This window comes from Neomonachus schauinslandi, chromosome X (assembly GCF_002201575.2).
Source record: "Neomonachus schauinslandi chromosome X, ASM220157v2, whole genome shotgun sequence".
In the NCBI taxonomy this organism is placed as follows: domain Eukaryota; kingdom Metazoa; phylum Chordata; class Mammalia; order Carnivora; family Phocidae; genus Neomonachus; species Neomonachus schauinslandi.
Genome location: NC_058419.1, coordinates 29,353,363 through 29,425,451, shown reverse-complemented (window position 1 = coordinate 29,425,451; position 72,089 = coordinate 29,353,363). Strand labels below are relative to the sequence as shown.

At 39.2% G+C, this 72,089-nt stretch overlaps 2 protein-coding genes and 1 non-coding gene across 5 annotated transcripts; 2 read left to right on the top strand and 1 right to left on the bottom strand.

Annotated features, from left to right (window-relative positions):
• Positions 1–15,104: 15,104 nt before the first annotated feature.
• On the bottom strand, positions 15,105–52,130 carry CUL4B (cullin 4B). 3 transcript variants are annotated; one of them, XM_021686083.1, is made up of 21 exons: positions 52,011–52,130; positions 50,710–51,252; positions 48,479–48,594; positions 38,569–38,672; positions 37,593–37,662; positions 36,719–36,792; positions 35,745–35,907; positions 35,513–35,602; positions 35,134–35,216; positions 33,556–33,623; positions 32,471–32,589; positions 31,674–31,866; positions 26,981–27,085; positions 26,384–26,494; positions 25,857–25,942; positions 24,467–24,574; positions 23,493–23,606; positions 22,538–22,643; positions 20,825–20,997; positions 19,140–19,292; positions 15,105–17,399 (listed from the first exon to the last, which is right to left on the bottom strand). In XM_021686083.1, the coding sequence occupies exons 1-21, from the start codon at positions 52,036–52,038 to the stop codon at positions 17,304–17,306; spliced, it is 2,703 nt and encodes a 900-aa protein (XP_021541758.1). In that variant the 5' UTR covers positions 52,039–52,130; the 3' UTR covers positions 15,105–17,303. The 3 variants fall into 3 exon arrangements, with proteins under 3 accessions (XP_021541758.1, XP_044767819.1, XP_044767820.1); XM_044911884.1 differs by lacking the exon at positions 52,011–52,130 and having other exon boundaries at positions 25,851–25,942; positions 50,710–51,638; XM_044911885.1 differs by lacking the exons at positions 50,710–51,252; positions 52,011–52,130 and adding an exon at positions 50,408–50,429.
• Positions 29,134–29,236, top strand: LOC123323495. Its single transcript, XR_006539436.1, has one exon. It is a non-coding gene; the product is annotated as a U6 spliceosomal RNA (small nuclear RNA).
• An 18,925-nt stretch (positions 52,131–71,055) lies between the features above and the next one.
• Positions 71,056–71,244, top strand: LOC110576850 (small nuclear ribonucleoprotein G-like). The gene has a single exon (XM_044911827.1). It carries the CDS (start codon positions 71,056–71,058, stop codon positions 71,242–71,244), a length of 189 nt encoding a protein of 62 aa, XP_044767762.1.
• Positions 71,245–72,089: the final 845 nt, after the last annotated feature.

The window sequence follows — 72,089 nt, the reverse complement described above, 5'->3', positions numbered from 1 at the left end:
GGTTAAGCATCTGCCTTTGGCTCAGGTCATGATCCTGGGGTCCTGGGATCGAGCCCCGTGGCGGGCTCCCTGCTCAGGGGGAGCCTGCTTCTCCCTCTCACTCTGATCCTCCTCCCCGCTTGTACTCTGTCTCAAGTAAATAAATAAAATCTTAAAAACAAACAAACAAACATTAACAAGGGCTGGACTTTCTTAACGACCAAGGAGTATGTGCCTGGGGAGAGGGTAGCGGGGCAGGCTTGCTCTGTTGGTGGGAGGGGGAAGGGAGCTAGCAACAGTGGCTCTAGCCCTTGGATTGTGCTCCCCAGCTGCTAGGCACTTGCACGGCCCTGGCTTTTTGGCAACATTCCTAATCTGCTCAGTGGAAATTGCCCATTGCTGACTTTGACCCTTCAAATGCAATCCCGGCCAGACTGTGTGGGGCATGATAGGTTTTGTGTGTCCTTTCAAAACACTATGTTCTGGATTAGGCCTTTGGACAATTGGTTTGGACAAATTGGTCTTGTATGACTAATTGTATCTTGTCCCATGAATCTTTAGGGAAGTTGAACAGAATGACTCATTTGAGGATCAACTCTTCTTGTGCTATCCTGGGATCCAGGGCTGGCTGGGACGGGCCAGGGTGCTAAGGGCAGATATTAAAACCTAAGAACAGGGCACCTGGGTGGCTCAGTTGGTTGAGCGACTGCCTTCGGCTCGGGTCATGATCCTGGAGTCCCTGAATCGAGTCCCGCATCGGGCTCCCTGCTCGGCAGGGAGTCTGCTTCGCCCTCTGACCCTATCCCCTCTCATGTGTTCTCTTTCTCATTCTCCCTCTCTCAAATAAATAAATAAAATCTTAAAAAAAAAACCAAAAAACCTAAGAACAGATTCCGATCAAATTTCCTGAAATGATTTCCCTGGGAGTTATAGGTTTTAAATTTTAATAAGATTGGACCCCCTTTCTGATGTGTATGTGTGTCTACTCCTGTGGATTCCAAATATTGCTATTGAGTTTAGCTTGCCATTAATCTAATATTAAACATTTTCTAAAGCAGTTGCATAACAGTGATGTCAGTACACAAGATAAATGTATGAAAATGTAGAGGACTTCTGCCTCCAGCCAAGAGGCAGTAAATAACAAGGACTGGATTAACCCTTTGCCTGAAACAACAACAACAAAAAACCCATAGAATGTGCATGAAACAAGTTTTCAGGACACATCAGGCAATGTAGGAAAAGTAATCCCTGAAAAATGGTTAAAAAGGTGAACCTTCCAACCCAGGCTGGATACAAAAATTGTGTGGCTCAATACAAAATAAAAAAAGTAGGGGCCTGGGCACCAGGGTGGCTTAGTCAGTTAGGCGCCTGCCTTCAGCTCGGGTCATGATCCCAGGGTCCTGGGATGGAGCCCCGCATTGGGTTCTCTGCTCAGCGGGGAGCCTGCTTCTCCCTCTCCCTCTGCCTGCCACTCCCCCTGCTTGTGCTCTCTCTGACAAATAAAATCTAAAAAAAAAAAAAAAAAAAGTAGGGGCCCTTACTCAAAAGGCAGGAAAAAAGTTTTCCTTTCTTCCAGTCTCTCAAGCTGTCATGGTGATTTCTATGTGCTACGGAATGTTGCATTCCTTCAGGCATGAGGTGCTTTCAGGGCAAACGCAGACCCTCAGAGGTGCCCAGAAGCCGTGCCCTCTGACAGGCACGCACACACATGCTTACCGCACACCGGCGGCTGGCTTCTCCCTCACACCAGCTGCTGTATGGATGCCCCGAGGAAGAGGAGCAAGGAATCGGCACTTCCCATAAATCTGACCCCCGCAACGACGGTGGATGAGCCGCCCCCCGGGGTACTGAAAACTCTGGGCCAGGATGATTTGGTACCTGGATAAAAGTAGGTAAGAGGCCCTTCCTGTGCAATCTTCCGCTGAATGTACTGTGGGCTGCCGGCCTGCGACAGGGACAGTTGGCACCGTGCCCTGCCCTCATATGCCACAGGGACAGACATCTGATTCTGACTCTCCCTGTGCCCAGGCCCAAGTCCCACTGAAGACAAGGGGGTGGCGTTAGTTGCTGGGCAAGGGAAGAGAGGGGGAGGCTGAGGTGCCAGAGGGTGAGGGAACCTATCCCAGAGAAGCAGTGAGACAGAGGGGGAAAGGGCCATGCGCGAACCCCAGTCCCAAGCCTTTAGTGCATGCTCTGCAGTCCCATGGGACTTCACTTACAAAACACACAAAGATAAAATTATTAGGAATTTCAAGATGGTGACCACAGAGCAGTAAATCCAAACATGGGCCCTTTGGAGTTTGGGGCCCTGTGCTACTTGCTGTGAAGCTGTTCCTATTTACCAGGGAGGGGGACCAAGACAGCCTGCCAGACTTCCTGAATTGAGGAGACATGGCTGAGCATCTGGAGACACCCAGGCAGCTAGAGCACATAAGAAAGAACAGCAGAGAGGGGAGAACACAGATCTGCAGATGGTGCCCCTCAAATATTCAGCAGAGTACTTAAGCAGTGCATTCAGGTGAGAAAGCTACCCGAGACAGGAAAAGAACCATCTGAAAGAATTAGAGGACACAGTGCCTGGTGCACACGTAAGGCCAGAAACAGTGCCTGATCCCACCAGCCAGAATGGAAAACCTCATGAGTTACAGGGCATCAAGTAGAGTGCAGATAGGTCTTGCCTGAGTAGTGCAGAATAATACTAAGAAGCTCAAGAAGATTTATAGAAATACAAAAAGATTCTAGATCCAACACAATGAAATTGACAGTGCCTGGTATCCAGTCAAAATCATAAAAGAGGCGAGGAAATACAACCCATAATGAGAATAATTTATCAAAAAGCAGAAATGTTAGAATTAGCAGAGAAGAATATTGAAACAGTTAATTGTATTCCATATGTTTAAAAAATTAAGTAGAGACATGGAAGATAGGCAAAGGCAAGAAAATAAAAGATAGGGGCGCCTGGGTGGCTCAGTCGTTAAGTGTCTGCCTTCGGCTCAGGTCATGATCTCAGGGTCCTGGGATCGAGTCCCGCATCGGGCTCCCTGCTCAGTGGGAGCCTGCTTCTCCCTCTCCCACTCCCCCTGCTTGCGTTCCCTCTCTCACTGTGTCTCTCTCTGTCAAATAAATAAATAAAATCTTAAAAAAAGAAAAGAAAAGATAAACAAGTGGAACCACATGGAACTAAAAAGCTTCTGCACAGCAAAGGAAACCATCAGCAAAATGAAAAGGCAACCTATAAAATGGGAGAAAATATTTGCAAACCATACAACTAATAAGGGGTTAATATATCCAAAATATATAAAAACTCATACAACTCAATAAGCAAAAGGCAAAACTAAACAATCCAATTAAAAAATGGGCAGAGAAACTGAATATTTTTCCTTTTTAAAAAAAATACTTTTTTCAAATATTTTATTTATTTATTTGAGAGAGAGAGCCCACAAGGAAGGGGGAGAGGCAAAGGAAGAGGGAGAAGCAGGCTTCCCACTGAGCAGGGAGCCCGATGCGGGACTCGATCCCAGGACCCTGGGATCATGACCGGAGCCGAAGGCAGATGCTTAACCGAGACACCCAGGTGCCCCTGAATAGACATTTTTCCAAAGAAGACATCCAAATGGCCAACAGACACATGAAAAGGTGCTCAACATCACCAATCATCAGGGAAATGAAAATCAAAATCACAATGAGGTATCACTGCATATTTATTAGGACTATCATCAAAAAGACAAGTGATAAGTGTTGGGGAGGATGTGGAGAAAAGGGAACCTGCATGCATTGTTGGTGGGAATGTAAATTTGTGCAGCCAATATAGAAAACAGTATGGAGGGTTCCTCAAAAATTTAAAAACAGAACTACAGTAGCTCCCCCCCTCAGATTGTCAGATCATCTGTAAACAAATAAAAATGAGGCTAGCAGTAAATTCTTTAGCACAATAGAAGATGGAAGACAGTGCAGTATCTCCCAAGAGCTGAGAAAAAAATAACAGGCAACCAAGAAATGTGCAGCTAGAAAAATATTTCAAGGCAAAAACATTTTAGTTAAGGAAAAACAAACTTACACACAATAGACTTACATCAAACAAACTTATCAAAGATGTACATCAGAAGGACAAGAATTAACAACTCTGAGAGGCCAAAAGGAATGAAGAAAAAATATTGGAAAATATGTAAACCATATATTGTATAAAATAATTTGTATATATACATAAGTATAAAATATATATATTGTATAAAAATATATTTTATACATTGTATAAAATAATTTGTTCATTTGTTCAGCAAGTATGTATCACCTACTGTAGTAGACTGAATGTATACCCAAGATAACAGATCCTAATCCCTAGAACCTATAAAATGTCACCTTATGTGGAAAAAGGGTTTTTGCATGTATGATTAAGGATTTTAAAATGAGAGTATTTTGAATTATCTGAGTGGTTCCAAAATGCCATCACAAGTAGTCCCTATAGGAGAGAGGCAGAGGGAGATTACAGAGCCATATGACAGAAGCAGAGTCCAAGAAGATGCTATGCTGCTAGCTTTGAAGATGGTGGAAGGGGACAAGAGCCAAGGAATGCAAGGAATGCAACTCTAGATATTGGCAAAGCCAAGGAAACTGATTTCCCTTAGAGCCTCTAGGGGGTGTGTGGCCTTGCCAATACTTTGATTTCAGCCCAGTGAAGCTGATTTCCAACTTCTGGCCTTTATAACCGTGACAGAATTAATTTCTGTGAATTTAAGTCACTAAATTTGTGGTCATTTGTTACAGCAGCCACAGGAAACAAATGCACCTAAGTGTTTGGGATAATCAAGGGACAAAACAAAGCTCTCCGCCCTGATGGAGCTTAAACTCTGCTCTAGAGGAGTAAACAGACAATATACCATAAGCATATTCAACAAGTAAATTGATATTTTAAATACAGTGGCTATGGTAAGCCTCATTGAGAAAGTGGTGTCTGAGCGACTTTTGTGGTGTTTATTTTTAAAAAGAGGACACAACTAAAATACTGGACACTACCGTGTAAGTTGGGGAAGAGGTGATCAGTATCTAAAGTGTTCTCAAATCCATATATTATCTAGAAGAACTGATATTAACTCGAGACTTTGTTAAGCATACATGCTAACCTATCAAGGGTAACCAATGAAAGAACAGACACAGAACATATAATATCCAAATTAAGTAGTGGGGGAAAATGGAATAAGAACATAAACAAAATTCAATTTTTTTAAGCTGAGGAGAAAAAGCAAAGGAAATTAGAACAGATAGACAGCAACCAGTAAGACGTTAGAAACAAATACAAATAAATGTGACCACAGAAATGCAAATGGATGTTATCTGCCAGTTAAAAGCGATTGTCAAATAAGGGGCAGAAAGTGAAAATGCACCTAAAATGGAAAGACACCCCTAAAATATAAGAACACAGGAAGGCTGACAGTTGGGTGCCTGGGTGGCTCAGTTGGTTAAGCGACTGCCTTCGGCTCAGGTCATGATCCTGGAGTCCCGGGATCAAGTCCCGCATCGGGCTCCCTGCTCGGCAGGGAGTCTGCTTCTCCCTCTGACCCTCCTCCCTCTCATTCTCTCTCTCAAATAAATAAATAAAATCTTTAAAAAAAAAAAAAAAAGAAAGGCTGACAGTTAAGTAATGAAGAAACATACCAGGCAAATACTAGCCCAAAGCCAGAGTAGTTATATTAATGTAAGTCAAAACAGAATTTAAAATGCATTGTTTGGGACCTCATGAGAGGATCACTACAGCAAGATAAAAGGTGGTACATTGTAATGCTCCTTTCTCAATTTTTGATAGGTTAAAACTAAAGACAAAATATTAACAACAATACAGAATATTCAAAGAACCTAGTTAACAAACTTGGTTGGAAACTGCTATGAATATTCACGTACACGTCTTCTCATGCACACGGAGCAAGTTTCTCCAATGTGAGGGTGGAACCACTTGATCATAGGGTTTGTACATTTTCATAAAACACTACAGACAGAATTCAAGTTCTGTGTACCCCTCTTCTTTATTCCCCTTCATCCTCCCCCAAGAGATTACCACAGTCCTGGATGTGGTCTTTACCATTCTAACGCAATTTTACTAGTTCAAATGTGTTTATGTGTAGCCCTTAAACATTATAATTATAAAGCATTATTTATACTTTTAAATTTTAAATAAGGAATTTTAATTATTTACTTTTTATAAGTTATTTAAAATTTACATAAATGGGCGGGCACCTGGCTGGCTCAGTCAGAAGAGCATGTGACTCTTGATCTCAGGGTTGTGAGTTCAATCCCACGCTGGGTGGAGAGATTACTAAAAAAAAATAAACTTAAAAAAATAAAACTTATGTAAATGGTATCATACTGGATGTGTATTCCACCTTGCATTTTCCACCACTGTTTTAGAGATTTATCTGTGGATATAGTACTAATTCATTCAACTGTTATATAACATTTATTATAAATCTTATAATTTATAAGTTTAAATGTTATATACTTTAAAATGTATCGTAATTTATCCATTGTGCTGTTGAACACAGTCTGTTCCATTTTTTTTACTAATTACAGATGATACAGAAATATTCTTGTGTACTTCTTTGTACATGATGTGAGAATTCCTCTAGGATATATATCTTGGATTAGAACTGCTCAGTTTCAAGATGTGGGCACCTTGGACTTTACAAAACATCACCATATTGCTTTTCAAAGTAGTTGTGCCAATTTATATCACCACCATCGAGTTTACATTGATCATAACTGTCATCTAGTACTGAGACTTTTCCATTTTTGCCAACCTGATACATGTGAAATTGTACCTGTTTTATTTTGCATCCCCATTAGATTGATTTTATAAATTCAATGACCATTGGGGTTTCCCCTTCTGTGAAATGCCTATTCATATTATCTGCTCACTTGTGAGTCTCCTGTTTTTCTTACTGACTTATAAAGCTTGTAATTTACGCACAGTAAAATTCATTTTGGTGTACACGTCCAAGTTTTAACAAATGCAAAGTGTAACTCCACAATTAAGATACAAAACGGTTCCATTGCCTCCTGAGATTCCCTCTTACTATCCCCTTTGTGGTCAAGTGCCTCTCCCCACACCAACCCATGCTAATCACTAATCTGTTTTCTACTCCTAGTTTTGCCTATTGCACAATGTAATGTAAATGAATGATACCATATGCAGCCTTTTGATTCTAGCTTTTTCATTTAACATAACGCATAGGAGAGCCACATTGTTGAATGTATCAACAGCATGTTCCTTTTTTTTATTTAAAGTAAGCTCTATACCTAACATGGGACTTGAACTCTCAATCCTGAGATCAAGAATCATATGCTCTACCTGAGCCAGCCAGGTCTCCCAATAATTTGCTCCTCTAAATTGCCAAGCAGTGGGGCACCTGGGTGGCTCAGTCATTAAGCGTCTGCCTTTGGCTCAGGTCATGATCCCAGGGTCCTGGGACCGAGCCCTGCATCAGGCTCCCTGCTCGGTAGGAAGCCTGCTTCTCCCTCTCCCACTCCCCCTGCTTGCGTTTCTGCTCTCGCTATCTTTCTGTCAAATAAATAAAATCTTTAAAATAAATAAATTGCCAAGCAGTATTAGTATTCCATTGCATGTATGTACCAACCAGTTGTTTATTCACCAGCAGGACAGTTTGACTGTTTTAAGTTATTGGGAGTTATAAATAAAATTACTGCATTTACATACAGACTTTTGTGTGAATATAAGTTTTCATTCCTCTTGGGTAAATTAGGAGTGGGATTTCTAGGCATCTTTAATTTTAATATGCATACTTAAAGAGTCCAAAGTTCGTATCTTTATCCTTCTTCTGAACAGAGGCCTTACTACATTTATATTCCAAACTCTTTCCATCTTCTGTTATTAGTGCCAATCTTATTTTTACCTTCCCCAACAAAATTAGTCATTTTACTCTCAGTCCATGTTTATTTGAATATATGAACATTTCAAAAATTAATATGATCACCATTGCTTCTTGCATCCCACTCATTTCTCCTAAAAAGCACATTTTAATGATCTGCTTTGGAACGATAAACTGGAAATTTAGTGAACAGAATGTTCTAGTATTATGATAGAACCTGCTATCCCCAAAATACATATTCTTGGATGATAGAACCTGATCACCTGTTTTATGTAAGATGCTGCATACTCGTCCGGAACAACTGACTTCTCTAGTCCACTTCAGCTGTGAAGGAAATGACCTTCTGTTTATTACTGCCTACATAAGAGTCGAGGTAGAAGGCTAGCAGAGGCCCCCATGGGCCTCACTTCAAGATCCTTGAGGCTTTCATGCTACTCTTGTCTATTGTTAAAACATTTGACCCGTGTATATCTAATTTCCTCTTAATCAAATGCAAAACCGTGTTCAGCAGAATAGTTAATATTCCTAAACATTTTATGAATTATAAAGTATTTTAAGAATACTTATGAAAGTCAGACAAAAGGGGGAAATGTTTGTGCAGTACCTTTCTACATCATAATCAAAGCTCCTTAACTCAAAGAGTAACTAGAAACAAATCTTTGAAAAATGCCAACTCCATGGCCTGTATTGCAACCAGTGTTTTAGGACAGACATACAGGTCTGATTCTAGGAAAATTTGCCTTTGCTTTTTTTGTGTGTTATCTTTTTAAAATCTAGCAAATTCCATACTGCCCTTTTAGATATGTTAACCACTGTGAAGAATTTCCAATTATTTTTTTTCAGACAATTATCTTTTAGAAATGTTTTCACAAGATATTAACATACCAATGATTTAAATAAATCAACAATGAAATTGATGTACTTAATAAAAACTGGAAAATGTTTTGTTTTGGTATGTATGTATGTATGTGTGTGTCTGTGTGTATGTATGTACTTAAAATTATCTATTTATCTACTTATTGTATTTACTAGTAGGCTCCACACCCAGCGTGGAGCCCGATGCGGGGCCTGAACTCACGACCACGATATCAAGACCTTAGCTGAGATCAAGAGTCAGACATTTAACCAACTGAGCCATCCAGGGGCCCCTGGAAAATGTTTTAAAAAATAACTTCTGGGGGTGCCTGGGTAGCGCAGTCAGTTGAGTTTCCTACTCATGGTTTCCACACAGGCCATGATCTATCTTGGGGTTGTGAGATTGAGCCCCACATTGGGCTCTGTGCTGAGCAGGGAGTCTACTTGGGATTCTCTCCCTCTGCCTCTCCCCACATCCCCCCACGTGCAAGTGCTAATAATTAAATAAAATCTTAAAAAAAAAAATAACTTCTGACAAAGAGGAAGAAAATACCTTTATGCACAGCAAGGACTTTTAATCAACACAAAACAGTTAAATACCCGAAAACAACTCACTCTTTGATAATTATTTTCAACTTAATACCTCACTAGCTACTTAAGACTGATTTAGGAAACATAAAAAAGACATTACCTCTATATTGATGGGCATACAATGTATAAAGATATAATTTGTGACAATAACTACATAAAGGAGGAGGGCAGAGTTGTATAGGAACAGTTTCTGTATACTATTACAGCTAAGTTGGTTACTAATTCATACTAGTTTGTTGTAAATTTAAGATGTCAATTGCAATCCCCTAACCACCAAGAAAATAACTAAAATGAGAGAGAAAAAAGGAATGAGAAGGGAATCCATACAGTGTATTACAAAAAAAAATTCAAACACTAAAGATAGTAATAAAGGTGTTGAGAAACAAAAGATATAAGATATATAGTAAACAAATAACAAAATGGCAGTTTTATCAGTCAGTATTTTAAATGCAAATGGCTTAAACTCTCCAATTAAAAAAGGCAGAGATTGAAAGAATGGGTTAAAAAAACATTAACTACAGGCTGTCTATAAGAAACTCACTTTAGATCCCAAACACAAATGCTGAAAGACAAAGAAGGTATAAAGATATTGCATGCAAACAGTAACCAAAAGAGAGCTAGAGTGGCTCTATTAATTTCAGACAAAATGAACTTTTAAGTAAAAAACTGTACAAGAGACAAAGAGCAATAATATATATTAAGGGTCAACCCATCCAAAAGCTAGAACAATCTATATGTATAAACACCTAACAGAGTCCCAAAATACAAGCAGCAGAAATTTACAGAATTAAAGGGAGAAACAGACAGTTCTACAATAATAAGACTTCAATACCCCAATTTAAATAATTAATAGAACAAGAAGAAAGTCAGTAAGGGAACAGGACTTAAACACTAGGCACATTCTTAAGTCCACATGGAGTATTCATTCTCCTGGAAAAATCTATGTTAGGCCACAAAACAAGTCTCAATAAATTAAAAAAAGACTCAATCATACACAGGATCTTCTGTGACCACAATGAAAAAACTAGAAATCAGTAACAGAAAAGTGAACAGTTCACAATATGTAAAAATTATACAATACACTCTTAAATTACGAATATATCAAAAAAGAAACAACAATGGAAATTAGAAAGTGCTGAGATAAACAAAAATACCATACTAAAACTTAACGAGATGCAGCAAAAAATAGTGCCAACAGGGGAATGTATAACTGTAAATGCCTACACTAAATAAAATTCAAATCAATAAGCTAACTTTTACACCTTAAAGAACTAGAAAAGAGGAGCAAACTAAATTCAGAGCTAGCAGAGGGAAGTGAATAATATAGATTAGAGTGGAAATAACTGGAGAACAGAAAAACAAGAGAAAAGCAACAAAGCCAAAAGTTGGCTCTTTGAAAAGATCAACAAAATGGATAAGCCTTTAGCTAGACTAAGAAAAAGAGAGTAAACTCAAATTACTAAAATTAGAAATGAAGGTAGGACATTACTACTAACCTTACAGAAACGAAAAGGATGAAAAAAAAGCTGCTATGAACAACTATACACCTATTAATTGGATAACCAAGATAAAATCAACAAATTCCTAGAAACAAAATACTAAAACTGACTCAAGAAGAAACAGAAAACCTGAACAGATCTATAAGCAAAGAGACTGAATGAATAATTAAAAAATTCCCCATAGAGAAAAGCTCAGGACCAGATGGCTCCGCTGGTGAATTCTATTAAATATATAAGAATTAATACCAATCCTTCTCAAAGTCTTCCAAAAAACAGAAGAGGAAAAAACACTTTGTAACTCCTTCTATTGAGAGAAAAGCCAAAGACACAAGACTACTACAGACCAGTCAATATCCCTTATGAATATATAATGCAAAAATCCTCATCAATGGGCGCCTGGGTGGCTCAGTTGGTTAAGCGTCTGCCTTTGGCTCAGGTCATAATCCCAGGGTCCTGGGATTGAGCCCTGCATCGGGCTCCCTGCTCAGCGGGGAACCTGTTTTTCCCTCTCTCTCTCTGCCACTCTCCCTGCTTGTGCTCTCTCTCTGTCAAATAAATAAAATCTTCAAAAAAAAATCCTCATCAAAATACTAGCACACCAAATTAAGCAACATATTAAAAGGATTATACACCATGATCAAGCAGGATTTATGTCAGGAATGCAAGGGTGGTTCAACACATGAAAACCAATAAATGTAATACACCAATTTAATAGAACAAAGGAAAAAAGCCACAATTGTCTGAATTGATGCAGGAAAAGCATTTGACAAAATACAGCATTCTTTAATGATAGTCAGAAAACTATGAATAGAAGGAAAATTCATCAACATGATGAAGGGTATCTGTGAAACCCCCACAGCTAATACCATTCTCAATGGTGGAAGACTGAAAGCTTTCCCCCTACGATGAGGAACAAGGCAAGGATGCCTGCTTTAGCCACTTCTATTTGACATTATAGTGGAAGCTCCAGACAGAGAAATTAGGCAAGAAAAAGAAAGAAAACACACCCAAATTGGAAAGGAGAAAGTAAAACTATCTCTTTGTAGGCAATAAAGACGCTATATCTAGAAAATCCTTAAAAATCCACAAAAATATATTAAAGCTGGTAAACAAATTCAGCAAAGTTGTAGGGTATAAGATCAACACACAAAAACTGTATATGGGGCGCCTGGCTGGCTCAGTCAGTAGAGCATGTGACTCTCGATCTCAGGGTTGTGGGTTCAGTCCCATGTTGGGTGTAGAGATTATTTAAAAATAAAATCCCTTAAAAAACTGTATATGCTAGGGGCACCTGGGTGGCTCGTCAGTTAAGCATCTGCCTTCGGCTCAGGTCATGATCCCAGAGTCCTGGGACTGAGCCCCGTGTCAAGCCTTGTGTCAGGCTCCCTGTTCAGCAGGGAGTCTGTTCTCCTTCTCCCTTTGCCCCTCCCCCTGCTCCTTCTCTCTCTCGCTCACTCTCTCAAATAAATAAATAAAATCTTCCAAAAAATTGTATATGCTAGCAATGAACAATCTGAAAAGTAAATTAAGAAAACAATTCAATTTATAAAAGCACCGAAAAGAACAAACTACATAGAAATATATTTAACCAGGCTGATATAAAAGACTTGTATAGCGAAAAGTACAAAATATTACTGAAAGGAATTTTTTTTGAAGATTCATTCATTGTAGAGAGAGAGAGCATGTGCACACATGAGTGGGGGTTGGGGCAGAGGGAGAGAACCATCAAGCACACTCCCCGCTGAGCAAAGAACCCCACACAGGGCTCATCCCACGACCCACGAGATCATGACTTGAGCCGAAACCAAGAGTTGGACGCCCAACCAACTGAGCCACCCAGGCATCCCTACTGAAAGAAATTTCTTAAAGACCTAAAACAAGTGGTTTAAAAATGTAAAGACATCGGGGCTCCTGGGTGGCTCAGTCAGCTAAGCATCTGACTCTTGACTTCAGCTTAGGTACGATCTTGGGGCTGAGATCAAGCCCCATGTTGGGCTCTGCACTGCATGTGGAGCCGGCTTAAGATTTTCTCTCCCTGAGGTGCCTGGGTGGCTTAGTCAGTTAAGCATCTGCCTTTGGCTCAGGTCATGATCCCAGGGTCCTGGGATTGAGCCCCACATCGGACTCCCTGCTCGGCAGAGAGCCTGCTTCTCCCGCTCCCTCTGCTGGTCCCTCTGCTTGTTCTGTCAAATAAATAAATAAAATCTTTAAAAAAAAAGATTCTCTCTCCCTCTCCCCACCCCTCCCCCCCCGCCCCCACTCACATGCTTGTTCTTAAAAAAAAAATGTAAAGACATCTTAGGTTCATGGTCTAAACTAAGACTTAATACTATTAAGATGGCAATACTCTCAAAGAGATCTACACATTTAATGGAATCCTTATGAAAATCCCAATGGCCTTTTTTGCAGAAATGGAAAAGCTGATCCTAAAATTCACATGGAATAGCAAGAGACGTGAATAACTAAAACAATCTTGAAAAAGAAGTATAAGACTCACACTTCCTAATTTCAACTTATTAAAAAGCTTTCCAGAGGCTGGATGGAGAAGGAATGGGGATTGACTACTTGATGAGTACAGGGTTTCCTTTTGGGATGATGAAAATGTTCTGGAACTAGAGAACTAGATGGTTGCACAAAAGGGTGAATGTACTAAATGTCACTGAACTGTACACTTTAAAATGGTTAAAATGGGGATGCCTGGGTGGCTTAGTCAGTTAAACGGCTGCCTTCAGCTCAGGTCATGATCCCAGGGTCCTGGGATGGAGTCCTGCATCAGGCTCCTTGCTCAGCGGGGAGCCTGCTTCTCCCTCTACCCCCTCCCTTCTGCTCGTGCTCTCTCTCTGACAAAATTTAAAAAATGGTTAAAATGGAAAATGTTGTGTAATTTACAAATTTAATTAAAGAAAAGGTTTTATTTAATTTTTTAAAAAGATTTTATTTATTTATTTGACAGAGAGATAGAGAGCACAAGTAGGCAGACAGGCAGGCAGAGGGAGAGCCTGCTTCTCCCTCTCCCTCTGCTCCTCCCCCTGCTCGTTCCTCTCTCTCTCAAATAAATAAAATCTTTTAAGAAAAAAAGGTTCTACAAAATAAAGGTTAGATTTCTTTTTACTATGCTAGACATAAATTCTAGGGATTGGGGCTTTTTTGTACTATATTAAAAAATATTTTTTTTTAAGTAGGTTCCATACCCAATGTGGGGCTTGAACTCACAACCCCGAGATCAAGAGTTGCATGCTCTACTGACTGAGCCAGGCAGGGGCCCCTAGGGATTGTTAAATACATAAGTATACTATGTGTCTGTTCCAAAAAAGAAATACCTATTTTATAATAGCGTGGAAAATAACTGAACAAAATGTTATATTTGAACCAAGTGTTTCCAGGTGAACAAATCTCATCATTATTCAAACGTAAAGCAAATTTTTGTAGGAAACTTAAAAATATTCATTAATGAACCATTCCAAGGATACTATATAAAGCATAATTATGCAAATTCCCATTAGTACTGCTCTTTTCTTTTTAATGAACAATATGTTTTGGCAAATTTATGTAGATGACATAAACAGAACATGTTTATAACACTTCCTGCCTTTCACAGCGTTAAACAGAATGGTCATTAAAACAAACGAAAAAACAGCTAATGTAAAAAAAGATTTATGGACACTACGATTAAAAAAGAAACTTCTGAAAATCTTGAGACCCAGATGCCTAAACAGAATAAACTGATTTCCTGAACTGTACACACACGTACAGGGTAAGAATTTTCAAGAGTATGGCTAGACATCATGTTAAGACTGTTCAACAGACTCAGGAAGCGGGTTAAAAAAGCTTCTTGATTCCTGGCTTGGTAAGGTCCTTACGTGCATCTTACAGTGAGAGTCTATCGCCCAGAAGTCATATTAATAGAAAAGGAAAATCAAGTGCCATTACTAAAACAAAAGTATTTAATCTTTTATTCTTCCCTCAATGTAAACTACTTTCACATTAACTTTATGAAACTATTTGACTTTTGAGAATTCAAATGAAACAGTATGTATACTTGCACTTGATTTTTCTAAAATATGACATTTAAGAATGAATACTCACCTTGAGAATTCCTGGGAATTTTACTCACCCTTTACCAATACCCTCCTCCACATTCCTATAGCATTATCACCAAACCACCACAAAAATAAAAAAGAGACATTTTTAAAATAACAAAATTGACAGATATGGATTCATTAAATCCTTAGGAAAGACTTAAAATTCTGTGGTTTCATAACTTTCTTAAAATGCTTGAATTTTAAAGATCTTCTCCAGAAACTTTTTTTAAATAAAAGTTTTATTGGAGAAAAATAGAACCACCACGTACACAGGGAAAAGAGCACAAAAATTTAACTGATACAGAACAACTGAAAGTCACAATTACCCAATGTTGTTTGCAATTACTTTTCAATGTCTTAAACAGCTCCCCTCAACTTGTTTTTTAATATTCTTGCCAATTTTTCAGTTGAAACAGCATCAAGTTTTCAAAAAATTAAGAGCCTCAAGGAAGGGACCAGCTTTCAAGATAACAAAAGTGACACCAAGAGTCTCCTCCTAACAGGGACCAATTCTACCTAAAAATTCCTTAAGAGTAACTATTGAGTCTTGTGGAATAGTCTATATATCTCAGAGACCATCAGGGATGAGTTAGGACACGACATAATTGGTCCAGTGTGGAGAGAGGACAAATAGAATAGCTGCATTTCCTTGTCAGATGAGCTCATGCAAGGAAACCAGGGAGAAGCTGAGAAAATATAGGCAATGGCTGCTCAAAAAGAATTAGGAAGGCATTCTAAATACCACATATTGTTAACAGTGTGCAAGTTGATGCAATTAGAAACAGGCAACTTTTTTATAGTAGCTGGTCACAGGTCTTGAGAATTCAAGAAAATAATCAATAGTAGATACAAGAGCCAAAAGTCTCCTCAGTTCATGGTTAGGACCCTAGGTATTCTTCCTAATGGCTCCAAATAGTCAAGAAAATACACTATTGCCAAAGCATCAAAGCAATTCTGTTTAAAAAATCCAAACAAAATTTTCTGCTTCTCCTCCAAGATCGATTCCCTTCAAGGAAAAACAAGGAAGCAAAAAACAAAAAAAAACAACAAAACCAAACAAAACAACCCAACCACCAAACCCACAAAAACAAACAAACCAAACAACCAACCAACCAACCCCCACTGATGCTAAAGAGAAGCCTTTTTACTCACATTATCAATTTGAGTAACAATACTTTTGCTATTTTCTATGTATGAACAATCCTAGGACATTCCCTGAAAAGAAGATGTCCAGTGGCTATGAGAACTCTTCAAGAAATTTTGGAAAGGAATTAAGATCAGCATGATACAGATTTTGAAATTCCCAACTAGGGGGTATTGGGGAAAATAAAGGAAGATCTTTATATCTAGGTCTTTAGGAAGTTAGGAGGATGAAAGGTTTATTTAGCAAAATGGAAAGTTGGGGCGCTTCCCAAAAAAACTTTGGTAGAGAAAATAGGAATGCTAAATCCTAGGAAGCCTGTAACAATCTAATAATTGGTCCAAGTTGAAGACAAAACTGTCCAAACAACATTAAAGTCTTACTAAAGGAAGTTGAAAACTAGTTGATGAATTTTTGCTCTTGTAAAAATTTACAAAACACGGGGGTTTTGGTCTCTTTTGCAATGTTCATATTGTATTCATTTTTAATATGAAGAGTTGGATTTTTCTCTCCCACCATGTTCTTCCAGTACAGCTGATCAGCAATTTTCTTTTTCAGCTATTATTATAAGTACCTGTTAATCAGAACAGTAAACTCAGGGCTAAGCCATATACACACATCCCATGGTCATAAATAGAACATCTAGGATGTGTATACAAGAGATTATGTAAGCAACTGTCCCTCTACTTGAAAACTTGTTTCCAAATAAGTTTTTTTAAAACATCCCTTTCAGTGTAACAGAACATTACTTAGTAAAATATCAATAGCTATGACAACTTATTTTTCTTTTCAAGGGAAATCACAAAACAGGTGAACAACCAAGTCCAGGGTGGTTTTTCTATTTGATAAATACATCCAGAACTCTGTACAGTAAATAAAGTTTGCATGCAGTTTAAGTATCTTTAAATGACATTTTAAGCAAATAAACCCTTTGCTTCATAATTAATGGTGTATAAGAACCCCCCCCCTCCTTTTTTAATAGCCATAGGACCTCTTGCCCAGTTCCAAAGAGGAATCATGAAGACCAGGTACTTTCTTAAGAATTTTCTGCACATCATACTAAATAACATGCAAAGAGTTCAACAACATTCTTCTTAAAGGTTAAGTATTAACTCTTTAAATGGGCATGTTAACCACTGAAAAAGTCAACTCAACTATTTCCATTACACTGCTTCATTTGGTCATTGGTAGTATAAAAGAAGTCAAATAATATAGGATCAACAGGTTAGTTTATCCACTGGCTACTGCATATGATACCAAATACTCGGAGGCCAAGGTTTTATGCGATATAATTGTATTGGTTTGGATTTTCTTTATCTCTTTCCATGTAATCCCGATCAATTAAGGATTCTATTCTCTTCTTAAGATCAGCAGGCTGTAAGAGAAGGCAAGTTTTCAGTGCAAACCTTATAATCATTGGCTCAAGCCCATGTACCAATACCCCATTAAAAAAAAAAAGTTTTGGCTCACTGATTTAATGTATTTAATCTCCTAATTTTTTTAAAAAGAAAAAGTATAATGAAAATAAAACCAGCTTAAGAAATGTTTTTATACTATACATATACTGTTACATCTTGTCATACCATTACACAATACTTTGTTACTTTTCTATCTTAAAGAGGTCTTTTGAGAACCAGCTATTCTCTGCACAAATACAAAAGACTAACTTATCATAACTTCATACCAGGAATACATTATAGTTTAAGAAAACAGAATTTCTATTTAGCTTTGTCAATAGAGTTTGAGAAGATAAGTAGACCCTAAATTTGGGCAAAAGCTAGTTTTCAAAGCCATGTTGCATTTTTATAAATTAAGATTAAAAATGTACTACAGAAAACACTGTTTACAAGAATGCTACAACAAATGGTCTGATAAGTGAATTACCTCATAATTCAGTCTCTGTATTTCAGGTTTAATGTAAGATTTACCTGTTACCTACCATAAACAATTTAGATTTCTGAATCCTACTTGTGGTTGAAAAATTGAGAAAACTTCTAACTGGTTCTCATGATTGCATTCTTAGCTCTTAGATGACAAAATTTCACTGTCTTTTGTATCTAGCCTATAAAAATAACATAATCTTGCTAATACAGTTTTTCAGATAGTGTAAAATGGCCACTTGATTTGAGAAGAGTAAAGAGCAAAAGTAGTTTGATGGGGCGGACAAAAACCAGTATTTATTATAGTGATCCTTTAACTGCCTCAGTGACCTCTTTGGCTGGAGGTGACATGGTTGTAAGGCAGAGCATAAGGGTAAGAGCGTGGTAATGAGAAGGCAGTATTAGGTTTGGAGAAGAGAGAAAGCCTGACTTATTAGCATTCATAGCTAACAAGCACTTATTATGCCAGGCCCAGGGCTAAGTTTTGTACATAGATCATAGCTCTTTTAAGCCTCACAATGAACCTGTGAGTTAAGTACTATTATCATCCCCATTTTATAAAACAAGGTGAAGTGATGTACCTAAGCCCAAAGCTCCTGAGAACCTCAAGAGCCAAGAGTCTATCCAAACTCTAAAAAGTGTTTATCATCACAAAGGTTTGGGAACCTTCTAAAAAAAAAAAACTTGGAAAACAGGCTAATAAAACACCACACTGTCTAAGCCTCTTTATTATTGGACATTTACACTGGAGCACGTCCATTTAAATGACCAATTTCAGGTTGCCAGAACAATTGCTCAACTTTTCAAAAAGATGCCTGATGGCTAATTATCTGTATAGAGTTTTTAATGGACACTTACATAAGCTAACTAAACAAAAGATTAAAATAACCAAATCCGTCAAAATACCAAGGTATTTCAAAAAGAAAAAAACAAAAAACAAAAAACAAAGCTCAGAGGAAATACTGTGAATGAACCTGAAAATTTCACACTCATTTAGCAGCTAAACTTTCAGGTATAAGAGCCCTTACAGTTTTCCCCTTTGTCACAGTTATCCACATATGCTAACAACAGGGATTTTTGGGGGGAGATCATATATAAGAGCATGAGAAATAAAAAGTTTTGTCCCTCCAAATGGTCTTGAGGCTTTAATCTATGTTTTTAAGATTTGTGTCTGAAAATGTAATGTGTTCTCTTTTATATATACAAGCTCAATTCAAAAACACAGAAGTACCTACCTTTACTGGAAATTTCAGCTGGTTGTACACTTCTGAAACAAGAAGATTGTGGCTAAGCGTCTTTCTCATCTTCATAATTCGAACAATTGCAGCATCAATTTGATACTGTCTGTCTTGAAATACTCTTTCTGTAGTGCTTGCTTGTTCCTCAACCTAACAAAAAGGTTTTTAAACTTAGCAATTGTACCTGAAGTGAAACTTGCTTGCTTACACAAACTGTACATTTTAGGGACATGACACACTATTAACGATTTAAATATACTGAATTATTTAAAGAAACCTTATAAATACAGATGATGACAGGAAAAAAAACCTACAAACAATTCCTTTCTGTCCTAATTATACTGTCCTGTACCAATGAAGTAATGCCAATATTAGTTAACAGAAAAATACCACTTAAAGTTGTCTTTTTAGAAGTAGAGATGGCTGATGGAGCATTTACCATTTTCTTTTACTTTGTCCTCAAAATCTTCTAAATGTGTCACAAGGGGTTACTGACCAGATTTCTGTAGAACATTAGCTAATCTGCAAAATAGACTGACTCTGACCTCTTACTTAAAGTATGGTACTAGCTAACTAGAGTCAAACTTTTTAAAAATTAATTTTTATTTTATAATACATAAATCAGAAATGCAGTGTTAGCAATTATATTTGTTCAAGACTAACAGAAATTTAGGTGTTTAGGAGACAGTTTATCAATTTTAATGCTAAAGCCAAAATGTCCATCTTTAGCAACTAAGTTAAAAGAATAGTTTGGGCTTTTTGTAGTCAATTTCTTTCTGATACAGCATCATTTTTTTTTTTTTAAAGAAAGGGAGTATCACACCTTTGATGTGAACGTGAGTAAGACAGGAACTTGTCTGAGATACTGACCTCTATCCCACATTAAAACTTTTCCTCATGTACTGCATTAAACCTTGGAATTGAAACCAAATGGTTTCAGGAAATGCTGCAGTTGTTTGTTTCTGTAATGAAAGTCTCTTACAAATTCAAATGGCAAAAACAAACAAAAACTTCACTGTTAATCAAAGAAATACTAATTAAATCACTCAGAGTTTTCACTCAGCAAGTTGGCAAAGATTTAAGAAAGAAAATATAATCTTTAGTGCTGGTGAGGGCACCATTAAGACAGGCATTCACACTGCTAGACAGAGTGTAAATTGGTCCAGAATTTCTGGAACACAATACGACATCATTTTTACAACTCTTATAATGTTCATATTCTTTAACCCCAAAGAAGTACTTCCATGAATTTATCATAAAGGAACTGTCAGAGAGATTAAGATTTAGGTACAAAGATGTTTCTTGCAGTTTTACTGACAACACTAAGAAATTATAAATTTAATTGCCCAACAGGCATTGGTTGAATAAATTATAATGGCCATGTAAAAGAACACTGTGTGGCCATCTGCCATTTTATGAAGATATTTAATGGCATGGAAAATTCTAAAGATTTAATGTTAGGCAAAAAAAGCAGGATATAAAACTATCTTGAGTATCAGGCCCAACTATGTGCACTTCCCCCCAAAAAACTTCCAAGATCAAGTACTGAAATATACTGAGCTAGATAAAGGCACAGAAAATATTAGTGGCTGTATTACAGGCATAAAATCTTCTTTATAAATTTTTATTACAAACACGTATAATTCCAGTGCATCAGAACAAGGAGAATGCAAAAAGAGTACCGTTTCTTTCATCTGGATTTGATTGATCTTTATCCTGAAAAGTTTGTGTTTGAAATCATCATTACAAATGAACTTGTCACCATCTTCAATATCTTTGCCCTTTGGATTTTTTGCCAGAACTCTAGCTTTGCCACAGGCCAATGACTGCAGTGTTCTCCTTAATTCTCCATCCTCTGAAGAAGAAATAGTGGATTAGATATTTGTTACTAGTTCATCAACACAAACCACTACATTCACTTCAATCTACTTCTACCCCATCCCTCTATTAAAATGGTTTCCTTTTTCGGGTGCCTGGGTGGCTCAGTCGTTAAGCGTCTGCCTTCAGCTCAGGTCATGATCCCAGGGTCCTGGGATCAAGTCCCACATGGGGCTCCCTGCCCGGCAGGAAGCCTGCTTCTCCCTCTCCCACTCTCCCTGCTTGTGTTCCTGCTCTCGCTCTCTCTGTCTCTTTCAAATAAATAAATAAAATCTTAAAAAAAAAAAAAGGTTTCCTTTTTCTCCCCAAGGTCATCAATGACTTCCTCTTTGTCCTAACCAATGACTTTTTTCCTGTGGTCCTCTAAAGGCTTCAATATTCCATGTGGATAACTACCAAATCTTCAGAAATGACATCTCACTTCCTTCTAATCCCACATTCAAAAGACACCTCCAAGGATGCCTTGGGTGGCTCAGTCGCTTAAGGATCTGCCTTTGGCTCAGGTCATGATCCCAGAGTCCCGGGATCGAGTCCCGCATCGGGCTCCTTGCTCAGCAGGGAGCCTGCTTCTTCCTCTGCCTCTGCTCTCCCCCCTGCTTGTGCTCTGACAGATAAATAAAATCTTTTTTTTAAAAATCTTACAAAAGATACCTCCACCTGGCTGTTTTACTATCAACTTCAATATATCCAAAGTTCAATTCATAATCTTCCCCATAAAACTGTGTCCTCTTTCCAACTGTCAGCCCTGAAACTACCAATCTACTCTGGTGAGAAACCCTGGAATCATCTTTTAACTATTCCTTCCCCTTCATCCTTCATGTACCTAGTAGTTAACTTCCTTAGAGATAGATGCCTCCTCTCCATTCTCATTGGCCTCATTTTAAACTAAGCCCCTTATCACTTCATGCCTGAATTACCCTCACTAGTTTCTGGACTGGCATCTCTTCAACCTCCAAGCTGCCCTATTGTCTATTGATTCCAGGTAAGTTGTCCAAATAAGCCACTTCTATTATGTCTCACACTTGAGACCCTACAAAGCAGGTTTCATCTGCTAGATTTGCAAGGCTTTCCATGATCAGGCTCTATTCATCTTACCTATCTAGCTTTGTATCTCACTATTTGAAGCTGCAGTTCAGTACTTCGTGACTCCTGCCCACACTGTGCTCATTCCTAGCACTAAGCCTTTTCTCACACTATCTCCCCTGGCAGCTTATGCCATCTCCCTAACTAAAACTTGAAGGCCCACCTCAAATATCACCTCCTTCATGAAGGATTTCCCAATTATGCTAGCCCACAGACATCTCCTGCTTCACTGAACTCCTAACACATTCCTAGTCAGCACCACAGATTGGTAACTTATTGGTTGTGAAATTATTACAAATGTCATTTCCCCCTTTCTCCATGATTATGAGTGCTGAGGAGAGGGATTATTCCTTTGTATCCCCCCAAAGCTCTTAACCTAGTGGAATGCACACAGCAGACATTGAATAATGCTTGCTAAATGATACAACACAAACCTATTCCAGTAGCCTGCTTGATCTCTTCTAAACTGAACTCCTCTCCCTCATTAAACATTAGCAGCACCAGGGTTTGGAAAAGAGAGACCTGGAGTTCTTTTTTACCCTGTTGGAGAAACAGCAGTGTTTAGCCATCATTTTTTTAAAAAAATACATGAAAATTAATCAAATAACTAATCTTTAACAGGAAAAACATTTTTCAATTAGTGGATTCAGAAACATGGATTAACATTATCCAGAAAAGCCAGTATGTTCAGTGTAGGATTTAGGTGTGATCCCACCTAAAACAGGAAGAAGGACTGGGTGACCTTTCTACAGGTCTTTTTTTTAAGCCTTATAATTAAAACAGAACAGCAAAGTAATGAAAATTAATAACTCAGCCTTATGTGTCATTACAGATTATTTATCACAAGCAGCAAGAAATCACTATTTCAAATGCATTTTCAACTTGTTGGATTCAAATTAGTCATGAAAGGCTGCAGGGATTTTTTTTGAAATTAGATATGGGAACTGTTCTCCTTTACACCCACTCTATTCTCTAGCTCCCAGCAACAAGAAGTTTCCTGTCAAGAAGCAGCAATGAGAATTCTGCATCCACAGGTGGGAAAGGATAGCAGAAAAAGGGTTACCGGTGTTTGGTTTTGCAGCAGGGCCAATTCAAGCAAGAAGAAGATCACATTCTTATAATACACACAAAGCTGTGATAAGCAGTCACTCTGTCATGTATTTAAGATAAACTTTAAAACAGCTTAAACCTTCAAGTTAAGAGGAATGACCTTTTGGTGAGCATAGCATAATGTATAGAAAAGTTGAATCACTATGTTGTACATGCGAAACTAATGTAACATTGTATGTCAACTTTACTCAAATAAAAAAAATTTTTAAGGAAAAAAAGAAGGATGACCTCAACATCAAAGACGAAGATGAAAACTAGGTTTGGGGAACATCTACTTACCTCTTTAAATTCTGCCTTTAGCACACAGTGGCCTAGGGTTGACTGCCACTGAAGTTTCCTGCCACTATGTTTGCCTAAGTAAAAGGTCTTGAAAATCTCCTGAAGTTTTACCATCTACAATAAATAAAATACAACTTTATTTAAGCTCTGTATCCAGTCATCACTTTCACCATTCTTTATATTTACCTCATGTGTAATAATTTCTGGAAGTTTTTAATATCAGTTTTTATACCCAGTAGCTCCACCGATCACTCTGATGTAAGGTAACCGTCTCCCAACTATCAAATCTAATGGCATTTATCAGTTTTTATACTCTTTGATCTCTCTGCAACATTTAAACATCGCCTCTTTTGAAACATTCACCTCCAGGGGCTTTTGTGCCTCCAAACCATACTGGTTCCTTTATCTCACTATTGCTTCTTCGTTGGTTTCCTTAACAGGTTCCTCTTCCTACCATCTGCCAAATGTGAACCTTTTCCAAAGTTCTGTCTCAGCCCTTTTCTTCCTATTTCTACGTTCTTCCTCTTAATGAGGGAGATCTCTACCCCCTTGGCTTCCATGATTATCTCCACGAAGGAGTCTCAATATCTCTCTCTAGCCTTAACCCCCTTTCTAAGCTTCAGTCCTGAGTTTAAGACATTTCCCCAAAAGTTAGGATGCATTTACTCAAGCCCACTCACTCAGCAATCCAACCCCCAGGTGATACATGAGCAAAAATTTCGGAGAGCTGGGCAGAATGATGGTTACAATCTGGGGAACTAAAAGAAGAGTCAGAGAAATTGGCCCTGAACCCAGAAACTTGACATCATTAACTACACTCTAATGATATAAGTATGAGAGTCACATAAAAAGAAGAGCAAAATATTAGAAGTTGGCACAAACTTTTAGAAAGTATTTATTTTTCAAAGACAAGCAAAATAGAAGCTTTATGTATTTCTATGCTTATAACTCAAGTCCTGAACAGCAACTCTTACCTCTGGTGGTAAATGGACTTCCATAGGCACATATGTTGGCCAATAACCCATTGTCAGGATATTCACAGTTAATTCAATATTCCCAGGTACATTCTGGTTCTGCATATACTACAATAAGATCAACACACATACTAAGATCTTAAAAATAAAGGTGCATACATTTCATGTCATAATAACGACCCATTCAAGAAGTTCCCCATTATAAAATTACATGCAAACACTGACCATCTTTAAAATAAAAGGCAACTGTTATAAAAGGACTATAAATGAAGCCTACATTAAATGTACTAGTTAATATTTCATTACAATGGCACACAAGGATCACGTGACCTTGTTAGAGGCATTAGTGACTTAAATAATTTCTCACTTATGGCTGGGCTATTATAGGTAGAATCTCATTCTCCATTTTTTTTTTAAGATTTTATTTATTTATTTGAGAGAGAGAAAGTGAGCAAGAGAGAGGACTGGAGAGAGGGGAGGGTCAGAGGGAGAAGCAAGCTCCCCGCTGAACAGGGATCATGACCTGAGCCGAAGGCAGTCGCTTAACCAACTGAGCCACCCAGGCGCCCCTCATTCTCCATTCTTTTCCCCCTACCACCTGCAGTCCCCACCTTTGGAGACCCCTATGTGGCTTGGAACACCCTGTAGCAACCCCCATTCCTCACCCCACCAGCCAGCCCAAGTCTCCGGTTTTTCACTTGCTCCACTGCCTGTTTGCAGGGGATGACCTAAAGTGGGGAAGGAAGAAGAAGGGGAAAGGGCAAAGAAGATAAACCCTATTCTGTCATTACTACAGGACCATGATCCTATTGATCTTTCTCTTGTGTTGTCCACTCTCAGTTCCCACCATAGCAATATAGTGGTAAAGGAGTCATTACTAAAACCCTGAGAGGAAAATCTAATTTGCTATCGCTATTACCTATGCTCTTAAATATTTCAAAACCACCATCTACCAACATCTGCAAAACTGTGGATCTAGCTTTTCATTCCCAATGTTCCCAAAGGCCTTATACAACCTTTCTATCACCTCTCCTCCCTCCCCATTGCCAGCTTTGAACATACATATCACCAACAGTGATTAGATGCTAGTGAAAGCCCTGTTCTCACGATCTATCTACAGTTTTTCTTGTCCTGACTTCAGTCAATACATTTTATTCATTTTTTTTTTTTGTTACCTTGGGCATATATATATCGGGAATAAATTCTGAAGTAGGTCAAATGTATTTTGTTGGTGATTTTTTCCCTCTAATGTGAATGTCATCTAAGCTGCTATGATGTATTTACAACAAATATAGGTTTCTATTTAACCTCTTCAGTGCAAATCACAGGAAGAAGATAACTAAATATACTTAAGTTTGAGAAATTAAGTAAGAGTTTAACTCACTTTTACCTGTTTGAACTGAATCATGATGTCTTTAGAAAGTTCCATGTCTTTAAACATTCCTTCAAGTTTGCTGGTGAAAGCAGCTCCACATTCTATTAAAGATGTTTATACATTTATGATATTTTAAAGTGGTGAAAACAAAGAATTGAAAATTGAAAACATGAAATGTAAAACTTACTTTAGCATGAAATATGATCTTTAACTATTCACAAGAATGAAAAAATCCTTACCCCAAAGTGTATGCCCCACTAATTCAGAGTCAAACTCTTTAATCCTGTAGTAACCTTATCTACTATTTAGGCATAAGATAAATGGAAAATATCTATACAAATAATAAAAACAAGAGCAATGCTTTATTTTTTAAAAAACTGCAACAGCTCTGGATATGTACAATAGGTTGGAAACCTCATGAGCTTACTTAATTTTCATCATATGAACAATGATTAATCAAAGAGGCAATTAAAGAGTAAAAATTAAGCTAACATTTTCCCTCAGAAATCAAAGAAAAGGAGTAGAAAGAATGACAATCATACCATGTTTAAGTTTGGACAGCATTGATTTTTCAGCATCTACAGATGCACTCTTCCCAACTAACAGGCGCTTGGCTAAATCTTTCTTATAGAAGGCCTCAAAAACATCCTTACCTATGTTAAATAATAAAACACAACTCATAAGAGTCCAATAAAAAGTTTTGACAAAATTGCTCCAAAGTGCTTAATAAATCACACCATTACTTCAAGTTATTTAAATGTTTACATTTACCCAAGTTCGTTAAATACAACAGACATTAGAGGTAGATATTTATGCTGGATATTTCAAAAGTTCTTTGCTATAAAGAATTAAGACTGCATTAACTTTAAAAAAAAAAACTTGAGTCAACTGGTGGCTTTGGCATCAACAGAAATTAAAACAAGTAGCAAAAATCAAGGCTCTTAATAAGTGGAAAAGTCAAAGCACAAGGCAATGAAGTAATATTCCTCAAGTACCCTAATGAATTAAATGCCACAAATATAATACAATTTTAAATATCTAACTCCCAAATAAATAGTCCCTTCTGGTTAATTATACTTGATAGTTTCTCTGCTGAGTGCTCTGTTTTAAAAGAAAAATTTTAAAACAAAAACACTTACCATAGATAAATCTAAATATGATCATAATTTTATCCAACATTTTTTCAAGTTCTTCATCTGTAGCTTCTTTGTTGCCTGCACGAAGCTTTGAATCTACATACTTAGCTAAAATGGGGGGAAAGTTCATTGTTTAGTGATCATATTTAGTGATCATGGGTATCCATAAGATACTAGGCACTATATATACCCAAACAGGAGTATGATATACTGAGTTTTTCAATGTTTCAGAGGTATACATGCACTTTTTAAAGTCTCCAAAGTCAAGGTTAGCAAGTGACTTATTCAATCTCACAGAGCTAATAAATACCAGAGCCTGAACTCAAACCCAAGTCTTCTGGCTCCTGATCTAATGTACTTTCCACTTCCACTATCCTGATGCTTATTAAAATGGGGTAGCGTGGGGGAGGTAGTGTATACAGAACCATGCTGGAGTCATCAAAGCCACTGAAGATGGGAGGGAGGTCCAAGATGGCAGAATAGGAAGAGCCTGAACACACCTCCTCCCATGAACACACTCCCAGCTACAGCTACATGGAGCATTTCCTTTTGAAAAACATCTGAAAACTAGATGAACTGTTCTCCACAACAAAGGATAAAACGATCACATCAAGATGCGTAGGAGAGGCAGAGACAACACAGGTATAACAACACACAACAGGGAAAGATTTCACCAGACAGGTGCTTCTCTTGGAGGAATAAGGGGTTGGTGCCTTACTTCAGGCACCCTGGCCCCAGTGATCTGCACTACAGAGATGAGCCCCCGAAACATCAGACTTAAAAAACAAACAGAAGTGATTTCTGAGGGGATCCCAAAGTGCTGTAGGAAATGGAGATTCCACTCTTGGGGGACTCTCTTGTGGCATGGCTCACCCCAAGACCCAGTGAAAAAACAGCAGTTTGAAAAGCACCTAGACTATATGTGAAAGATACATTTGCTGACTTGGGGGCATATCAGCTGGAGGGGCGGGATATAGCTAATATGCTCCCTAGAGATCAAGGTGATGGCAGACACCATCATTGCACTTTCCACACAGCCTGCTAGCATAGGTAGGGGGGCTTGGATGTGGTAACTGAAGTCAACAATACATTGAAAGGATCTTACACCATGATCAAGTGGGATTTATTTCAGGGATGAAAGGATGGTTCAACATCTACAAATCAATCAACAGGATACACCACATTAACAAAATGAAAGATAAAAATCATATGATCAACAGATACAGAAAAAGCATTTGACAAAATTTAACATCCATTTATGTTAAAAACTCTCAACAAAGTGGGTATAGCAGGAACATACTTCAACAAAATAAAGGCCATATATGACATACTCACAGCTAATATCATACTCACCAGTGAAAAGCTTTCCTCTAAGATCAGGAACAAGACAAGAATACCCACTATACCCACTCTTATTTAACACTGTATTGGAAGTCTAGTCATAGCAATTAGGCAAGGAAAAGAAATAAAAGGCATACAAAGTGGAAAGGAAGAAGTAAAACTGTCACTATTTGTACATGACATGACACTAGACATTGAAAACCCTAAAGACCACCGAGGAACTATTAGAATAAACGAATTCAGTGAAGTTGCAGAATACAAAATATACAAAAGTCTGTTGTGTTTCTATACACTAATAAAGAACTATCAGGAAGAGAACTCAAGAAAACAATCCCATTTACTGCATCAAAAAGAATAAAATACCGGGGCACCTGGGTGGCACAGTCGGTTAAGCATCCAACTCTTGGTTTCAGCTCAGGTCATGATCTCAGGGTCGCAAAATGGAACACCATATGGAGTCTGCTTGAGACTCCCTCTCCCTCTCCTTTTGCCCCTCCCCCCGCTCTCTCTCTCAAATAAATCTTAAAAAAATAAATAATAAAATACCTAAAAGTAAATTTTTAAAAAAGATTTTATCTATTTATTTGAGAGAGAGACAAAGCACAAGCAGGGGAAGGGGCAGAGGGAGTAATCTACAGATTCAGTGCAATCCCTATCAAAATCCCAATGTCATTTTCCACAAAACTATAACAAGTAATTTAAAAATATGTATTGAACCACAAAAGATCCCAAATAGCTAATCCTGAGAAAGAAGAACAAAGCCAGAGGTATCATGCTCCCTGATTTCAAACTATACTACAAAACTATAGTAATCATTGCTCACTTTGGCAGCACATATAACTAAAATTGGAAGGATACAGAGATTAGCATGGCCCCTCGAAGGATGACATGCAAATTCATGAAGCATTCCATATTTTAAAAAAAACAAACCAAACAAACCCCTATAGTAGTAATCAAAACTGTATGGCATTAACATATAAAGAGACATACATATCAATGGAACAGAACAGAGAGCCCAGAAATAAACCCATGCTTATATGGTCAATTAATCTACGCCAAAGGAGGCAAGAATATATGATGGGAAAAAAGACAGTCTCTTCAATAAATGGTATTGGGGAAAACTGGACAGCCACATGCAAAAGAATGAAACTGGACCATGATCTTACACCATACAGAAAAATTAACTCAAAATGGATTAGAGACTTGACTGTCTTTTTAATGGATAGATGAAGACCTGAAACCATAAACTCCTAAAAGAAAACATAGGCTGGGGGCGCCTGGGTGGCTCAGTTGTTAAGCGTCTGCCTTCAACTCAGGTCATGATCCCAGGGTCCTGGGACAAAGCCCCGCATCGGGCTCCCTGCTCATCGGGAAGCCTGCTTCTCCCTCTCCCGCTCCCCCTGCTTGTGTTCCCTCTCTCGCTGTGTCTCTCTCTGTCAAATAAATAAATAAAATCTTAAAACAAAAAAAAAAGAAAAGAAAAGAAAACATAGGCTGTAACTCCTGGACACAGGTCTTAGCAATGTTTTTTTTCTGAATATGACTCCAAATGCAAGGGAAACGAATGCAAAAATACACAAATAGGACTTCAACTAAAAAACTTCTGCACAGAGAAGGAAACCATCAACAAAATGAAAAGGCGACCTTTTTGGGAAAAGATGGAATGAAGATATTTGCAAATCATATATCCAATAAGGGGTTAATACCCAACATAGATAAAGAACCCATACAACTCAGTAACAAAAAAATCCAATTAAGAAATTGGCAGAGGATCTGAATGTCTTTTTCCAAAGACATACAGATGGCCAACAAGCACATGAAAAGACGCTCAATATCACTAATCAACAGGGAAATGCAAATCAAAATCATAATGGGATAGCACCTCACATCTGTCAGAATAGCTAGTATCGAAAAGACAAAAAAATGTTTGGTGAAGATGTGGATAAAAGGGAATCCTCGTGCAGTGTCGGTGGGAATGCAAATTGATGCAGCCACCATGGAAAACATTATGGAGGTTCTTCAAAAAATTAATAGTGCTATCATATGATCCATAAATTCCACTACAAAGATAATGCAAACACTAAGACATATGCACCCCCATGTTCACTGTAGCATTATTTACAATATCCAAGATAGGGAAACAACCTAAGTGTTCATCAGTGGATGAACGGATAAGAAAGGGTATGTGTGGGTGTGTGTGTAATGGACTACTACTCAGTCATAAAAAGAATGAAATCTTGCCTTCTGTGATAACATGGATCTTAAGGGTTTTATGCTAAGTGAAATGAAGACAGAGAAGTAAGACAAATACCGTGTGGTTTCACTTACATGTGGAATCTAAAAAACAAAACAAAATTCAGACTCAAATACAGAGAACAGACTGGTGGGTGCCAGAGGGAAGGGGGGCTGGGGTGCCAAAATGGGTAAAGGGGATAAAGTACAAATTCAGTGATAAAATAAGTAAGTCATGGGGACGTAATGTACAGCATAGGGAATACAGTCCATAAATATTGTATTAACTCTGTAAGGGGACAGATGGTAACTAGGCTTATTGTAGTGATCATTTCACAATGTATACAAACACTGAATCACTATGTTGTACATCTGAAACTCAAATATTACTGTATGTCAAGTACATCTCAAAAAAAAAAAAGCCACTGAAAGACCTGGCACATCTTCTGGGGTGTCCATTTTACACCGATGTTAAGGAACCTTAAACACTACTTATTAAAACAAACCAGACACATCACAGAGTAAAAGACAAAATTTGCCAAAAAATTAAAGGATAAGTAGTAGACCAACGAAATTTCATCCTTCTGGCAGAAGACCCTAGACCTTCATCACAGGGTACCTCCCCTTCTGACATTAAAGGGTAGTCTGGTAGGGAAATCTGAGGAACACTGCTGTATACCACAACCTTACACTAAATGGGCCCAGATTATTAAGCTTATTTTTGTCCTGGACATTTTTCCTTTCTTCCTAGCAACTGTAATTTCTTGCTACCCTCTCTTGTAGCACTTAGTGTGGGCCTCTAGAAGTAGCACCCTGCCCCACCTCTAAATTGCTATAGGCTTAGAAAACAGATATCCAGCTTAGTATAAATAAGAGTAAACAGGGTTCAATGTACTATCTTACAAAGAAAGAACATTATGTTTGGCATGTGAACTTGAGATGTTCTTTACCTTGAGATGTTCTTTACTTATTCCTTACATCTAGGTTCTTAGAAACTAGCCCCTAAGCAACCCCAAATAAATGTGTTAATAAACTACATAACCTTGTCAAAATTTCAAATTGACTGAAATTTTATGAATAAAAGAACATTAAATAGCCGGGGGAAAAAACACTGGAAAAATACCTATAAGTTCAGCAGGTTTGTTTGGTCTTTTGTTAATGAATGTTTCGAATGCTTCTTTCATGGCATTGATAAATTTTTCATTTTTCAGAAAGCAAATATCAATTATATGGTCAACCTTATCTTTAAAATCCAGCAATTCTTGAACCATGGTTTTATCTTTTTCAGGATTAATTACAATAGTGCTGCCAAATGCCTAAAAAACAAAAATGACAACTTTTTAAAATTGAATTATCTCGATGAAAACAATTCCCAAATCATATTTTAAGTAGGTACACATTTTTAAATTACAAGATATTAAAATAAAATAAAGCTGTTTTTGAAGTCAGGAAAAGAAAAATAAAATGATAAAACATCCAGACTGATAACCATTCATCTATAATCACAAAATAAAGAATGACCCACTGGGTATACAGTATCATAATGGGGTATTATTATAAGCCTCTAGGTTTTTGTCCCTACTTTTAAGGAAGTGAGGTATGAATTTTTTTTTAAATGGCAATCTGGCTTCAGTATAAAATTGAAGAAAGGAAAGAAACTTTGGACCCCAAAAAAGTCCTCTTTTTTTCCCCCCATATTCATTATTCTCAATATTGGAGCTAGAAATCCCATCAGACATCAAGAAGATAACTTTTACTGCTGATCTGTTATACAGATCATTCTCAGGTTGACTGCCCTCAAAACTCCCATTACTTAAAAAAAAACAGGTCTAACAATTAAGAAATGCTTGCTGATATGTACTCTGAGTGTATAGATTTTAAGACATAAGAGAAAAAACCCCACAGGTTAATTGTTAATACCTTAATGTATTCAATCCACTGCTGCAAGAGAACCTGAACTCCACCTCGAACTCTACTGAAGAGCTGATACAGGAGAGACAAATCTTGAATTCGGTTTTCATCAAGGAGGTTATTTAAACCTGAATTTTCAAACATTTTGGCATTAAAAATAGTGAACAAAAATGCCAGACATTTTAATGAAAATTAAATTATTATTGTGATACTGGTCTAAACTATTACTAGTCTATGAATTTTAATATAAAGATTTATTTTCTCTAAAACCCAAATAGATAAATCACCTTTCCAAATGAAAACTAAATATAGGGAGCTTTAGTTTATATAAATACAAAAACAATTCTGTAATGGTTTGTGCTATTTAGCATGGTAGATCAGATGTATAAACCAATTTGTAAAAACTGATTTACTTAAATACACATTATAAATAACTCACTCATATGTGCAGTAGCCATACTACATCTGGTACTAATTAGTATACATAACTGTATTTCAGAGTATTGGATATGGTCTGTGGTATTTCAAAAACCATGCATTAATAGGCCAAGTGAATAAGATTCTAATGTATTTGATTTTCAGAATGAACTAATAGTGTAACTGCGTTAAAGTTCTAAAATATATCCATTTTATATAAAAGAAAAGATGGTTGGAGAGAAAGGTAAGGCTTTTGTCTATTTCTGGCATTGTCAAAGTAAAATTCGGGGTTTACCCTTAAGATCACTTGGGATTAGAAGTGCTTGGTTTAAATGCTATGAACGTATACACTTTAGTGTAAAAAGAAATTCTTTCCCCTATCGTAGTCTTACAAATTAAGTCAAGAATTCCCATATTCCCACTGTTGCTTTTTTTTTTTTTTTTTTTTTACTGATGTTAGTGGACCCCTCTCATTCTCAGTTCCTGTATCTTTAAATTAAGCCAAGAAGGACCTCCTCAAAGTTTACCATGATAAATAGGGAAAAAGGATTATGTCCATTCTCAGAAAAGCAGCCACAAAGTATCAAACTTCTTAAAAGGGTAATCCTTAAGAATTTTTTTTTACTTATTTGCTGCTACCATTTTAAAAGTGATCTCTTTATAAATTGGTCAATTACCTTTCTGAAGAATTGCTGTTAAGTGTTCACCTAGAAGTTGTTTTTCTACAGTAGCAATTAATGACTTCCTATAAGGAAAAAAAGTTTAGAATTACTGACATTTGACTTTGCTGAAAATTTAAAGCCTTTCCAGAGGTCAGGGGAAACAAATAGCTTGCTGCTTTTTTTTTTTTTTTTTTTTTTTTTTTTTTAAAGAGAGAGCAATGGGATGCCTGGGTGGCTCAGTCAGTTAGGTGTCTGACTCTTGATTTCGGCTCAGGTCATGATCTCGCTCGGGCTTGTGGAATCGAGCCCCACATCAGGCTCCACACTCAGAGGGGAGTATGCTTGGGATTTGCTCTCTCGCTCTCTAAAATGGGTAAGTAAATCCTTAAAAAGAAATAAAATAGAGAGATGGGGGGAGAGGGAGAGAAAGAATCCCAAGCAGGCTCCACACCCAGTGCCTGAGCCCAACTCAGGGTTCCATCTCACGACTCTGAGATCATGCATGACCTGAGCCAAAATCAGGAGTTGGGACGCTTAACCAACTGAGCCACCCAAGCACCCCTCAAATAGCTTGTTTTATGTTAATTTCAATATCCCTATCCTATGTTTAAATGTATTGGTGCTCAGAGTTACTCTACACCATAAGAAGGAAAAGTGCAATACTTCAGAATTTGATTTACATCACTAAATCAATATTTCCATGGTATTGCTATGGCTGGCTTTTTCCAAGTTTCTCTGCTTTTATTAGGAAGGTAGTTATCTATGCTGCTTACAGAACTCCTTGGTTGGTAATATTTAGGAAAGCACAGAAACAGTTTCTCCTCCAAACATCTACTGAATTTTAATCAGCCTTAAGACTTCAAAGATCCCACATCTGCTTCTGATACTTTTTTTTTTTTTTTTTGCATTTCAATAACTTTATTGAAAGATAATATCCCTTAGTACCAAAACATAATGGTAGTTGGTTAGGCTACCTCTGCCAACTCAGAATTAACACTGATGTAGTCAAATTATTGAAATATATCAGCCTTTTGGGAAAACTGAAGTTATTCTGATACTTTTTTTTTTTTTCATTTTTTACAAAAGTAAGCTCTACACCCAGCATGGGGCTTGAATTCATGACCCTGAGATCAAGAGTCACATGCTCTACCGACTGAACCAGCCAGGCACCCCTCTAATAATACTATTTTTAAATTGCTTAAACACATACACATTAGATTTAACTGATTAAATCTAATTAGCTGGGGGAAAATAAAGTTTACATCAAGAAAACAATTGTTAAAAAATCTCAAATCAGGGCTCCTGGGTGGCTCAGTCGGTTAAGTGTTTGCCTTAGGCTCAGGTCATGATCCCAGGGTCCTGGGATCGAGCCCCGCATGGGGCTCTCTGCTCAGCGGGGAGCCTGCTTCTCCCTCTCCCTCCGCTGCTCCCCCTTCTTGTGCTCTCTGTAAAATAAATAAACAAAATCTTTAAAAAAAACCATCTCAAATCACACCTGAAAATAGGTACTAATGGGTTTGGGGATGCTGAAAGTGCCTTAAGTGATTCAACAACACTGGTTAAAGTCTATTAGGTTGAGCATATAATACTTACTGGGTGGTCTGATCTAAGTAAGTAATAAGTCTGTCTGCTTCTTCTTCTAGACGTTTGTTAACATGATGAAGATATTCAGGAACCTACAAAGATAGTTTTTTATATTATTGTTTTCCTCCCCATAAATCATTCAGAAAATGTCAAGTCCAAAAGATCCCGGGAAAAGCCCTGTCAAATGTGACAGGGTTGAATCATGTAAAATTATAGGTAGTTTGTGATCCAGAATTCTGGCTTTTAAAAAGGGAGAAAAGAAAGGAGCACCTAAGTGAGCAAAAAGCATCACAATGTTGGGAAGATAAATGCAAAGGGCAGCTTATGTTCTAGAGTGCAAGGTCTATTGTGAGACACAGTGGATTTATTAATCATGATTTTTAAATACCTCTCTTTCCTGCATTAATTTTTGGCCTTCAGCTGCATAGAGCCGGTTAGTTTCTTCCAAAAATCGTTGCTCAAAAGAATCCTGATAAATCTGGGAGGAGGGATCAAAATAAAGGAGTTCATTTATTCAATAAATATTTATTAAACATCCTCTACATGAACAGTACTATGAATTTGGTTTTTAAATATCAAACTAGGAGTAGCAATCAGTTCTGTAAGTGAAGTTAACTTACTTGCAAATCAGAGAGCATGCTTAAAAGGCTTCGGAGTAAACTTCTATCGATTGCTTCACCATTCCTTTCCCTCTCAATCAAGAGAAGAATGCCATCAATTGTCTTATTCTGGACTTTCTGATCACTTATAATATGAGCCCTAAATAACTCCAGTCCCATATCCCTAAAATAAAAGATACATAGAATCAAAATTAATTGACAACAATACCACTTTCAGAGAGGCCTGCTTAACTTCTCGCCACATGTTAATTAGGGTTCCAAATTTGAAGCAGCAATTGTAAAAAGATAAAATCCACACATTTAATTTTACACAACATTATTAGAGTTAAAGCATACAGGAAATTCATTTAGGCTTTAATGAGAACTGAAGCTAAATTCTTGTCTTCCTCCATAACTAAGTTTTCTTGTATTATTTCCTTTGGTGGATTTCTTCCTTGGTCAAATCAAGAGACAAAATTAGTTCAAAGACAAAACGGCTTTCACTGTACTGGTAATGAAGGCTTAATTGGCCATTTGTCATCTGGCTTCAGTACTCAAAAATCAGTAAACTCTCCGATAATTACTGTAGGTAGATGCTAGGCACAAGGTGGGGGAAAGAGCTCATTATAATATTCTATTTTCGTGTATACATGGAATTTTCCATAGCAATGTTAACAGATAATGAACAAACTCTTGATAAACAACAAAATAATGCACACTCCTAGACAGTCCAGAGCAAACTTTAATTCCTTAGCTAACAAAAAAAAACTTCTTCATTAAGTTATTATATGCTCAGGGAATGTTAGCTATTTCTAGTATTAGAATAGGCAAAACATAATTAAGAAGGTAAAATTGCTATAAATACAAGTCTAGAAGCCAAATTTGCATTTTTAGGAGAATATTCACAGTATCACTTACTCTCTTTCATTAGTGTAATTAAGATTTGACTATGATTTGTAACAAATTTTTTCATATTTTTTTTCTGGCATCCTTACCAAATGGAGGGTAGCATTGAATTCTGTAGAACGTAAGTTCTATCCAGAAACAGAAAAATGCTCCTGATCATGATCTGCCAACAAAAAGAAATTGATTTTTATATTTTGTTAAGCTGAAACATTTGCTCTTGATAAAACAAGAATAAAATTGCAGGGTTCACTTTTATATATATACACTGGACTACTACATACAGATAAAGAAATCTACCTGAGAATATGCCTATACTATTTTTATTAAACTATTCTATTGTCTTAATCCTTGCTGTAGTTTCTAGAAAAGGGACACTTAAAATGATCCTATGACTTCTCTGCAACTTGAGATATAACTGAAGATAAAAACAGCGAATTAAGGGGACACACATACAATTCTTCCTCAGTAACAGCTCATTCAGGGTGAAGCTGCCCTAAATTGTATATGTGTCGTTTTGGGTAGGGGGATTTTAAGATTTTTAGTTTGCAGAATATAAGGTATAAAATAAATACCAAATTAGGGAGAAAGGAAAAGGTGGTGATCTGAATGAACTAAAATGCAGGACCATCAGGCACCTTCACAGGCAACCAAGTAGGTGGGGGGGACATCCATCAAGACTAACAGACAAAAATGTAACTTTTTAAAAATGAGATACTTTTTGGTTAAGTGTGACAAAAATAAAAATGATCCTAAGGTGCAAGTCATTCCAAAATGGTGGTTTCCCTATAACTTGCAGTTTTAAAATAGAAAGCTTAACCAAAATTAGTGTTCAATTCAGAATAAGAGCAGATATTGAGGCAATCCCCAACCCCCACTGCAAAGCATTTAAAACTAACATCCATGTATTTGAAGAAATTTATTTAACTACAATATTTAGCTGAAACAATACTTTTTCCAGCTTACCATTTGTCTGCAATGATTTTGCCAGCATCTATCAATTTTCTTTAGAAAAAGAACACTATCCAATGAATCCATGAGATATGTCAAGGATACTTTTAAAGTGCTTAGTACAAGTAATACAAGCAATCCAAGAGCATATTTGTCTTAAATATGGAGTATTACACACTAAATAAAAATAGGGACGCCTGGGTAGCTCAGTGAGTTAGGCGCCTGCCTTCAGCTCAGGTCACGATCCCTGGGATCGAGTCCTGCATCAGCTCCTTGCTCAGCAGGGAGCCTGCTTCTCCCTCTGCCTGCCGCTCCCCCTGCTTGTGCTCTCTCTCTGGCAAATAAATAAATAAAATCTTAAAAATAAAATCCTAAAAAAACAACAACAAATGAAATAGCACTTAATTATAGAACAAAATGCTATTTCTTTTTTTTTTTTTAAGATTTTATTTATTATTTGACAGAGAGAGAATGAGAGAGAGAGAGCACATGAGAGGGGGGAGGGTCAGAGGGAGAAGCAGGCTCCCTGCCGAGCAGGGAGCCCGATGCGGGACTCGATCCAGGGACTCTAGGATCATGACCTGAGCCGAAGGCAGTCGCCTAACCGACTGAGCCACCCAGGCGCCCAAAATGCTATTTCTTAAACTGTAAAAAAGTTTTAGGTCCCACTAAATACCTTTTAGAACAAATCTTACACATAAGTGAGTATTATGTTGTTTATGATTTCCCTTATTTTTCCTTAAATGGAAATTTGTTAGAACAAAAAGGGTAAGGACATAAGGACATCTTATTTGCACTAACATCACAATGTAGACTTGGAACCTAATTAAAGTTGAAAAGTCAAAAACTCATTTCTTATTTCTCCAGAAATGTAAGAAACAGTAACAAATCTACAAAACACAGGCATTCATTTCAAGTTGGGTTAAATAGTGAGGGATAAGAAAGGAGGGAACAGATAAAAATACAGTATTTTTGGTTTTTAAAAGGATATTCTCTGAACTGATGAATTTGTGCTTTGATGTGATCTTCACAAATCTGTCTCAGCTGTTTGTACAAGTTTGCAGAAATCTTGTAGGAACAGAGATTTTCTACAGCCTGCAAGATTAAACACATACTTGCTTAAGGACAAAATGGGGTTATTGATTATTTACATCAAATTCTTACTATTTTAATATTTTACATCATTTTATTAAAAAGCATTATTTATCCATTTAAAACACAAAGTAAAGTAACAAAATATGAATGTGAATGAACTTTTTCATAACCAATGTACCAAAAAGAAACCCCACTAATATATTTATTATGGCTGTTCAGGTTAAGGATGGAGGGAATCAAGTCAAGTTCTACCCTGGGGAGACATCCAATTTATAACAATGACTACCTATCAATGCTGTCTTGTTCTTAAAAATGTTCACTGTTTTCATAAGCAGAATTCCATTTTGAGTTTAAAAAACAGTTTCACGAATTGTTTATCAGATGGATTGGGCAGTCTGACCACCACTGAATTAAAACTTATACTTTGGTTTTCCTGAACAGAACAATGAACTATTGCTAGCAGTATTATAATGAGCATGATGTAAACACCAAATATTTTTCTCCAATATTTCAGTTTATGAATATTTAAATATAGAGGTTTTTAAATTTGCACAATTAAATAAACATTACAACAGAAATTACGATTTTTACTTCATTCTAATAGTTGAATTGGTCTTCTTTTATACCCAGATCCCAAAAAGACAAACTTCAGATTTCTGTGAGTTTCCTGTTATGTGTATCAAAGACTTTCAAATTTAAAACAAAAGGCCTGGTAAAACTCTTTGGATGAACTCTGATATAATCTACAATTCCAACTAGTAATGACTTAAGTATAACACCAGGATTCCTTCCTCATCACAACAAAAGGCAGAAAATCCATTAAAATTGACTCTAAGGAAGGATCCAAGTTCTGTAGGTTGGAGTGGAATTTCATAAATACGTACGTGGAAGTCACATTCCCAGCATGCAGGTCCAATAAATAAATTAGCAAATGAAAAGAAAGCTTAAAGAAAACCACTTATATCATTGCAGGAAAGTCACTACACCTCACCAGGAAACAGCAGGCCAATTAGATCCAGTAGCTAAGGAGGAATAAGAAAGCTGATTCTCCTCTGGCCACTTTCCATGGGGCCTTGGGTTAGGCCACAAATACCTAAAGGGTGTATTTATGCTTATTTCATGAGCCGTTCTGTTCACATTGGTTCTCTATGGACTCTTCCCCTTCCTTCTTTAGTATTCTTCTCGTTGTAGCTCATGTTCCTCTTGAATGACTCATTTTCTCAGCATTTCTCATTTCCCTGCTTAGATTCTGTCTTTGTACTTCATCTTATCCACATTTCCCACTTCCAGTACTTCTCCAAGTCCTACTTCTCCCATTCCCTTCTGCTGTGTTTTTTATCTTCTCACACAAGATACCATATTCTCTTACTACTCAGCTAGGTCCCACCTCTTCCAATAAGCTTTCATTAACTGCCTTACCTGGCAATGTCACCAATCATAACACACTGATTTGTCACTGAGTCAATACTATGTCTTTTTTAAAATATTGTATCTATTTGTGTATATCCCATTCCCCAATTCTCCTTAATGAGAAAAAGAGACTATGTGCTCGTTCATGTATCCATATATTCTTTTAATGCTTTTGGGGGTTTAAACTAGGCAATATGGTAAATATTCAAAAAATTAATGTACTTACAACTAGCAATGTGTCCTGCACATAGAAGGGGCTTATAGTGGAAGGAGAAAACTGACCGGAAAACAAAGAATTATAAAACATTGTATTAGGTGCTATGATGAGGATAAGCATAGAGGCAAAGGCCCTAACCCAGTCTCTTTAGGACTGGAGCAAGTCAGGAAAGGCTTCCTGAGCAGAGGTATAACAGGTGGAATCCCAGAGACCAGAGGAAAATGAAGAGCTAGTGGGAATAATGAGAAATAGAGAATTAAGCTGGGCTTTATATGCTTACAATCTCCTCCATGTTTAGTTGGAGAGTTACTTAAGATGTTAGAGGCAAGAAAAACAGGAAAGGGAGCATCTAAGATGAGTCCTGAAGGTCAAACTGGAATAGAACTCTCTGCTTCTCTAGTTAGCCCTGACTGCATCTTAACATATATAGACCAGACCTAGTAATTTCCCTTCCTTAACAACCTTTCATCAAGCTCCTCAGGTGCTGTTACAGAGAAATTCTATAATAGGTATAAAAAAATACAAAGGACTGGGGCACCTGACTGGCTCAGTCAGTGGAGCATGCGACTCTTGATTTTGGGGTTGTGGGTTCAAGCCATGCGTTGGGTGTTGTAATTACTCAAAAATAAATTCTTTTTTTTTAAAGATTTTATTTATTTATTTGACAGAGAGAGAAAGCACAAGCAGGGGGGTGGCAGGCAGAGGGAGAGGGAGAAGCAGGCTTCCCACTGAGCAGGGAGCCAGATGCGGGACTCAATCCCAGGACCCCTGGGATCAAGACCTGAGCCAAAGGCAGCTGCTTAACTGACTGAGCCAGCCAGACACCCCTCAAAAATAAATTCTTTAAAAAAATCTGTTAAAAAATACAAAGGACTGAACCATGTGGTGCATGGTCTAATATCATTTACGTAAAAAAGCCAAAATAAATCAAAACACACACAGTTGTTTTTACATACATAAAACACTGCTGGAGGGGCGCCTGGGTGGCTCAGTTGGTTAAGCGACTGCCTTCGGCTCAGGTCATGATCCTGGAGTCCCGGGATCGAGTCCCGCATCGGGCTCCCTGCTCGGCAGGGAGTCTGCTTCTCCCTCTGACCCTCCCCTCTCTCATGTGCTTGCTCTCTCTCATTCTCTCTCTCTCAAATAAATAAATAAAATCTTTAAAAAAAAAAAAAACACTGCTGGAAAAGATACTCCCCAAACTAATAATGTTTGTGGATAGAGGAACTAGCTGTGGGGAGGAGGGTAGAGGATAGGGTGGAAGTGAAACTTTTCACTACATGCTCTGTAATACTTTTTGGGCTTTGAACCAGATGAATATATATTAAGTACTCAAAAAACTTAAATATTCACCTCACCCAATAAACCTTTTCTATCTTCCCCACCACCACACTTTTCAGCACAGCATTCAAGGCTCAATCTTACCATTTTAGTAGTCTCAGGTCTGTTTATAATCTTCCACATACACCATGATCTAAACACTCTACTTTCCTTACTTTTTTAAGCAAGGTTTGTTTGGAGCAGTCATGTGTGCCTAAAACGGGGGCTTCCAAAAATTTCTGACAAGCCACAGCAAGAAATACATTTTATGTCACAATCCATTGTATGTAAAATAAATTTATGTAATTGAGGGGCACCTGGCTGGCTCAGTCGTTAAGCGTCTGCCTTTGGCTCGGGTCATGGTCCCGGGGTCCTGGGATCGAGCCCCGCATCGGGCTCCCTGCTCGGCAGGAAGCCTGCTTCTCCCTCTCCCACTCCCCCTGCTTGTGTTCCCTCTCTCGCTGTCTCTCTCTCTCTGTCAAATAAATAAATAAATCTTTAAAAATAAATAAATAAAATAAATTTATGTAATTGAAACAAAATCTTCATGAAAGTACACTTATCATTACTATGTACGATGTTCTCCAATTATTTTCTATTTTGTCTTTTAAAAAATGCTGGTCATTAGGGTGTCTGGGTGGCTCAGTTGGACTCCCTGCTCAGTGGGGAGCCTGATTCTCTCTCTCTCTCTGCAGCTCCCCCTGCTTGTGTGCTCTGTCAAATAAATAAACAAAATCTTAAAAAAAAAAAAAAATGCTGGTCACAAACTACAATTTCATAAACCTACTAGAATATAAGCACCTCAGGGGCAAGGCCTAAGTGATCTTCCCAGGGCATCTGTCCAGCTTTGCACACAGGAAGCAGTAACTGACTCAACGACTGTTTACTAAGTAAGTACTCTGTACCCTGTTAAGTGCTGGGATCGAAACATGAATAGGAAGGTGTTAAATCACTACTTAAAGTTTGGGATAAGCTCTACTTTATTCCAGATCTTTGAAATGCACTATTAGACATATATTAAATATTAATTATTTTCTCTCACTTCACATGCAACTATTTGTATCAAACAGACTCTACATAGTTTTATAAGTCTCTTAAATAAAACTTTCTATGCAAGCTCCCAATCATTACTGGTAAAATATACTACCTTAAATCCTTTTTGAAGGTAATCAGATATAAAATAGAAACATTCTAGCAAGGTTCTAACCGTTATTCCTCTAAATCCCAGCCCCTTACCCGCTAAAATCCATACATGTCACATCAACAAACATGTCTGCAAAAAGAAAAAAAAAAAAACATGTTTGTCTGATACAAACAAAACCATACACTCCAAAGAAATGTAAACATGTAGCAAATGAAATGTAAAACTATAGTTCCTGAAATTTGATGCTTTGGGGAATACAGGATTTAAGAAACTGCAAAGGCACAAAAGATTGCATCTGGGACAAGGGAACGGAAATGAGGGTGAGCAGTAAGCCTAGAATAAAAAATGAAGAGGATTAAAATAAGAATAAAAAACACAAAGGCTACAAACATAATTAAACATGATAAGGGAGGAAATCTAGAAACTTTTCTGACTTAACAACAATAGACACCCAGAAAGACACTAAATTCCCATCAGGGTGCTGAACTCCGGTCATTGGCCTAATGGGTTGGGTCTTATTTTTCAAACCATATGTTTAAAGAAAGGAAAGCACACCACAAAGTTTTCAAGAACTGATACAGCAATAAAATCTAAATTATCTTTTTACATTTAGTAAAAATGGCTGAAATAAGATACTTGAAATACATCAAAAACTAAGAACTTGCAGAAAGGAAGCCAGACATGAAATCTAATTTTTCTTTTGACATCTAGTAAAAAGGTTAGTTTAAGTAAGACTAAAATTACCAAGGACTAAGAATTTGTAGTTGCACACTTTTTAAATTGCGGGGATAATATTGAGTACTAAATAAAGAGAGAAGCACTACATGATGTGATAGACTAAACTTAAAAAACATCAAGAGTGACAACAATTAAAAATAACCTCACATAGAACACAACTAGCTACTTATCAATATAGAATACAAAAGGGACGCCTGGGTGGCTCACTTGGTTGAGCGTCTGCCTTCGGCTCAGGTCGTGGTCCAGGGGTCCAGGGGTCCAGGTGTCCTGGGATCAAGCCCCGCACGGAGTCCCTCATGGAGCCCCACACTGGGCTCCCTGCTTAGCGGGAGTCTGCTTCTCCCTCTGCCTCTCCTCCCTGGCTTGTGCTCTCTCTCACTTACGCTCTTTCTCTCACATAAATAAATAAAATCTTTAAAAAATACATAGAATACAAAAGCTAATCATCTCTGCTAAGAACCTAACTGCTCTTCTGTAACCTCTGACTGCTTCAACAACCAGATTTTACAATGGGTAATAACCTGTACTTGAGGTGGACACACTATTTGCTTCCAGTCTTGCGGTCATCTACTTGATAAATGAAGCATTACTAGAAAAGGCCATTATTTAAGATTTATTTCACAAAAAGCTAACCAAACAAGAGTTCCTATTATTAATAATAAATAAAATTATTTCCATCAGAACTGAAGTATGGACTAGGCTTGCCTTCAAAGAAAATAGCTAGACATTTATACTAAGAATAAATGTTATACTTTCATATATAAACAACCAGCCAGCTCCAGAAAAAAGTAGCTGATTTAAAAACACGACACAGCTACTTATACAAAGGCTGAGAACATGAGGAAAATGATCCCATTATTTAAAATACTCCAAATTCCAACGATTATAAGATACCACATGTAAAAAAAATGACACAGTCTTAAGAAGTAAAGGACACTGTTCCTAGAGAGTTCCTCTCTTTTTCTATTATTTTTTCAATTTGGCTAATGGTGTCTACTGACACATATTTGGAATGTAATCTATTTATCAGCCAGCTGTTCTGGCCCAGTGTGGATTTAGAATTTTAAAACATGTGTGTCTTTAGAGCTGTATAATAAAATACAATCTTAAAATAAAGGTATCTTTTTATTTTTTAAGATTTTATTTGTTTGACAGAGAGAGACAGCGAGAGAGGGAACACAAGCAGGGGGAGTGGGAGAGGGAGAAGCAGGCTTCCCGCGGAGCAGGGAGCCCGACGTGGGGCTCGATCCCAGGACCCTGGGACCATGACCTGAGCTGAAGGAGATACGTAATGACTAAGCCACGCAGGCGCCCCTAAAGGTATCTTTCTAAAAGACTCATTTATTATCATCATCATCATTGATGACACCAATAAGTAGCAGACATTGTAATAAGTAGTTTTTGTAGTATTTTGTTTACAGCTCAACAACCCTGCCATATAGGTAATGTTGGTCTTCCCATTTTACAAATGAGGAAAACAAGGCTTAGAGAAGTAACCTGCCCAAAACTATCATGAGTGGCAGATCTCTGATCTAAGGCAGGCTGATAAATCAAAAGTCAGTGCGCTTAACCATACTATCTGTAGTCAATCAAAAACAAGCAAACAAACAAACAAAAATCCCCCCAAACCAAAACAACATTAACCACTGCCTCATACTTAGGATTTCGAGGTTGTCTAGAAAAGATAATTTTTAAACTCAAGCACAATTCTTATTTAAAATCACTTTTAATGGGCGCCTGGGTGGCTCAGTCGTTAAGCGTCTGCCTTTGGCTCAGGTCATGACCCCAGGGTCCTGGGATGGAGCCCCGCCTCGGGCTCCCTGCTCCGCGGGAAGCCTGCTTCTCCCTCTCCCATTCCCCCTGCTTGTGTTCCCTCTCTCACTGTCTGTCAAATAAATAAAATCTTTTTTAAAAAATCACTTTTAAAAGACATTTGTTTCTTGCAAATGCACTCAGAACCACATGTTCTTTTCTAGAAATTAAAAACTTAGGGAGGCAGTACATGCAATCCACACTAGGGACTTCCATGCTTAAGATTTAAAACATAACGGTTTTGCATGCACAGAAAAAAGTTCTGCAGAGACATATGCCAAATAAGCATTTACTTCAGAGACAGAGGGTAGGATGGGGGAATGAGGGGTTTGGTGAACTTCTGCTTGGTATACTACATTCTCCTATAGTTTCAATTTTAGGAGAGTTAGGAGAGTACTTTTTTTTTTTTTTTTGGCCATTTCCCTCCCCTACCCCCTCTTTAGGAGAGTACTTTTCATTTACATTTCAACCAGTCAAAATTAAACAAGCACCTGAAATCCAGATGGTATGAAGTAATTTTACTCCCTTATCTTTGTATCCTCTTTTAAACCTGAACATCTCAAAATAAACTTTCTGAGAACGATCCAAAGGAGCATTTATAAAATTAAGGTCAAAAACAACAAAAGAGCTAGAAACAAATGCTTTTGAATTTATTATAGCAGAAACAGTAAAGTACTGTGAAAAGTGCAGAAGAGTAAAAAGTTGTAACACTGATGCTAGGCTAAAGAAATGCAACTGAACAATAGCAGGTAATAACTCTGAAGTAGAAGATAATGAAAAACAAAAAATCCAAGCTATGAACTCTTGAAACATAAAAGAATTTAACAGAATCAATTTATCAGGAAAAATACTTTTGAACCCAAAAGCTCTAGAAAAATATTCAAGGTAAATAGGGTTCATTAACAATCACAATCAATATGCTATAAATATAAAACATATAAAATAACATTATTGAAACTAAAGACGCTGTATACCACCATATCCAAATAAACACCATATACATGAAGGAAAAAAATTACCTTCTTTGAGGACCATTTTTTCCCTAAAGTGAAACTACTGACCTCTCACACCGCACTACAGAGGTATTCGAAGTGCTGTGGCGTATTCCTGAAGCAGCATAGGAGCGCAAGTGCACTGGACTTGAAACTCGGGCATCTCAGTGCGACTCTGGGCACATTACTTAACTTCCCTGAAACTCAGTTTCCTCATCAATAGAGGAATAATAACTACTACCCCGTCTACTTCACAAAGGGTTTCTGTAATGCTTAAAAGGTAATAAAAGATAAACCTAATTTGTAGAGGACCACCTGCACTATATGAAGAAAAGCTATGGGACTACATGATCTCTTAAGGCCTTTCCAACTCTAATTCCATAATTCTACTTTTATTACTGTACAACTCAGGAGCCACATATGTAATATACCAACATAGCCAAGTAAGTGGGCTTCTCCTTAATAGCTTAGTGCTACTACTACCTGACACATAGTGTTACAACGATTACATTGTATAACATTATTACTACCTGTTGGGCATCGTTGTGAGTGTTTCGCATGCACCGACTTGTTCAATTCTCACAGCAACAGAAACTGGTGATCTTAATTGACTTATTACAAGTGAAAAAGCCACACTGTGACTTATGAAAGAGCTTTACTAGTGATAACATCATCTTATATTTCTGTAACATAGTGATTCAAGTTGTTTTTCACATCTTATTTGATTCTTAGAAGCAACCCCATGAGTTAGAGAGGACAAGTATTCTTTCCCCTGTTTTACAGAGGAGGAAACTGAAGCTGAGGGAGGTCTAGTTTCTTGCTCAAGATCAGAAGGGTAATAGGCGCCAAAAGAAGATCCCAAATCTGTCTTCGGACTCCTAATCCAGGGTTTGCCATTACCATACCACCTCTGCAACTAAAATGAATAGATAAAAACTACAAATTCTGATAAATCAAACCAACTTAATTTCTTACAAGGTATTTATCAATATGAAAAACACAAAAAGGGTGCCTGGGTGGCGCAGTCGGTTGAGCATCCGACTCTTCGTTTTGGCTCAGGTCATGATCTCGGGGTTGTGATGACCCCGAGTCGGGCTCCAAACTCAGTTACAGTCTGCTTGAGATTCTCTCTCCCTCTGCCCTCCCCCCTGCTCAATAGCATATGCCCTCGCTCTCTAAAATAAATAAATCTTTAAAAAAAAAAAGCACAAGCTATTGGGACTCTTAAGTATTTTTTTTTATATGAAACTGCTTATGCTATAATGGAAAGTAACTTCTTGAAGTGGCTGTGTCAAAAATACAGTAGGGCAGGGGCCTCTGGGTAGCTCAGTTAAGCGTCTGCCGTCGACTCAGGTCAGGATCTCAGGGTGCTGGGATGGAGCCCCACATTGGGCTCCCTGCTCAGCGGGGAGTCTGCTTCTCCCTCTGCCTCTGCTTCCCCCCCAACCCCTGCTCATGCGTGCACTCTCTAATAAATAAAATCTTTAAAAAAATACAGTAGGGCAAAATATCATGGTACTAAGCAGTCTAAATCAGTAATTGCCCTTAATAGTATATTTAAACTAAACACTTCAAGTATAGACCCATTTGTTAAGCAAAAGAAACAAACCTGAACCTCAGACCAAGTCAATGGACTACAATCTGATGCTCATTTTTTGGCTAAGGACTGTCTTGTACCCCAGAAAATAAAACAAACATAAACAGCAAGAAAAAGAAATGGCAAAAGGCTACTAATAAGGAGTAAGGATAAAGTATAGAGAACATTTGTATTTCTTGAGGCCTTTCCTATAGGCGAGTAACACCATTTAGCAAGAAGTACCATAACAGAATGACATGTCACCAGAAATCATCTGGGCTGTAGGATTCTGGGCTGTAGGATTCCATTATAGGTAAAACCTTGATTATACCAAGGTACTCCTCACTGTAAATCCTAATCAGAAGGGTCCAAGATAAACCCAATATATACCAACATGACTGTACTCATAGTTTGTCAGAATGTCAGAGTACGTCAGAATGTGTAGTCTGATTATAAAATATAGTGCATAAATTAATCAAGAAATTTTCACTAGAAGGAAACCAAAAGTCTACATAAGGACTCACTTCAAAGTAAAATCCATCTACATACCACCTCAATTTATGCTAGCCAAATCTGGTTATCCACATTAATACATACCTGATAGAGTTCTTCTAAATTGTACTTAATCGAAGTACTATTCTGGATAGCTTCCACCGCTTCTTTCAGCTTCTGCCATGTTTCATCTGTGTAGTTCTCTGGTAATTTAGGCTTATCTAGATAATATGTACAAGGCTGATATCAGAATATGTAGCATATAGTAATGGAAGGATCCATTAAAGTACAATAATAGTATTACTGCTTTTTAAGGGTAAATTGTGATTTTTATAATTATTACATCTAAATATTAAAGTAGCTACTGTATTTAGGCTTAGCATAAAGAAAATTTGAAATGCCAGAATACTGTTTAAGTCATTTTGACTCACCTATTAGAATTAAAGGTGAGGTTTCTTTTTTTCAATTGACTGTATTGCTTCAAAAAATAAAAATTCAAGAATCACAGATAAAAAATAACAATCCTGATCTTATTCCATCACATGTAAAACCTAAGTCAGTCAACGTGGATTTTGCACCTGAGATTTAAAATACTGAATGTCTACTATGCACAAGGTACTTTCCAAACATCTTAATCTCCCCAACAATGCTCTAAGGAAGGTATTATTTATCCCTATCATGCAACCGAGAAAACTGAGGCTAGAAGACTCATTTAGAAAGGCTTGCCCAAGGTCATCAAAGCTAATCAATGGCAAAACTGAGATTCTAATCCAAGTCTGTTTGACCCTCACATTTATGCACCATCTACAAATGGAGAGAAACATCTTAACTCAGGTTTTAATTTAAACTACATCAATGAGCAGAGTGAAATTTTAAAAAAATTAAAACATCCAAATAACTCCAGAACCTATGTAGCATTTTCAGAATGGAAAGGACTATCTTAACCCAGGCTTTAAACTTCATTGACCAGCAATGAGTATTTTTTTTTAATTAAAACATCCTAATACCTTAATGATATATTTTTAGTTTAAGAGGGAAAGAAAAAAACCCAAACAAAACCTCAGAAACCAGTATGCAAATGAAATTAGGATCATAGCTCATCCCTTTAAAAATTCTTGGCTATTAAATTGATATACTTTGGAGCAGTGAACACATTAGCCAATTACAATTCACATTTACTTCAGAAAGGTCTACTATTAAATCAGAAAGATTACAACACTCTTAAGAACCTGGGGATGGGAGAGGAGTGATAGGAAAAAAAAGAGAAGGTTAAAAATAAACACCATAACCCTCTGCTTTAAACAAAACAGAGCATATTCCTGATTTCCACACTAATGTTGAAAGTGCAAGCATTGAGAATCTAATTTTCTCAATACTAATATTTAGCCACAAGGCACTTATCTGGTAAATATTACTTCAGTTCATTCATTTACTTCTCCATTTAATAAACATCTTAGCATCTATTACCTGCCAGTTAAGGATGCTGAAAAACTAAGTCAGAAAAAGAGAAACACAGTCAACAGAAAAAAGTAATTCAGCTCAATTATGTTTTTAAAAAACTGTTGATTTTATATGCATCAATGCATTCATAATACTCTCAATCATGCATCTCAAACATAAAGTGAACAAATCTTCCTAAAAGCTGCAGGTCAGTACTTTAAAACCCATTTTAGTGAAAAAAAAAAAAAATAGATGTAGTAATTGTTCCTATCTTTAGACTAGTGGTACACAGAGTTACTACTTCTCTGTATACAGTATTTTTCACTTCCAAACCCTACCTTTGTAAAGAAATGCAGAGATCATAAATATTTTTCCCCAAATACTGCTTCCACAATGAGTTTCAAGAATATAGGATGCAACATTATAAATCTAACTATAAATCATCATTGAGCATGAAAAGATCACCATTGCTACCTGCATTTCTAGGGACTAGAAAATGTGGCCTACTGAAGCATAAAAATAAAAATCCCAGCAGTGCCAAGGCTCACCATGCACCTGAAATAAATAAACCTCTTTAGAACACAAATTTCTCACCTGTATAATCCAGATCAATCATACCGATTGTCAATGTTATAATGAGTAACAGATTAGATATAAGCTGAGCCAGACATCAAAATACTGCAACAGAAACACTCGGTGTATGCTTCAGCACAAGAATACTAACCACCCCCGGAAAATGAACCCTCCACCCAAAAAAGGACCTCCCTCCACCTCATTGATTATGCATAAAACATTAGGCTACCTCTATACTGTTTAATATATTAACATAAATAGAGCACGTGACCGCTCAAGTGTCAAATCCTTAGTAGGTGATTATGGATTTTGGCCTTGGTTACCTTTAAAGTTCTTGATCACTAACTTCTTAGCAGAGCCAGGCTTGCTGTTAGCAAAGCTAGAAGTGGTGGTAGAAGATTTGGCTAGGCCGTTTGCGTGATGCCCCGAAGCCACAGAAGAGATTAATATACTCTTATTTTTAAGTTGCTGCTGCTGAGATGTTGCAGCAGTTGGTGAAGATGAGGAGGAAGAGGAGGAGGATTCCTCAGCCATCTTCGCATCAAACCCTACAAACTCCAGGGTGTCTTCAAAACGCAGCTTCTTCTGTATCGGTACGTGGCTGGAAGTAGCCACTGAAACCCCCAGGCAGAAGGACGAGGTTGAAGGGGATGCCGAATCCCTGGGTTGTAAAGGAGGAGTGGAAGAAGAGGAAGAGGTGGAATCAAAGTCTTCTCTCTCGTTACTACTGTTACTGCTGCTACTGCTGCTGCTGTTTAACTTTCTCTTCTTGGCAGAGGTGGGCGGAGTGGTGCTGGTATTACCATCAGTGGCAGATCTGACCTCCTGAGCAGCAGCAGCAGCTGAGGGATTGGGGGAAGAAAAACCTGTTGGAAACATGAAAATAGCGGGGTCAACAGGCAGAGGAGCATCAAAAATCTACGTTTATATGCCTGCGTGCGTGTAGGAGAGAAGGTGGCAATGCTAGAGGGGGAAGGGAAGAAAGAGAGGAGAAACACAGAGGACGAGAAGGAAAGTGAAGGGGGGGCTACACCGGGGGAATGGGAGGGTTTGGGAAGGCGGATAGGCTGACACCAGGAGTGAGCCGAACGAGGGGGGAGAGCGAATGAGGAGGCAGACAGGTAAACGGCAGTGCCGTCCCCCTCCCCTGCTTTTCGGTCTCTCTCCCCCCTTTCTGCAGGAGCGACTCAGTGAGTCTGTGAGGCTGCAGCTCCTCCTCCTTTTCTCCCTCTCTCTGGGAGGGGAGATGCCGTGGTTGGGGGGAGGGGGAAGGGGGAGGGGGAGAGAACCAGGGCTTGTTATTGTCAATAGCACAAGAGGCTAAAGATGGCGCCACTTCCGGTCACGCGGCGACGAGGGAGGGGCGGCGTCTGTCCTCGGGAGTGGGGGGTGGAGAGAAGCACTGCAGGCGCCCGGGGGGCGGGGGAGCTGGCTCCAGGAGAGGCGGCGGGAAAGCGGCGGCTAAGGAGCCGGAGACGCTCGTGCTCCTTCGCTCGCTCTCGCTGTCCTTCCCCCTCCCTCTCCCGTCCCCTTCCCTGGCAGCACTGTCCTCCCCCGGCCCGCCGGTAACTCCCACCCCCTCCTTAACGGTCCCGCGGGGAGCTTCGCGCTGCAGCGCCCTTACCGGAAGTGACTGGGCAGACACTTTTCATAGCGCCCAGATCCCGAAGCCCCCAGGTCCGCAGGACTTGAGTTGGGGGGGGAGGGGGAGGGAGAAAAGGGGGGGGAAGAGAAGTGGACAGGGAGGAGGGGGCGGGCTTTCGAGACACCTCCCGAGCTCCTGATTGGAGCTTTCTGAACGCGAGGCGGGCCGGGTGGGGGGAAGGTGGCGGGAGAAGCAGCGGGAAGAAGCCTGAAGGGGAGGGAAGGTGGTGACGGTGAGGGGCGGGGTGAGCTAGCTGGGAAAAAAGAGGAGGAGGAGGAAGAGAGGAAGGGAAGGAGTAAAAAGTTAGGGAACCGAGAATGGAAACTTTGAAAGAGATAAAGGAATAAGGAGGGGTTGCAAGGCAAGGGGAGTAACCCGACATGGAGGAAAACATAATCATGGCATTATGCCTGGTGCTAAGGAGAAATGTCATGATGTTAAAATAGGAAAGGAAAAGAAAAAGATCTTAGATACAAAGAAAAGGAGTCTTTGCTTGGGTTGAGCTATAAATTGTTTCTTTTATGTGAAGGACACCCCTGACCCAATATGAATAGGGCCTGAGTTTTGATACCTTTCTCAGTAATGTAGCTGCAAATCTTTTTACCTTCCTAACAGGAGCATTTTCTAAGATGGCTGGCCAGAGTTAAGGGTGCATTCTAAGGCCCAAGAAACAGGAAGGTAACTAACACCTCCCCCCAACACATACACACACACAACACAGTTCCCAGTACCAAGCCCAACCCCGATCTCCTCCGTCATCAATCCAGCAATTTACAGACTAAACATAGCCACTTTTACTAAATCTTAGTTCATATACTGTTTCAAAGAACACATTTTAGGAGAATGACATTGGCAAAAATCAATGTTTTCTACCAATGTATTCCACAAGCTCAAATTTCAAAATGGATTACTCATAAGGACAAACCTCTAAATTTGGTTAAATTAGCAACAATAAACCTTGTAAATTTCCTGCTGGGAGTTTTTATTTAATGCGAGGGCATGGTGGGGGGCAGCACAATGTCAAATAAAACTAGGTCTGCCAACCTGTTGATCATTTTAACTCAGAAACATTCAACAAGCATGTACTGAAAGACTTTATGCCACACACTATACCAGGTCCCTGCCATTGAGAAAGCCGGTAGGGGAAGACAATTTCAAAACTAATTTCTGTAACAGTTCTATAACAAATGTACAAAGTGCTCTGGAAACAGGTGAATCAAGAGATTTGGAGGAATTTTGGGAATAGTCAGTTTCACAGAGGAATTGTTTATGCTGGGTCCCAAAGTGGGAATTGCCAAAAAGACAAGAGGGGAGAAGGTGCAGGCATTCTGGGCAGTGGAAATGGGCAAAGCAGGGAGTTGTGAAAGGGCCTGGCCTGTTTATGGAAATATGGAAAGTGCAATGAAGCTAGAAAGTAAGATGTCTGGTTGGAAGTAAGGAAAATGAGGCTCAAGAGTGCCTGGGTAGGGGCCAAGGGCAGGTTGCCCAAAATGTAACACAATGACATACTGATTATTTTGAATTGAAGCTACTTAAAAAGCAACTGGTGCAAGGACAGGAAGACCCTCTGCTGTCCCCCTGAAAGCAAGAAACAAATCTCCCGTAAGAAAAATATCTTTCCTGTACTAAGATGTAAAAAAAAATGCTTATTACCAGAGACAGACTTTAAAGCTGAGAAAGCTGCAGAAACATTTTTCTAATCTACCTCAATCTAAATTCTGCTTAGAATTCCCTACTAATTAAAGCTCCCAAACACCTGTTTTCTTTATCCTGTCAATTCCTCACAAGTTTGTTGTCTCCTTGTCTAAAATGTATAAAAACTGCGTGCCTTAATCATTTCTTGGGGGTCTCAATTTCATTATTGGGCCTCTGTGCCCACATAATAACACTTCGGGTTTTCCTCTTATTAATCTGTCTCATGTAAATTTAATTCTTAATCCAGGTGGAAGACCTTGAAGGGTAGAGGAAGAATTTTTCCTTCCCTCCTCTGGCACACAAAGCCAAAAATCTGGTCTACCCTGTAGCCTAGGGTAGACAGCAAGGAGAGGAGGGAGCAAGCTGGGCTTTTAAAAGCAGGGGAGTAACAGGATGGTGGGTGGTGTAGAAGCAGTTTGTACTGTATAGTTTGAGATAGACAAATCAGAACTCTAAGAATAAATCCATTTTCTAGCTGTTTATATAAAAAGCCCACTTTTTATTTATGTATTTATTTGTAAAATTTTAGGTCTTCAAAGGTCTTTGGTTAAAATGCAAACCCTCCTAGAAAGAGGTACCACGTTGAGCCACTATCAGCTTTGTGCCGTTTGATGACAATTGGCTGAGAGCAAGGCTCTAACGGAACTTGGGCCCTAGAGCCACAGACCTGTGATTGAGGCTGAAAAGGGGGGAAGATGGACTCCTATCTTCTTTGAATGTACCGTTTTGTTCTTGCTGCCTAAAATGAGACTGTAAACTCTTAAAGCCAAGGAAGGTATCCTAAAGCATTAAACCCTCCTTTATTGTGTCTCATATTTCACACGATGCTGAAAAACTGTAAATGCAGTGTAAATACTTATTGAATAGCTCATTGAATGAGACTAAAATAATGCCATGTCTTTACAGGGAAGGATTAACTGGCTAATTTTTCCAGATTTAATGAACAAGGTTGTTCTAATTTGTATAGTTATACTCCTTAGAAGGGTGTATGGATGGGCCAGCTGATAATGGCTCAAACGGATACCTTTTCTAGAAGGATTGGCAATTTAACCAAAGACTTCTCAAGACCAAAAAAATGGGGCTTGTTCTAATTCATGTAATTATATTTCTTGAAGGACAAAAAGATGGAAAACTGCTTTTGCCATTCAAAGATAAACTTTTATACCAACATAAAGCATAGCTGAGTCTTGTTAATATTCAACTACATTCTTGGCTCTAAAAGCACAGATCCTTGGCTCTTGAGCGCTAGCTCACTTTGAATGACCTGGTAGTCTAACTTACTATTTAAGTTTTCCATGAAGTATCTTTTTTTTTTTTTAAAGACTTATTTATTTGAGAGCGCGAGAATGAGAGAGAGTACATGAGAGGGGGGAGGGTCAGAGGGAGAAGCAGGCTCCTTGCTGAACAGGGAGCCCGATGCGGGACTCGACCCCGGGACTCCAGGATCATGACCTGAGCCGAAGGCAGTTGCTTAACCGACTGAGCCACCCAGGCGCCCCTCCATGAAATATCTTTAAACGAGTTTTGTGGGAAAAATATTTTTCTTTTTTATCTTGGTCACTAATAGCAATCTTCTTTTGATATCCTAACAACCTTATTTTGGTCAATCCTCACATATTTAGCACATCTTGATATGGATATGTAATTTTAATAATGATTTTTAAATTTAACATTTAGATTTTGTGGCACAAACCAACTTAGATATTACTATGTGATGTGTAAGGGCCAGAACTTTGTGCCTTCTTGGACCCTTGGACCACTTTAAAAAGAAGAAAAACCTTCCATGTTTCGTTGTAAAACATCTTTTAAATCAAGAATCAAATAACTGGGCTAATTAAAACATAAACATATATATTCTATACACCTAAACATTTGCCAACCAACGTTAAACAAATTCTCAACATTAAAATACATTTCTCAAGGTTGAACTCACTGAAACCACAATAATCAAGACATGCGATGTAGGACACCATACAATTATGGCCATTATCAGACTAAACCAGATTGGGCACTTAACACATACTCCATATATAGAATCTTTCATCTTGTGAGTTCAACTCATACCTTAGAAACATTAATTAAACTTTACAGTGCTGCCAGATGAAGTATAGTTATTATTGGTATTCTTTTAATCAAGCAAATAAAATAAATCTGTAGCTATTTATAAAGGTAAATATACACATAAAGGAAGAAAACAAAGGCACGACTAGTTTTTCTAATGTCCATTCCCCTATTTCAGCAGTCATGTCTCTAACAAAGAGTATGACCTGTTTCCTTTTTTTGATCACGGGGATTCCCCAAGGTGCTTGATTCTGAGTCTTCTCCAGACATCTCAGAGCTGGGGTCATCCGCGGATAGACACTCACGAAAGCCTTGTTATCCACGGGTGGGATTTTCCTTAAAAATAGGAGAGACTGCTTGCTTAGGAGAATACTAAAAATGTTTCTGCAGCAAGCATTGTTTAGGAATGTGTCTAGAAAACACAACTGGTGGGTAAACGGTGGTCCATGTTCCCTATCTGCCTTTCTGAAGGACCATCTTTGAAGCAGGGAAACAGAAAAGGCAAACCAAGCTGCGGTGAGGTAGCCAACATTACATCATAATAAGGGCTTTGTGATGCTATCAACAGCAAGGGGCGGCTGGGGGACGACCGAGGAGGTCAAAGCTTAAGCAAAGATGATCCAGCAACACAATGTGAATTCACCCTTTGCCCATCCTAGAGTTTAAAGCAAGGAACTTGATAACAAATGCTAAACCCGTGGTGCTCAGTACAATGTAAATAAAGAACACAGACCTCATATTTTTAAAAAAATCATTTATCTTCTACATAAAATATCAACTGAAGACTTACTGACTTGGGTACATCAAACATTTGAAGACAGCCCCTTAGCTCAGAGATTTTACCTACAGTTATAACCTGTGAACCATCTGGAAAGCAAATTTAAGGACTAACAGTTAGGGCCAGGCCGTTTTCCCTGGGGGTTTGGGGTGGAGGACTAGATCAGCCACAGATTACTTCCTTTGGTGCTGCCAAGCACTTGCTTATTGTGGAATTGCTGGGCCTATTTTTAACCTTCCCTTCACTTTATCAATGACTCTCACAGTCCCTCCCACCCTGCTTTAAGATTTGATCTTCCAAAGGCATTTGGCTTTTCTTTTTCTCAAGAGCAAGGCCGTTTTAGGCTTAAATCAGTGGTTCCCAACTCCAAATAAACAACAGAATTGCCTGGGGACTTAAAAAAAAAAAAAAAAACCTTTGCCCAGGTTTTGAAACTAGTCCAGCTGAATTAGAATCTCTGTGAGTAGGGCCTCAATTATCATTATTTCTAAGAAGCTTTCAGGGTGAACTACATACCTCCAAGATTGAGACCCCAGCTGTAGGTGAACTAAGTACCATCGTGATTTGAATGAGGCTGATAAGCCCTTGTACTCTTTAATGCCTGAAATTTCACAATTATTTATTCATTCCTTTTGATAAAAATAGTCTCCTTCTCTAGGACTCCTTTTTTCAAATGCAAATTAGCCAGGGAGACTCAGTCCTGACCCTTTAAGGTGAATGCTCCTTGAACAAAGGATAATACAAGAGTCCTAAGTGCCTGGAGGTAAACAGAACTAGGACTAGGCATTGCAGTGGGGGTGAGGGGTGGGTAAAGCTACCATCAAGGAAGGAAAGATTTCTAAGAGTACATTTTGCTGATCTCACAGTATTGCCTGGGGCCAATCCTGCTTTGTGATGACTGCATATTTAAGATCTAGTCAAGTTTATCTCAGCTGCCAAAAGCTTATTCAAAGAAATTTAAATATTTTTTATAAGCAAAACAAAGACCAGACATTGGGAATGTAGATTTGGGGCTATCTATAAATGCCCAACTCTGAATTATTCACCATATGGGTGTTTCTATTGCCAAGTGATCTGTTTTTCCTGATTCCATTAAATGTCCTTTATTCCCACCAATAGCATTATTTTTCTTGCCAATTCATTTGGTCATTCAACAAAAATGTATTGAGCAACTACTCTGGGCAAGGCATGGTGCTAGATGTCATAAGGGAATACAGAACTAATACAAAATTCCATTTGTGGTTGATTTTACAGTTTTTCAAAGCACTTTCACACACAATCTTATTTTATCCTCATAACCACACTATGAGATAGGTCAGGTGCCATCCCCATTTCACAGATGAGAAACAGGCCCAGGGAAGGAGGTTAAAATGACTTGCCAAAGACACGAAGCACACAGACTTAAACCAAACCCACTTTTTCTCAAAACCCAAATATGGTACTTCCCAAAATTTCCAGTTTAGTAAGGAGACATGCCATAAAATTGTCACAAGTAATAGACAAGTTAGGAAAAGACGTTCAGAGCCCCACTCACCAGGAGGAAAAAAAGAAAAGAGGGATAAAAAAAATTACTCCTTTATTGAGATGAGCCAAATCATAGTGCCCAATAGGAGACCAAGCTTGGATTTAGTTCAGGCAGGACCCAGCAGCAAGCAATGCACATTCAAGGAGACAGTAGCAATTTTTTTTTTAAAGATTTTATTTATTTGACAGAGAGAGATACAGCGAGAGAGGGAACACAAGCAGGGGGAGTGGGAGAGGGAGAAGCAGGCTCCCCGCTGAGCAGGGAGCCCGATGCGGGGCTCGATCCCAGGACCCTGGGACCATGACCTGAGCCGAAGGCAGACGCTTAACGACTGAGCCACCCAGGCGCCCCGAGACAGTAGCAGTTTGGTTCTAGAGAATCAGAATCAGTCCCTTTAGCTGGATGCTCAGCCAATGGCTGATCTTCACCAGAGGTAGAAACCAGCTCCCTCTCCTAGCCAAATCCAGACAAACACTGAACAAGCCTTGCCTGAGGTCCTGTTATGATCCAGTCACTAAGTATACAAAGACAACCCTTGCCCTCAAACAGTTCTCAATTGGCCTAGTGGGTGAGGCAGACAATTAGAGGACAGAGTGATAAAAGCTGTTATAGGAACACAGAGAGACACCTGCACAGCCTAGGAAGATGGGAGGGGGGGGTCGAGATAAGGTGGGGCTGGGGAGTTACAGAATAGTTTCCAGAGAAAATAATAGCTTCCAGAGAAAGTAATTCAATTTAAATCTGTGAGGGTAAGTGGGAATTAACCGGGCAAGAAGAGTGGGAGGGGGCAGGGGGCACAAAGAAGGAAAACAGGGTACAGGTTTAAATCCTGAAGGTGAGAAAGACTAAGACATATTTAGGATCTGCAAGGAAACTAGTTCTCAGGGAATAGTTTGTCCTAACCGAAACCCCTAGAGTGTTAAGGAGGGAAATCAAGGCAGCATCCCAGTCTCAAATCTAGTACAGTAAGTCTTAGGCCTCTTACTAGCACCAGGCCTTACTCCTATCCTGTACTTGCTGCTGGAGTTGTGGCTACTGGTTCAGGAATTGGGGGGGGGGGGGGGCGGGGGGGGGGGGGGGGGCGGGCGTGGGGAGAGAGAAGCATGGGAAATAAGGTAATGAGAAAGAAATGATAATGCAGATGCACATGTGACCACAATACTGGACAATGCTACAGGAATTCAGATGAACTAGAGCAGAGTTTGGGAAAGGATGATCAGGGGAATGAACCCAGCCAGCTGCCTATTTTATAAAAAAAGTTTTATTGGAGGGGTGCCTGGGTGGCATAGTTGGTTCAGCATCTGACTCTTGGTTTCAGCTCAGGTCTGATCTCAGGGTAGTGAGATCAAGCCCTGCATCGGGCTGCACGCTCAGTGCAATCAGCTTGAGTTCTCTCTCCCTCTCCCTCCGCCCCTCCCCCCTTTACTCTCTCTCTCTCTCTCACTGAAATAATGAAATCTTTTTTTTTTTATTTGACAGAGAGACACAGCGAGAGAGGGAACACAAGCAGGGGGAGTGGGAGAGGGAGAAGCAGGCTTCCCGCGGAGCAGGGAGCCCGATGCGGGGCTCGATCCCAGGACTCTGGGACCATGACCTGAGCCGAAGGCAGACGCTTAACGACTGAGCCATGCAGGCGCCACCTTTTTTTTTTTTTTTTTAAGATTTTATTTTTTCATTTGAGACAGAGCATGAGCAGGGGGAGAGGCAGAGGCAGAGGGAGAGGGAGAAGCAGGCTTCCCGCCGAGCAGGGAGCCCGATGCGGCTCCTCGATCCCAGGGCCCTGAGATCATGACTTGAGCTGAAGGCAGATGCTTAACGACTGAGCCACCCAGGCGCCCTGAAATCTTTTTTTTTTTTAAATAAGAAAGTTTTATTGGAATACTGCCATACTCATCCATCTACATATTTTTTGTGGCTGCTTTTGTGCTAAAACAACAGAATTCAGTAGTTGGGACAGACCATATGGGCAGCTAAGAGCCTAAAATATTTCCTATCTAGTCCTTTACAGAAAAAAGAAATTGCTGACCTTTGCCCTTGAATAGACTAAGTGCTAATAATAGATATATGGAGACTGTATAGTGGTGGCACAAGGGGGAAGTGATTAAAACGTGCTAAGGATTTTCTGTTCCTAGTCTACATCACCTTTGATACAGACCTCAAAAAACAGCAAGAGAATATTCTTTGATAGAATGACTAAATAAATTGGGGTATATTCACACAATGAAATACTACATGACACCAAAAAATTAATTACAGCTACATGCATAAATCACAAAAATGTTACATGAAAAAAGCAATAATTACAGAATATATGCAATTGATAACTTTTTGTAAAGCTCAAAAATAAGGAAAACTTAAATGGGTAGAAAATATGGTCAAACCATTAAAATATAGAAGGGAAAAAATAAACACAAAATCCAGGATAGGGGATTGCTCTGGGGGAAGCAAGGGGGAGAATTTAGGTAGATTCAAAAGCATTGGTAATATTCTAGTTCTTAGATTGATGATGGGTTCATGGGTGTTTGTTTTCTTATTATGCTCCATAAATTACATGTCACACATATTCTTCTGTATGTATTAAAATTATATAATAAAATTTTTTATTTTTATTATTTTTTCAAGTAGGCTCCACACGGGGCTTGAACTCATGACTGTGAGATCAAGACCTGAGCTGAGATCAAGAGTCAGACACCTGGGGCGCCTGGGTGGCTCAGTCATTAAGCGTCTGCCTTCAGCTCAGGTCATGATCCCAGGGTCCTGGGATCAAGCCCCCATCGGGCTCCCTGCTCTGCGGGAAGCCTGCTTCTCCCTCTCCCACTCCCTCTGCTTGTGTTCCCTCTCTCGCTGTGTCTCTCTCTGTCAAATAAATAAAATCTTTAAAAAAAAAAAGACACCTAACCGACTGAGCCACCCAGGTGCCCCATAATAAGTTTTTTTTTAAGTATAAGGACGAGGGTGCCTGGCTGGCTCAGTCGGTAGAGCATGCGACTCTGTGAGTTCAACCCCCTTTTTGAGCATAGAGATTTCTTTTTTTTTTTTAAGATTTTTTTTTATTTATTTGAGAGTGAGAACAGGAGAGGGGTAGAGGGAGAGAATCTTCAAGCAGACTTCCTGCTGAGCACAGAGCCTGATACTGGGCTCGATCTCACTACCCATGAAATCATGACCTGAGCGGAAACCAAGAGTCAGACGATTAACTGATTGAGCCACCCAAACGCCCCTGGGCATAGAGAAATCCTTTTTTAAAAAATGGGAAACAAGCAGTTTTTAAAAATAATAATGAAGTATAAAGACCAAGCGGTGACTTGTTGAACGCTAGAGCACAGCAGTTTGGAGAAAGACCAAGCGGTGACTTGTTGAACGCTACAGCACAGCAGTTTGGAGAAAGAATAGCTGGCAGAGATGGCAAATGACAACTAGGACTGATCTTTGGAACATTTAGGCATTTCTCATGGATTCCTTTGGGACCTGGCGGAATCCCCCTCCAACCTGGTGGAAGAATGGACTTTCCATGGTCCACAAAATGGGGACGCAGAGTTGTTGCAATTGTTTATTAATTATACAAATCTGAACTTAATTTGTAGTATCAGGATGGCAAGATCTGGAAACCTAGGGGTTACTTGAAAAAGGGAACAGCGTGTGCAAACACATGGAGGTATGAGAAAAATCATGGCCCATTTAAGCAAATGCAAGTATTACCATGCTGTGTGACTGATGTGCAGTAGGCTTGATGGACGGATGGTGGGAGATGAAGACAAAGAGGCAGGCAGGGTTCAGATCATGGAGAACATTATATGCCATGCTCCAGAGTCTGGATTTTATCTAATAGGTTATGGGTAACCATTGAAGGGCTTCAAGCAGGGAAGGAGTAATGAACAGCTGTACATTTAGAGATGTCCAGGTTTCAGGGCATCTGGGTGGCTCAGATGGTTAAGCATCTGCCTTCGGCTCAAGTCATGATCCCAGGGTCCCGTGATCAAGCCCCACGTTGGGCTCCCAGCTCGGCGGGGAGTCTGCTTCTCCCTCTCCCTCTGCCTCTCTCCCTGCTTGTGAGATGTCCAGGTCTCAACAACCTTTAACCACAAAATAAAGTGATACCTCCCCTAACTCTCTGCTCCCCAACTAAACCCATTCCTTAAAAGTAATCTCAGTTAACAGTTTGCTAATTAAAGTCTTTTACTGGCTGCCTAGGTGGCTCAGTCGGTTTCGGTTAAGCATCTGCCGTCAGCTCAGGTCATGATCCCAGGGTCCTGGGATCGAGTCCCACATCGGGCTCCCTGCTCTGTGGGGAGCTTGCTTCTCCCTCTCCTCCCCTCTTGTGCTCTCTCTCTCTCTCTCTCTCTCTCTGGCTATTTCTGTCTCAAATAAATAAATAAAATCTTAAAAAAAAATAAAGGTGACCTGATACATATCTTTTTCTTTTTTTAAAGATTTTATTTGTTTATTTGAGAGAGAGAGAATATAAGCAGGTGTAGGGGCAGAGGGAGAGGGAGAAACAGACTCTCCGCTGAGCAGGGAGCCCGACCCGGGGCTCGATCCCAGGACCCTGGGATCATGACCTGAGTTGAAGGCAGACGCTTAAGCAACCGAGCCACCTAGGTGTCCCTAAAGTCTTTTTCTATACATTTAGCAACATAGTTATTGCTTTAAAAAAATAGATCATACTTATATGAATTGTTCTGCGACTTTATTTTGCTTACTATTGTATCCCGGACATCTTTCCTTGTCAGTATACATAAATCTGCCTTCCCACTTTTAAGGGCAGCATAGTATACTGTATGTGAATACACGTATTCCTATCGCTTAAAAAATCTAATTATCGCTTTATTGTTTCTTTTTCCTCTTTCTTACTGGACTGACTGAACTTCCTTTTTACCTTTTTTTCAACTATTAGTTGTTGGGAACTTCTACGCACTAAATTCTATTAGTGGTTATCTTTCAGTTTATTAACTTATACAAATGACTTACAAACACATTCCTGTAAAAAAAATATATAAAAGGATATAAAATAAAAAGCCCCTTCACTGTTAGGTTTGGTGCATAGCCCTCCTCAGCATTTATGTACATATATTTGTATATATACAAATAGGAAGCTTTGGTATTTTTTAATGGTATCATTACTGTATATTTGGCTCTACAATTTGCTTTTTAAACGTAATATACTGTGGGGATCTTTCCATGACAGTACATGAAATCTCACTCTTTTTAAGGGCTGCAAACTATTTCATAGTAAAGACATACCATGTTTATTTAACCACTCTCTTATTTTTCGATATTCGGTTATTTCCAGTTTTTTTCTAATACAAATATGCAGCATTGAACATCCTGTAATATAAATCTTTATGCATGTGGAAAAGTATTTCTGAGGATATATTTGCAGTAGAATCAAGGGAAACTTTGCTAGATTGCCATCTTACTCTTCAGAAATGTAGTACATACACTCTCACCTTCAGAATGACTACAGATTGCCCACACCATTAGCAACACTAAATATTATCAAACTTTCAATTTTTGCCAAAATAAACGTGAATTCATTCTCACTGTAAAACCACCACAACAAAGCAGAAATGCCCTCTTTACCACCATCCTCTCTCCAGAAATTTATTTCCACCTTGCTATTAATTTTTCATATTAATGGTTTCATTATGCTTGATTTTCTTCTTTTTCTCTCTTTCTTTCTTTCTTTCTTTCTTTCTTTCTTTCTTTCTTTCTTTCTCTTTCTTCTTTCTTTATTTATTTCTTTCTTTTTTTTTAATTTAAGTGGGCTCCATGTGGAGCCCAAGGCGGGGAACTAACTCAGGAGCCTGAGATCAAGACCTGAGCTGAGATCAAGAGTCTGAGGTTTAACTGACTGAGCCACCCAGGTGCCCACATTCTTTTTTTTATTAAGTAAGCTCTATGCCCAAAATAGGACCAGAACTCACCACCCTGAGATCAAGAGTTGCATGCTCTACAGACTGAACCAGCCAGGCGCCCCTTCCTAGACGTATTCTTTTTTTTTTTTTTTTAAAGATTTTATTTATTTATTTGACAGAGACACAGCGAGAGAGGGAACACAAGCAGGGGGAGTGGGAGAGGGAGAAGCAGTTTTCCCACCGAGCAGGAAGCCAGATGCGGGGCTCGATCCCAGGACCCTGGGATCATGACCTGAGCCAAAGGCAGACGCTTAACGACTGAGCCACCCAGGCGCCCCTCCTAGACGTATTCTTAACAATTATTTGTATTTAACTCTGTATTTCACTTTTACTAGTTCATTTACTCACCATTATCTTCTGAGATGGCCACATCATCACTCCCATTCTCTGATTCTGATGACTGTGACATAGTCTCTTTAAAAGGCTACATTAGAAAACAGAATTCATGTTTACAGCAGTCCTCTCCCACATCTGTATGGTGTTCTGGATTCATTGACTCTGGCTTCTCAATCAGTTGCACCCTATTTGTTTCATATCTTCAAGAAAATCCTCACAATTTTGGCCAGCTAACCACACCCTTACCCATCATCCCTTAGGGTTACAGCTCTAATATTTAGTCTTCTTCTTTCATTTAATGTTAACTTGGGGAGAAAAAGCGCAATTGTTCAGACTAACATCTTAAATTGGAAATCTGCCATGCCCTCCTAAATTACTATGGCTTGTGCCCCCCCCCCCCCCCCCCCCCCCCCCCCGGGGGGGTGCTTCAAGGCCAACAGACTCCCATCAAGGTGTCCTCCAGCTATTTCGGAGGGTCTCACTGATCTCACTGAGATCCGAACCAGGTCTCTATCTTCTATATTGGCCTCTTCATCAGGCTACAGAGCCAAGGTTTTGGGGGTTCCTGCCCCATCGTGGTCACCACCTGGCTGAGAATTTTCTCTGCAGGTAACTATGGCTCTAACATGCTTTTCCGTAACTTCTCCATATCGCTGGTATAGCAACATACCTCTTTTGAATGTTTGGGAATAACGAAAAGAAGTATAACAAAAAGGGATGCCTGAGTGGCTCAGTGGGTTAAGCGTCTGCCTTCGGCTCAGGTCATGATCCCAGAGTCCTGGGATCGAGTCCCACATCGGGCTCCCTGCTCCGTGGGGAGCCTGCTTCTCCCTCTGCCTCTGCCTCTCTCTCTCGTGAATAAATAAATTTAAAAAAAAAAAAGAAGAAGAAGTACAACAAAATAACTTAAAATAGCCAGAGATGAGCTTTGGCTTAGATAGAGTCTCTTGGCTCGAAGGCAGGCCCACAGCCAGTAAGCTCCTAAAGGATACCCTCTCCGCTTTCCACGATCTCTAAGGGCCTGTTTAACTCACCATCCCAGGACCAACAGGATTTGTTGTGGTTACTGGTGTTCCATCTATTATGATCAGAACCCGACGGCTCCGAATAGGAACAATTGACCACCGACGATCGTTTTTCATGCTGGCAACTGGCGGGCTTTCTTCTAGCTAAGTCCTGCCCACCCAACCCGGAGTTCCGGTGCATTAACGGGTTCTAAGGATGATTGACTGACAGCGGATCTGACCAATCCCTTCAAGGGAAACCCCACTCACCTAACAGGGGCCTGATTGGCGTCAAAAGCAAAAACAGAAAACTCACAATGTATCTGATATTGATACATTTCTTAACAGATTGAGCTACCCAGGCGGCCCTCTGATATTGATACATTTCTTAAAGTCCTAGTTTCTCTGTCTTTAATAATACCACCTATGGAACATCAGTAGGTCAGCCAAGGTTGTTCTGTGCAAAACCTACGGTGACTGAAATCCTGACTCTCCGCTGGGTCTCCTCTGACACCACCCCAGTGGGGGGATGGGGGGGTAGAGGGGCGTCAAGCTCCCCAGGTGGTCTCCCCTGAGGCGCGAGGGGTGGGGCAAGTGGGTGATGGGGTAGGGGTGGGAGCCTCATTATAACCTGCCAAGGGTGGAAGTCTAGACTCCCCACCCTGCCCACTGCTGACGTGGGTGAAGGTGAAGCCATAGTTTTTTTCCATGGCATTTGGCTAGAGTAGATCTGTCTAAAATTTTCTGTCTTGCCGGGTCACTCCTTTCCTGATCCTTTGTCTAGAAAAAGCAACGCCAGGCTCAGTCGGTGGAGCCGCGGACTCTTGATCTCGGGATTGTGGGTTGGAGCCCCAGGTTGGGTGTGGAGATTACTTAAAAATAAAGTTAAAAAAAAAGAAGAAAAGAAAAAGCAGAATTTTGTGGGGGCTTTATTTGTGCCAGTTGGTGTTTCACACATCTCTTTTTCTACTCTTGTGAATGGGTTAGGTTTTTTTTCCTGTCTCTATTTCCGTTATTGTTAAAATAAAAGAAAGCTATTGGAATATAGTAATAGAATGCTAATTATAAAATCTAGGTGGTGGGTATATTGTTATTCACTATAAACTTCTTTAAACTTTCCTGTACATTTGAACATTTTTATAATAAATGTTGGAAAATAAAACAAGAAGGATTTATTTTATAATACTTCAAAAAAGAAAAGAAAAGAAAAAACCGAAAGCTTTGGGACTCAGTATATTTATCTTACATACCGCTTGTATTAGTTAGGATTCTTGTTTGCAAGTGACAGAAACCCAAGTTGAATAAGCTTGAGGAAAATGGAGTTTATTGGCTTCTATAACTGGGAAGGACAGGACATATCTCAGACACACCAGGATCCAGAGACTCAAATGACCAGATTCTCAGTCATCTCTCCATCTCTCGTCTCTGCTTCTCTCTTCTCTGTATTGCCTCATTCTCTAAGACTCTTTCACATGGTAGAGACATGGATACGATACCATCTGCTTTGGGGTCACATCCTTACAGTTTAATATCCAAAGAAAAGAGAAAGCTACTTCTTTACCTCTGATTTGGATTATTCCAAGGAAGGTCTTATATCTCTGGCCTAGGACACATGCCTACTTGCTTGGAGCTGCCACTGTGTCCAGCAGAGTTTGATCTCTGGGTTAGGTGCACAGCCATGTGTGTGGAGGGTGAATGGGGCAAAGTACTATCATTACCTGTCCCACCAGGACTATGGTCAGTGAAGGAGGAACAGCTCTCCAAAGGAAGAGGAAGCAGGGAAGAAATGCTGGGCAAACCAAAGCAGCAGATGTCCACCATACAGGCTTCTTAGTTTTAGTAGTTTTTAAATTGCATTTCTTGGATTCTCAATGCATGTAATCATATCATCTGTAAATAATTATTCTTTTTCTCTTTATTCCTTTTAGATTTATACGACTTATTTCATTTTCTTGGTTTATTACATTTTAGAACCTTCAAAACACCACAGAAGACATCTGAACCTTATTCCTGAATTTGATGGGAGATAACTTGATCATGATGTTTGCACATGGGCTTTTTTTTTTTTAAAGATTTTATTTATTTGTTTGACAGAGAGAGAGACACACAGCGAGAGAGGGAACACAAGCAGGGGGAGTGGGAGAGGGAGAAGCAGGCTTCCGGCAGAGCAGGGCGCCGGATGCGGGGCTCGATCCCAGGACCCTGAGATCATGACCTGAGCCGAAGGCAGACGCTTAACGACTGAGCCACCCAGGAGCCCCTGCCCATGGCTTTTTGATACTCTTTCCTATGTTTAGAAAGTTCTCTTCTATTCTATTGTACTTAGAATTTTTAACAAGATTTTATTTATTTATTTGACAGAGGGAGAGCACGAGAAGGGAGGAGGGGCAGAGGGAGAAGGAGAAGCAGGCTCTCTGCTGATGTGGGGCTCAATCCCGGGACCCCAGGATCACGACCTGAGCCAAAGGCAGACACTTAACTGACTGAGCCACCCAGGCACCCCCTGTACTTAGAACTTTTATAAGGAAGAGCTGCGGATTTTTATCTAGTACATTTTGGCCATCCATTGACAGACAAGACTACATAAAAAATAAAAAATTTTGTAAGGAGTGAAGTACAGAAATCACCTGAAAACAAAAGGAAAAAAAAAAATCGGAATGTAGACTCCACCTTCCATGAAACTAAGAGATAAATGTTACATGAAAGCATAACTTGTGAAAACGGGAAGCAGGTTGACAGGTAACTAAACAATGCTAGCTAGCACTAGCAGAAGCACTCACAACATAGTATGGACTGTTCTAAGTGCTTCACATATGTTACCCCAGCAAAGAGGTTTATTATTTGTAGAAACTGAACCAGAGAGAGATCTCTGGATGCTCGTGATATGGCCGGTTCTGCTTGTGAAAGTTACCCAAGTTGGGTAAGTGGGTAGGTTGTGGGGGCAGGCGAGGGAGGGGGTACTCTAGCGTGGTCAGTAGAAGCCTTGTCCCTAGTTCCTGGGGACAACTCCAGGAGAGGTCTAGTGGTGGTTGATGGTCTCTGAGGGCTATTGGTGGCATTTGCATTAAAGACCTCTCCTCTTGAAGCTGACGGTGGATCTATGTCCAGTGAAGAGGGCCTAGTCTTTAAAACCAGAGTTCCCCGATTGTTAGAGGCATGATCTCTGGCTACTCTACAATGTAGGCTTTGCAAGGGCTTAGGGAAGTCAGAAGCCTGTCTCTTGGGGCAGAGGGTGGTGGGGAGCAGAGGTTGCTGTCACAGGAGTCCTACTTGAGCAAAGTCTCTCTGACCTTGACCTTGACCTCTCAGCCCTGTGTGAGCGGGTGGAATTGGGAGAAGCTCCAGAGGGTGGAGGCTGCTGTCACAGGAGGCCTACTTGAGCAAAGTCTCTCTGACCTTGAACTTGACCTCTCAGCCCTGTGTGAGCGGGTGGAATTGGGAGAAGCCCCAGAAGGTGGAGGCTTTGTCTCTGGTCGTAATTGACATTAGCTGAGGCTACCATTTGCTATATACAGTTCTGCAGGATATGTCCTGCACAAGGGTGCGCATTTGAAAGTGTATGTGGGAGGACGGTGAGAGGAGCCTGTAGTCTGCCAGCCTTGTGCCCTCATGCAAGAATGCCACTATCAGCAGAGAAAGGCAAGCTTTTTTACAATTGGCCCGTCCAGAGGGGTGCCATTTTCTAATTAATTTACCCCGAGGGTCACTTTTTTGTGTGTGTGTGTGCAAGTTTTCTACTCGGAGGGTTCCGACTGCTAGCGGCCAACTTGGCTCTCTCAGAAGCACTGATATGCAGATACTAGTTTTCTAAATCCTAATGGGCCTTAATTAGTAGTCCTGAGTAATCAGAAGCCAGGGCTGCAAAAGGCCCTTTCCCCTTGCCTCTCAGAGTTCTAGCCACTCTCCTTGCCTCAGGCAAACTGACATAAGAAAATTACTTTGGCCAGATTAGATCAAGAGGACAGCCTTAAGCACTGGTAACTCCGTCCCTATCTTCTCCTCCCCAAATCTTTTAAAAGGACCAAGAGTGGTATCATTAAAGGAAAGTGTACCATCAGCAGTTCAGAAATTGTGAAGAATTCCTTGAGGATAGAAATCAGATATAATCCTATTGATAAGAGAGGAGGAGGAGCCCCATCTAAAACATGCAAGAGAAAATTACTGGAGCAAATCCAGAGAAAGTCAAATCTCAGAATGAAGAGAAAAAGCGGTGTGTGTGGCGGGGGGGGGGGGGGTTCCCTCCATTCAATTAAAGAATTGCATTCAGAAAAGAAGGATCAGCTCAGCCTCTCTGTGACCAGCCCTGCCCCTCCATCCCTCGACTCATTCCAAAGTTAAAGCTTAAACTTTCACACTGAGGTGAGCTATTGACTTCCCAAAGTTGGCTTGGGTGAGTGTAGGGTTCTAGAAAACACACAACACACACAAACACACACACACACACAGCAGACCTTGGTATGTATAATCTAGACTTCCACAAAATATACGGAAAAACAAAAAAATAGAAGCACCTCCAGCCAGGAGAGAAATACACTCAAATCCTGTGCTGTCAAAGTAAAATTGTTTTGGCAATTTGCAGGGATTCAGAGGAACAGCCTTTCTGTCGCCTGCATACCCACCCACTTTAAAGTGAAGCCTCCAGGGACGCCTGGGTGGCTCAGTCAGTTAGCGTCCGACTCTTGATTTCCGCTCAAGTCACGATCTCAGAGTCCTGGTTTCCAGCCCTGCGTCAGGCTCCTGGCTTACTGGGGAGTCTGCCTGAGGACTCTCTCTCCTTCTCCCTCCGCCCCTCCCCCTCCTCGCACGCATGCACACTCTCTCTCTTTAAAATACATAAATTTTACAAATAAAATAAAGTGAAGCCTCCATACCCACCCACTTTAAAGCAACACATACAACCTTCCTGCTCAGAAGACAGGCCAGTTGGGAGACACAAAACTGCACAGGAAACCCAGGCAAGCTATCTTTGCTAAGGATTTGCCCCTTATTCACTAATATATATGGACAACAAAGGATTACGAACAATATTTGGAGAAAATCTACAACATAAGAGAAGAACCAAAATGGATAAATAGTACAATTGACCCTAAGTGGGGAAGGGGTGGGGGAGTGAAATAATATAGGGAACAAAACTCCAATTTTCAGATTCTAATTTTTAGGCATATTCAGAACACATTGCAGACATATTGAGAACCTCTATGAATTACTAAGGTAGGTATTCCAGAAAACTGGAAAATGAATCCCTAAAAGAGGAACATTGTGGAATGTAAGAAACAGTAGTAAGCAAAGCAATAGTGAAACTTTGAGTTGTCCAAAGGCTAGCATAAGAAGAGCCCCATTTGAATCAGAGGAAAATGTAATTCAGAGCTAAGAATATTAAAAGAGCCAAAGGGATGTGTAATACTGATAAAAGGTAAACACAGGGGGCCTGGCTGGCGCAGTTGGTGGAGCGTGAGACTCTTGATCTCAAGGTTGTGAGTTCAAGCCCCACGTTGCGTGTAGAGATGACTTAAAAATGAAATCTTAAAAACCATAGGTACACTCCACCAAGAACGTGTGACAGTCATGGACCTTAATGCATACAACAAATGAATGAAAGCTATACAAAGCAAAGTGTGTTAGAAATACAAGGAGAGGGGCCTACCGCGGGAGCGTGAGGGTCACCACGAATTCTGTTTGGAGGCATCTTTGAGCTCGCTGAGTAGACCCCATGAGCAAAGCTCACCTTCCCAAGTTGAAAAAGTTTATGGACAAGAAATTATCATTGAAATTAAATGGTGGCAGACATGTGCAAGGAATATTGCGGGGGTTCGATCCGTTTATGAATCTTGGGATAGATGAATGTGTGGAGATGGCAACTAGTGGGCCACAGAACAGTATTGGAATGGTGGTAATATGAGGAAATAGTATCATCATATTAGAAGCCTTGGAGCGGGTATAAACAATGGGTGTGTTCATCAGAAGAAATCGACTGCTTCCACATGTCCCCTCCATAGTACCTGTTTTACTACTATATAAAAATCAGGTCGTGTGCATTTTCATATTGAACTTTTTTTGTTAAATAAACTTTTACAATAGTCAAAAATGCAAAAAAAAAAAAAAAGAAATACAAGGAGAATAAAAATTTACAAATAACCAGTCATAGGGGGAGAGTCCCCTCTCTTGCTCCCCCTTTCCTCCCTCCCTCCTTCTGTCCTTATCCCTTTCCTACCTTTTCCCCTACTTTCTTCTAAAAATATATATTTATTTTATTTTTTAAAGATTTTGTTTATTTATTTGTCAGAGAGAGAGCACAAGCAGGGGGAGCAGCAGGCAGAGGGAGAAGCAGGCTCCCTGAGCAGGGATCATGACCTGAGCCGAGGGCAGACGCTTAACCGACTGAGCCACCCAGGTGTCCCACCTACTAAGCACCTGTTAAAGCTCTCTTCTCTCTCGATGTCTACCACTCTCCCCACCATTAAGATATCTTCTTTTCTCACCAGAAATGTAGTTGTAGCCTTCTAATTGAGCTCCCTGCTTTCATGTTTGCCCCTCGTCTAATAACTTTTACAGACGGGATTGTCTTTTTCACTTTTAATCTTTTCAATAATCCCTACTGTGCTTAGGATAAAGACACAAATCATCACCATAGCCTCTGAGGCCCTGCACAGCCTGGCCAATATCTATGTCATCAGCGTCATTTTTTAAAAAAGATTGTTTATTTGTTTATTTATTTATTTATTTGACACAAAGAGAGAGAGCACA

Coding starts and splice junctions, on each gene's coding strand:
- LOC110576850 (XM_044911827.1), top strand. CDS start 71,056: ATGAGCAAAGCTCACCTTCCCAAGTTGAAAAAGTTTATGGACAAGAAA.
- CUL4B (XM_021686083.1), bottom strand. CDS start 52,038: ATGAAAAGTGTCTGCCCAGTCACTTCCG. Junction 31,867..32,470: donor AGTGGATTGAATACATTAAG/GTATTAACAATT, acceptor TTTGTTTTTTAG/GCATTTGGCAGCACTATTGT. Junction 17,400..19,139: donor AGCTGAAATTTCCAGTAAAG/GTAGGTACTTCT, acceptor CTTCTCTTACAG/CCTGCTGATCTTAAGAAGAG.